General features: G+C 47.2%; 1 long non-coding RNA gene across 1 annotated transcript; it reads right to left on the bottom strand.

The window, feature by feature from the left end:
• Positions 1-20,060: 20,060 nt before the first annotated feature.
• On the bottom strand, positions 20,061-24,162 carry LOC132226369 (uncharacterized). The gene is made up of 3 exons (XR_009451038.1): positions 24,014-24,162; positions 23,556-23,774; positions 20,061-20,336 (listed from the first exon to the last, which is right to left on the bottom strand). It is a non-coding gene; the product is annotated as an uncharacterized LOC132226369 (long non-coding RNA).
• Positions 24,163-72,089: the final 47,927 nt, after the last annotated feature.

A 72,089-nucleotide genomic window follows, 5' to 3' on the forward strand; every position in this document is an offset into this window, starting at 1 on the left:
GCCCCAATTCCTCCAAAATGATAGATTCTCTTTCCTTCTAATGTTTACCCCACAGAGCACAGCAAATGAAAATAGTTGGTCATCAGGAGAATTGACTTTGAGTGCAGCCAACTCTCAACATGGCTATTAAGCTACTTACATAAACCATGTCTAAATTTCTTTAAAATGAAAGTTTTGAATTAGATATTGGTAATATCCGCCTCCACTGAATGCATGCCTGCTATGTGCCACTCACATCACATATGCCATTTATTTACATCAATTCAATACTCTCAGAGAAGCATTACTTATGAGAGAAAGCAGGACACAGCACTCAGAGCATGGGCTGTGAGCTAAGGCTGCTCTGCCTCATCTCCCTGCTCTCCCGTCAGCTGCTTTTTGATATAAGACAAGTAACTTAACCTCTCCAAACTAGGATGGTTATGAAGATAAATAAGATCCCAGGCACCCAGGGCCTGGAGTGATGGAAGTCCTGCATGAGTATTACCCCAGAGGACGTGAGGTGCCAGAGACCTGCCCATGGCTACACAGCACAGGACTATGCAGTTCCAGGGCCATGCCCTGGTCCATTGCAGAACATTGTCTCTTTACACAGGATTCTGGAGGGCCTTCCAGGAACCTCTGAAGTTGGATTGGTACCCAGGAAGAGAGGATGCCAGGGGAAGAGGCATGAGATCCTGGGGAACTGAATCTTCCCCCATGTATGGCATGCCCACAGAGACCACACACATACACACACACACGTGCATGCATGAACACACACCCCTCACTGTTTTCCTAGCTCCACCAGACCCAAAGCTCCATCCCAAAGCCCAAAACTGCTGCAAACAAAGCTTTAAATCAAGATCCCATCAACACACCTACTTGGGCCCCAGCTTCGTCTGGGGGCTGCAGTGCACACATAGAAGATTCTCTTCAGTGCCTCCTTTATTGAGGACCTGCCATATGCAAGGCCCTCTGTGACCTCAGAAACAAATAACCCAGCGTCACCAGACTCATACATGAAACTGGCTTATGACAAAGCAGAGCATACAGACTAAAAGCCAAGTTTGATAAATTCTTAGCAGTACAAAGACATGAGTTGAGTCTTAGAGTCCCTAAGAATCCTCACCAAGGGGACAGGCCAGGGATCAGCCTTCCCAGGCAGGAGAAGCAACTTAAAACATGTGTGGAGGTAGGAGATATGCTTGCCTACCTGGAACTGGATGGTGGCGAGGACAACGATAAGAGCTTAGGGTGGGGAACTAAGCCAAGGGCTTTGACCTGGTCTTGTATCAATGGGGAGACACTGAAGGACACTAATTGGATATAGAGTGAGCACAGGGAGAGTTTTGAATGAGATGCCTGGGAAGAATTCCTGGAGGAGGTAGCTTCTGATCAGGCCCTTAAGCCACAGCGAGGACTTTGGGAGGTGAAGATAGAAAGGAAAGGCCTTCCAGTGAGAGGGCACAAAGTGAGCCAAAGCATGGAAGATCAGGTATGAGACCATCTGAGGAATAACCAGGAGCAGAAAGGGATACCAGGAGAGAGGTCCTAAGAGGTAGCAGCAAGGCTGTGAGTAAGGGCCACAGAAGATCAGGAAAGAAAGAGGACTTTGCGCTGAAAGTATCAGAGAAAGCTTTATAAAGCAGAATATTCAAAGATACATTGCAGCCGAAACCGGTTTGGCTCAGTGGATAGAGCGTCGGCCTGCAGACTGAAAGGTCCCAGGTTCGATTCCGGTCAAGGGCATGTACCTGGGTTGCGGGCATATCCCCAGTAGGAGATGTGCGGGAGGCAGCTGATCGATGTTTCTCTCTCATCGATGTTTCTAACTCTCTATCTCTCTCCCTTCCTCTCTGTAAAAAATCAATAAAATATATTAAAAAAAAAAAAGATACATTGCATAGGGCAAGAGAAACAAAGGAAAAAATGAACAAATGGGACTACATTTAAAAAAAAAAAAAAAAAAGCTTCTGCACAGCAAAAGAAACCAGCATCAAAATGAAAAAAAGAGCCCACTGTATGGGAGAACATATTTGCCAATGATACATCTGATAAGGGGTTAATTTCCAAATATATAAACTACTCATACAACTTAACAAAAGAAAGACAAACAATCCAATTAAAAGTGGGCAGAGGACCTAAATAGACACTCTACAAAGCGGACATACAAATGGCTAAGATACATATGAAAAAATGCTCAAAGTCACTGATCATCAGAGAGATGCAAATTAAAATAATTATGAGGTACCACTTCACACCTGTCAGAATGGCTACCATCAACAAATCAACAAGTGCTGGTGAGCATGTGGAGAAAAGGGAACCCTAATACACTGCTGGTGGAAATACAGGCTGATGCAGCCATTATGGAAAATAGTGTGGAGTTTCCTCAAAAAATTAAAAATGGAACTGCCATTTGACTCAGTGATCCCACTTCTAGGAATATATCCTAAGAAACTTGAAACACCAATCAGAAAGAATGTATGCACCCCTATCAGTGTTATTTACAATTGCTAAGATCTGGAAGCAGCCAAGTATCCATCAGTAGATGAATGAAAAATCTGTCATACATTTATACAATGGAATAGTATATGACTGTCAAAAAGAAGTAGCTCCTACCCTTTGAGACAGCGTGGAGGGATGTAGAGAGTATTATGCTAAGTGAAATAAGCCAGATAGAGAAAGACAAGTATCACATGATCTCACTTATATGTGAAATCTAATGAACAAAATAAACTGACAAACAAAATAGATCCAGAGACTTGGAAGTCTGGACAGGCTAATGAATCTCAGCAGGAAGGGGGGAGCAGGTGAATAGGAAGAGATTAACCAAAGAACTATGTATAACCCATGGACACAGACAATAGTGTGGTAGGCCTGGGGAGTGGGTATCAAAGGGGGGAAAAGGGGATATATGTAATACTTTGAACAATAAAGGTAAATTAATCTAAAAAAAAAGCATGCGGACACACATGTAATACTTTAATAAATAAAGAAAAGAAAAAAGCAATCTATTAGTAGGCCTTGACTTGATCCACCAAGTGTAATAGGTGGATCTGAGTTAGCACAGGTTCCATACCCAGAAGGCTACCCATGCCTTTCCCTACCCTATGTCCCTCCCTTCTGCCCTTCCCCACACCACGCATAAAACCCATCCATCTGGAGTCCCACTTCTTTGTAATTCCATTAGGAACCTCAAAGTTAATCTTTTGAGCTAATCTAAACCCTAGATTCTACATAACCTAAGCACTTAAGGAATCGGCATCTGTCCCCTAGCCTTTCCCTGATGGCAGAGAACAGCATCACTTAAGAAAACTGAAGCCGAGATGGAAAGTGATTTATTCAAGGTCATATAGTGGCACTTTCTAGTGTCAGAGCCAGAACTAGCACCAGGGTTCTCAAGTTCTCTGTCTCTTAAAAAACATCAGCCATCAGGGGTTCAAGGAATTCTCCAAACCAGAGATATGTCTTTTATCATGGAGGCTTCTTGAAGGTGAAATTGCTCATTAGCACCCAAAGCAATGACTCTGTGATGGTGAAGCTTCAAGTGAGGTGAGCAGTTCTGGGGAAATACATGGCATCATAGTTCCAGAGATAAGCCAGTGAGTAACTAACCACCGTCCCAGATCAGAAACTGCCTGAGCCCTAAATGCAGAGCAAGGAGTGGCGAGGAACTGAAAGTTTCACCTACTTTGTTTCAATTTCCATAGAAACCTCATGGGAAAGGTAATATAAACCCCATTTTGCAGAAACTGAGGTTTCAGGAGACCAAGAGGCCCCCAAAGGCGTGAAGGTGGTGGGATCAGCACCTGTCCCCTAGCCACGCCCTCCTGGCAGAGAACAGCATGACCAGCAGCTTCCTCCACCTGTTACTCTTCCTCTCGGCCTGGGAAACCCCAGCGGGGACGGTCTGCTCTTCACCAGGTCAATAACAGCCCATTAGGAAGCCTCTGTTTAATAAACCATCAATGTTAAATTATTGAAGGAATAAGCAAGTGCCGCGAAGAGGCAGGTCGACAGGAGCAGGGAGGGGATGGATGGATGGACGATAAGAGAATATTAATTGAATGTCCACAAGCAAGGCATTCTCTTGGGCATACTGTACGATTTTTATAGCAACCTCACAATAATCCATATCCTCCCAGTTTAGAGGGGAGGAAACAGGCTCAGAGGGTTTATCGACTGCCAGGGATGCACTGCCATTGAGTGGAGCCTGACTTAGATTAGGCTGGCTCTTTCCTTGGTACCATGCTGCCCCCAAAGAACTTGAGGTGGAGGAGATGGACTGGGAGGAGCTGAGGGGATGGAGGATGAGGGAGGGTAAGCTCAGGCTTGTCAGCTGGAGGGGAGGATGGCAGGGTTGAGGGGGGAGAACCAGGGGGCTGAGGTGGAGGGAACTGGCAAGTCCATTCTGAGGAGTACCGCGGTTATTCAGTGTCACTTTCCTCCTCACCAGTGTTACCCATCTTCGTGACATGATGCTGATCTCTGGAGGCGGGGACGCTGAGAATGAAAGAGAAGCTAAGCAACCCCTCTTCCCGCCATGGAGTTCAGCTGCTGCCCTTCCCAGCTGACCTAGCCAGTCAGTGCTTGCTGCTCTTGGCTAGCAATGCCAATCCAGGTGCCCAGACACCTTCATGATGCCCGTGGGAATAGGAGAACAGGGAATAGTAGAGCTAAGGTGTCAGGGTCTCTTGAGCAGACACTGGAACCCATGATTCTAAAGTCTTTAGGAAGTAGCAGATTCGATTTACAATACAAAGGTCACTGTCCCCATGACCCCTTGAGGCACTCCACTGGGAGTGACAGCTGGCACAGCAACCCCTCCCATAGGCCCTGGCTGCTCTAGTGTCCAGGTGGAGAACTGTTGAGACAATTAGCCAGGCAACTGTGCATCCTCCTCCTGGACTCCTAGTCTTGTAATCCATGAGGAAAAACCTGCATTTTGAAGTCTTTGCTGGCTGCCCACATGAAGAACAGGGAATCCATCTGGGGGGCATGGCAGGCTGTCCCCCTGCCCTCTGAACATTCCTCCAGGAGGCATCATAGACTCCCATCCAGTGTAGCATGGAGAGTTTGCCCACAGTATATGCCCAATAAATATTGGTTGAATGCCTAAGCAAATGAATAACCTGATTTCTCAGCTATATTAGTCAGCTTGTGCTGTCCTAACAAAATGTCAAAGACTAAAGTGGCTCAAACAACAGAAATTTATTTTCTCACAGTTCTGGAAGCTGGAAGTCCAAGATCAGGGTGCCAGCATGATCAGGTTCTGGTGAGCGCTCTCAGCTTGCAGATGGCCTCTCCTCACTGTGTGGAGAGAGTGCGCCCTCTCATCCTTTTTTTTTTAGGGCCACAGAACTATTGGGTTAAGTCCCCCACCTACAACCTCATTTAACCCTAATTACCTCCTAAAGAGACAGGTCTCCAGATGCAGTCCATTGAGGGTTAGGGCTTCAACATACAGCTGTTGAGAGGTGCAATTCAGCCCATAGCACCAACCAAAGAAAGAATTTAATAATGAGGTCATAAAAGGCCTTCGGCATTTAGCATTTCTCTTTAGCAAACCTAGCAAAGGCGTCACTTTCCTTGCTCCACCTGAGAATCCCTAAAGAATAGTTTTGGACTCTGAGAACCCCCTAAAGCAGTGATTCTCAACCTTGGCTGCACATTAGAATCACCTGGGAATCTTTTTAAACTCCTGATTTCTGGGCCTCATCCTCCGGAAATTCTGTTTCTTTGTTACTAATGTTGTGGCCCCACCCCATAACAAAGAAACAGAATTTCTGGAGGATGAGGCCCAGAAATCAGGAGTTTAAAAAAGATTCCCAGGTGATTCTAATGTGCAGCCAAGGTTGAGAACCACTGCCCTAAAGAATAGTTTTGGACCCTAAGGCTGCCATGACTTAGCCAGGCCTCTGCAGAGCCTATTAGGGTGGTACTGTTTTCATGGCTGGTGGTGGGAGCCTGGGGTGCTCAGCAGGCTTTCTGCAGAAGAGCCTGTGAGGAATTAGAGAGGGGTGGGTCCCCCAGGGCTGCTTGAGAGCCCTGACCTTCTCATGTCCTGCCACTCTGCTGTGAGGCCTTGAGATCGCTCCCCTCTGTGGGCTTCAATTTGGCCATCCTCAGAATGATGGATTGGAGCGGTGATTTCTAACTTCCCACTATGCTTGCTTTATCTGTTCTTACGGAAAAGCAGATTTTGGGAGTCAAAAGTAAATCAGAAATTAAGCTAATGAAGAATTTCAGATTCACTGTTAATGGCTGAAGCATCTTGGAAAAATGGTTTAATCTCTGATTTTCTCTTTCTCCACCTGAATATTGGGGTTATAACAATTACTTCCTTCAAGGGCTTCCCAGCATCACTGTGATAACCTGATTGCATTAAGGAGCCCCAATTCTTCACCCCTCCCTGTCCCATGGCCTTTGCCTGTGACTTTGTAATTCCTCTCACTGTAAAGAGGTGGGGGCTATCACCTTCTTTGACTCAGAGTTAGGCCATGTCACTTGCTTTGGCTAATGGGATGTTAGCAAATGTGAGGCAAGCAGAAGCCTGGGAAAACACTTGAAGGATGGGTGTGTTTGCTTTTGCATTCTGCCATCACCTTGAGAATCTACCTGGGTTAACCTGGTGGAGAGTAAGACGCATGTGGAAAGAAGCTGAGTTGTCCCAATTGTCTCAGATGAGGCCAGCCAAGATCAACCAACAGCCAGCCTATTCCCAGACCATTAAAGAGCTCAGCCACAGCCAGAAGGAGCTCTCAGTTGACTCATTAAATCAAGAAGCTGAAAAATGCTTGTTGTTTTAAGCCACTGACATTGGGATGTTTTGTTATGCAGTATTATTTTGGCAATCAACGACTGACATGACCACAACATAGCACACACTAGGTGCCTAATAAATGTGTATTTACTCCATCATTCTACCCACCCTCATACCTTTAGATGCAAAGTTTGAAATCATTGGGAGACATTAGTTGTTGTCCTGGTGGATTTTAAGCTATAATCTCATTGTGATTCCTGCTTCATATTGATTACAGACGCTGACTGCTCAATTTTGATTAAATACTAAATCATAAGCTGCTTAAAAAGTGCTTGCAAAAAGCTGACATTTATGAAGTCCAATAAACTACTTGTAAGAACAGGAGTGCTAGATTGGGAGAAAAAAAATAAAATCTTCATCCAAACAAACATCAGTTGACAGCAGACAGATGGTCAGAATCCCTTACTTGTAAACTAGAAAAATTAAGATTTGGCAAGGGTTGTCTGAAAATAACTAGCAAACATCAAAGTTTCCCCTTTCAATGCTGGTGTTTTTCTGGGCCTGACTTCAATATTTTCACAGGCTACTGCACGGAAAAGGTGTTGCAGGCCTCCGCGTTGCTGGCAAGGAAACACTAAGAAATACCAGCAACGATTTATAGGAAGCAAGGCTGCCAACATCCCAAAAAGTGAGCGTTTAGCGGCCAGCAACTGCACATTCCCATAAATCCCCATAACTCAGCATCAGGGCTTCCCTTAAACTGCTGAGGTGTGAGGAAAAGGGATTGGCTTTCATGGGGTGACTGTGAGTTTAATCTCGTGGGGCCAGCAGCTATCTTAATAGAAATGGAATCCAGCCTTAAAACCATATGGCAGGCTCTCCTCGCCTTTGTTAAATCAAGGAATGAGGGTGCTAAGAGGGACTCTGGCTTGGGCTCAAACAAGCCCCATGGGTCCGGGAGAGACACAGGCTTCGGCTGCCTGGTTCTCATTTCTTTCTGACCTCTCCGCGACCTCCGAAGGTCTCAGAGAGTGAGCTTGTGTGCTGATGAGGTAGGGTGTGCGCTTGTTTTACTCTGCACAAGGATTGGCAACTGACATTGCTCCAAAGATGGCCTGTGTGCTGCCCGTTGGTGGCATTGCTCCTGCTGCCTCAATTATACAGCCTGCATACAAGCCCATGACTGCACGGATCACAGAATTTGGGGCCCCTGCCAGGAGAGCAGCAGTATCCTGTGGTAGAAAGACCTTTAGCCTGGGGGTGGCAGAGACAGGCTGTGAAAGAACAAAACTCAGAAGCAGATCATTGCAATGTATGGTGAGCGCAAAGATTAAGATATGCCCAGGGCATTATAGGAACACAGAGGTTACCTGGCCCAGGCTGTGTGACTTCCTGGAGGAAGTGATGTCTGAATTGAGTCTAAAAATTGAATAGAAGTTAATCAGCAGAAAAGGATAGGGAAGGACATTGAAACAATGGAAAATCTGATGAGCAAATTACTGCCAACCAGCTTCTGTTTGAACCCCACTAATGATGGAGGTTTGATGGGTATTCTGTTTGAACCCCTTCAGTGACTCAGAGCCCATTAAAGAGCTGATTCTAGCTCAGATAGTTCAGGCTTTTGGAAGATCCTTTTTCATAGAGAGTCTCTCTATGGCTTTCACCTATTGGCCCTACTCCCATGCAGGGTGCAGGGGTGGGCAAACTTTTTGACTCGAGGGCCACAATGGGTTCTTAAACTGGACCGGAGGGCCGGAACAAAAGCATGGATGGAGTGTTTGTGTGAACTAATACATGTTAACACTGCTGCTGGTGAAGGAGCGGAGGGGAGAGCAAGAGAACCCTCCGCTCTTTCGGGTCCGCGGGCCGGATAGAACAGCCGAACGGGCCGGATCCGGCCCGTGGGCCGTAGTTTGCCCACGGCTGGCATAGAGTGAATGCATCTCTTGTATCAGACATTGCTTGTGTGTGGAGCGGAGTCTGAACCATGCTGGCTCATTTCCTTACCTCTATTATGGCCAACATCCCAGGAGAACAGGGGTCAGAGCCCCGAGGAGGATCAATGAACCCATCTGAAAAATAAGTGACCTTGAGATTGGATCTGAACTCTAGGGAGGAGGATCTGGCTCAGCTCTGTTTCTAAGGGCCCAACAAACCTGAAGTCTGAAACACCCAACTAGCAGAGTCCATGCCCTCCTAAGTGGATGGCCAAGAGAAAGAGAGGCAGGAAGAGAGTATGAGAGGTAGAGTGTGCCGAGCCCAGAGCTTTAGGGTCCAGGTCCCAGCCGAGCTATTGGGGATCCCCAGGCAATCTCCCCTCAGTGAGCAGTGGGTGGGCCAGTGTCGTGGAGTAAACACATGACAAGCATTTGGAGGCTCACCTGCCTCACAGGAAGGGCTTACCAGTGTTTGCTGTTGCTGTGTTTTTGTTTTAAGATTTTTTTATTATTTCAGAGAGGAAGAGAGAGATAGAAACATCAATTATGAGGGAGAATCATTGATTGGCTGCATCCTGCACGCCCCCTACTGGGGATCAAGCCCGCAACCCAGGGCATGTGCCCTTGACCAGAATCGAACCTGGGACCCTTTGGTCCGCAGACCGACACTCTATCCACTGAGCCAAACCAGCTAGGGCTACTGTTACTGTTATTACCTCTCAGGGATAGAGAAGGCACACCTGTGTGGTTAAGGGTATTGGAAGCAACAGCCAACCCTAGCTTGTCTTCCCCACCTGCCTGCTACAAACTGAACTCCACTGTGAGCTGTCCCTCATAATAAATATCCCTGCAGAGCAGCTCAGCGCCTCCGATCTCTCCCTCAGACTATGAAAATAACAGTGCCTCCCTCACAGTGCTCAACTCCTATGACAATTAGAGTGTTAATCAATATTAAAGCACTTAGAAGAGTGCCTGGCATGCAGCGCTGTATATCTGTTTGGTAACATGATTATTATTATTATTATCATCATCATCATCATCATCACTACTATTATTATTCCAGATGCTCAGTGAATGAATGTAGAAAAAATTGCAGTGTGTGAGAGATCAGGGGGAGCCCTGTGATTTGCCTTTTCACCGTGCACCTGAAAGACATGGGGAAACATCGATCTGTGGAAAAACAAAGCGTGTCCTCACCTCACACCAGTCATGCCTGAGTTCCAACTTGATGGTCCCTGGAATCAACGGCCTCTTCTTTGCTTCCCCAAGTGAGCGTTCCCCACTGTTGCTCAAAGCAATGCAATGAGAGCGCGCTGCTTGGTGCCAGGTGACTTCCATTCGAGTCCCACTTGCACCGGCTGCTGGGCTCAGCCCCTCCTCAGCCTCCTGTGTGAAGTGACAACTGGTGGACGTGGCCACAGTGATATTTAAACACTTACAAACTGCAATTCACCTTCTGAATCTCTCAGTAATGTTTCCTAATTAATCACCCTGTGTACTGCATTCTAAATTAATTAAATTAAAAGTAATTAGATCCAGGGAATTTAAATTAATCTAATTAGGTTAGAGGTACATCCAGTGGCTGTGGTGAGGGGTGCCATGTAAATTGCCCAATTTCAGTGTAAAAAAGATAAACTTAGATTACAGACAGGCTGTTGGGGGCGGGAAGTAGCCTTAAAAAGAATGATCGAGGTCATGCAATAATGTTATCAATGAGAATAACAATGACAACAATAGCAAGTGCTGCATTCATTATTAGGGCTTCCCAGTGTGGAGCCTGCCTTCTCAGTCCCCACAGATTTCCTCCCAAGTAGATGCTGCTGCCCCTGCTCGGCAGATGGGAAAGCAGAGGTTATGCTGTGTGCAGGGTCCTGGTAGCAACCCTCATGGTTTGACCCTAGAGACCCCTCCTAACCCTCTCCAGCCGCCTCCCTGACCTGTACGTAGAGTTGACTCCATGGACTGGAGAAAGGAGAGTGGTGGATGGTGACCCACACACACACCCGCCAACACGGCGGTCCCTCAGACTTTTATCCTCTTGTGAGTCACATGATGGGTAATGTCACATGCTCACCACACTCCAGGGTGGTCTCAACCAGGCGTGGCTGTCAACAACCATGGGGTGTCCAAGGTTCACCCTACTTGCAAGCTAACAAGTAAGCCCACTTTATCTCATGGCAGCTGGCAGAAACACAAGGTTCCTGGGTCAGAGACAAATGATTGTGTTACTCACAGAAATAGCAAGAGCCAGAACAGCACTATTTTCTTGCCTCAGTTCCCCAAGCCCCAAATCCCACAAGGCAACACAGAAAGTGTCAGACGACACCTACGCACGCAGTGAGTTGCATTGCAGATGAGAAACCACAGGCTTAGGGAAGGTGAATTTTTATGAGGAACCATGAGACCACCTGCCCTGTGCTCGGGGGGACACTCTCCTCCAAGGCTGTTTGCTATACAGCATCCTTGAAAAGGGCAGGAAAGGCAGGCAGTGCCTCTGCTCACTAAACATGCAGAAACTCCAAAGGCCCAGGGAGAATTGTCTCCCAACGATTTCCACCTTTCATTTTCAGTCTCAGCTTCTGGCAAATCTTCCCTTGAATACACCACTCTACCAGCCACTCTGATTAATTTGACTGACAGGAAGTGGGACCAACCTGTTCTGTAATTCTCTTGCAGTATATAAGTAAGGCGACTATAGCAGGACTCTCCAAGCAGCAAGATGAGACCAACCTGCAGTATTGACTGCAGGCATGCTCTCCCCAGAGCCTGGGCCCCGCCATCTGAACAGAGGCCTAAAGTGTAGGGGCTTATCTGAGAAAGCCAGGGGACTCTGCCTTCTGCCTTATGTTTCTGTACTACCCTTTCCACATGGCCTAAGGCAGCAATCCAGGTAGGGCAGGATGTATTAGGGACCTCACAGGCTCCACCAGGGAAAAGTGTAAGGCAATTCCACGGTCTATAGCAGCCCGGCCAGTGAGCTGAGGCTGAATGAGTATCTTCCAGGGCCCAGGGTGAGGTGAGGTCAGCAAAATAGGGGACACATTTTCTTGTGCCACCTTTTCTAGGTGGAGGAAAAACTGGCCACAGTGCGCACAGATAATCAGTCATTATCCCTCTGGGGACCTGAAGGTCACTGTGCCAACTCCTAAGGTCCAAGTCAGCGTGTTTACAGGGAGACAAGTTAACATCTGGCTTCCACAGAAGAGGTACATTCCCAGAGGCACATATGCAGCCTCTAGAAGCAATTATTTACAATTGTTTGGGTCCCCCAGGCTGGGCCCGCACCAGTCAGGGGTACAGGTTGACAATGCCTCCAGTAGCCCCTCGATAGGCGGCAAGGCTCCCAGTCCAGTTAGAATAACTGAACCTAGTCTAGCCCAGGATTTCGAGAGACTGCCTGATGGCAGCCTATCCACCTTCTTCCGTGCCCACGCGCTATGTGGGTGACATTCACCTGCCCTGGGGATGACGGAGTCACGGCTGTGAGGATGGGGTAGGGAGACATCCTGGGGTGCTGGCAGGAGTTCTGTGGAAGAGGTTCAGGAGCTTCCCCTGCTATTCCTGAAGACTTCCCAGTAAGGTTAAGGGAAATGGAGACCAAATCTAGTCAGAGCCACAGTCCATTAAACTGAAGGCACTCAGAAATGTTTGTGAGGCAGTCTCCAGGGGTGGCCCTGGAAGACAAATCTCATTAATGTCCCTCCCTCTCCTGTACTTCTGAGCACAAAGCATGGAAGTTTATCTCCCCAGGGCCGGGTTGTTACGCTCCCCTCACTGACATTCCAGTAGATAGACATCACCATCTTCCCAATCACCTTCTCCTCATACTCAGACCCTTAGTCCAGAAGGTTCAGGTGTAAGAGTGACAGGAGCATCTTCATAAAACATACGGAGACCCATTATAGCCCCACCATAGGAGGAGTAGGTGAGCCGTGTCCTCCCCCCAGGGGTCGCTATCCTAATGCTCTAATGTCATGGTGGGCCAACAAGAGAGTCCAGGCGGCTGGACCAGAGTTAAGTTTGAAACCCCTAGGTAGCCTTTGGCTGCCCTTGGGTTGCTGTTGGGAAAGAAAGACACATGATGGCCAGGAATGGTCAGGACAGCATCCTGAGTTTCCAAAATAGATCTGAATAACCCCCCCCCCACACACACACACACACACACACACACCACCCAGCCCTTTCACTCTGGCCGTTACTCAGGAAGCAGCCAAGCGGAGATGACCACGTTCAGGCTCAGCAGCATTCAGTGGCCACACTGCCTGACCAGGATGTGTGGGCCAGTGGGGGGTGAGGGAGGCACAGTCAGCACGGAAAGCCGGGAGGAGAGAGAGAGGAAGACAAGGGAGAGACCTCGCTCCGGCACAGTCACATTCAACAAATTCATCCCCCATATTCCCACCTACATCACATTCAGGCAACTTCCCAGTTTTCTTCCAAGCAGCAGGAGGAAACTCATTTTATGGACCCAAAGGTCCACCTTGATCATTTCAGCAGCACAAATGTCTGCCTTAAAGGTGAAAGTCCCCACCTCTATCAAGAGAGGAACCACTTGCTGTTTTGCGATGACAGTTTTTCCATCTTCTACTCGTCATGGGTCAAGCCCCTCCCTGACCCTCCTCACAGGCAGCTGGCATCCCACCAACTTGCCACTCATTGGAAAGAGCTCTACAGGGGCCCCAAACAAACTTAAATGTGACAAGTATGCATCGCCCATCCTGCAAGGAAGCTTCCATGATACTCATATTTACAGCTGAGTTGAAAAGAATGAGACAATGGGGGGCGGGAGGATGAGACTACATTCCCTGGCAATCCCTGCACTGCTGGTGTTGCAAATTAAGGACAGTGTTCTAGGGCAGCTTGGTGTGGGCGTCCAGGTGTGCTGCTCCTGTGGGCCTGCCTGTGACCCTCAAATGCCAGCATGGTGCAGGCAGCTGGTGGTTAGAACCAGGGGCCTCAGTCAGCAATGAAGGGCCGCAAGGAGCCATTCTTTGAAGATGTCAATGAGACATGAGAGGAAGCAGGATGGCACAGGCAGGATAAATGGGCCTCATCTCTGCTCACTCCAAACCAACAATTAGCCTGACCTTTTCCTCAGAAATTATACCAACTGCAACTTCCACTGCTGCTTTGCCTAATTTGCTTCATTGCTGGCGGGGAAACAAGTCCTGAAGAGGAATAAAAGCAGCTGGTTTCTTTGGACCATCAAAGGCAGAACTAGATGCTGCATGGTGATTTTCAAAGCAATTCAAAATGAACTTCAAATTACCAAGAGCTGACTCCCTCCCGCATTGCTCTCATCCTCTCTCTCTCTCTCTCTCTTTCTCTCTCTCTCTCTCTCTCTCCCTCTCTCTCTCTCCCCCCCTCCCTCTTTCTGCCTTTAGCCTTTCTTCACAAAGCAGAACTGCCCCCAGCCTCCTATGTTCTGCTTTGAAGCCAGCCACGTTTTCCCACGCCACCCCTTCATCCCCCTGGTGTTGGAGGAGCCTCAAGCACCAACCATTTGCTTTTTCCAAGAAGAGGTTCCAAGGTGCCCACAGGCTTCCCAGACAAGAGGCCGCCTCTGGTGTGTGATGGCTGGAGACTGTAATACTCAGACAGGTAGGGTGGCCTCCAGGGGTCTGGCAGGGCACAGTGCATCATCCCTGAGTGCTCCCCAGCCAGGGAAGGACATGAGGGGGAAAGGAGAGGAGAGAAAAGCAGGTTCGTGCTGCAGAGAGAGATTTGATGGCCTATTATGTCAGTGGTGCCCTTTAGGGCCCACATTTCTACTGGAGCCAGTTCTAAGGCCACCTCCTGCAGGAAGTCTTCTCTCACCGCCTCTGCCCCACAGAGCTCACTCGCTCCGCTTCCCGGGAATTCAGCCTCACTGCCTGCCCAGCCCCTTGGTTCCAGGCGTACCCAGCCTACTGTCTATTAATTACCAGCTCTGTATGTATGAGAACCCCAAACAGCCTGACACAGCATGGAGTTCCAATGAGTGTTGAGCCGACCCCCTTTTCCTCTGCCCTGTCCCCGCTCCTAGAAGTAAAAAGGGCCCCTATCACACTCCAGTGGCCCCAATGTCTAGCCCAAGTCCTTCGACATCTTAATCACAGTCAGATACCAATAACTACTTGTAAATTGGATCGTGGTTTCCTTCAAACGTTGCAAGAGCTTGTTTTTCTCCTTTAATGACCAAAGAAAAAAACACATGTTAAGAATGTTTCCAACCTCATCTCTGTTCCTACTTGCCCCAAGCTGCAGACCGAGTAACCAAATTTCCCTTCACTATTGGACAAAAGGTTGGGCAGTTTCCGATGCAATTAAAAATTCAGTGGTGAAGGGGCTCCTCTTTTCCACTTGCTAACTGAGTCACTTGGAGAAGCTAGTACCTCCCTGAGTTCCTCCTACACAACATTCAGTTGGGCTATGTTACTGCCTGGCCAACAAGGTCCACAGGCAGCTCTGGGTTTCTGAAAATAGGCCACATGAGAACTTTCCTCCAAAGGAGACACCCTACCACCAGATCCTGTTGTGCAAAGGGGGCTTTGGTCAGCAAACAGGCCGCAGGCTATAAGAGGGGGAGCTGGCCCTTGAAACCAGGCTGGACTGATGTCTCCAGTAAGAATTTAACCAGGCCCTAGCCAGTTCAGCTCAGTAGATAAAGCATCGGCCCACAGACTGAAGAGTCCCGGGTTCAATTCTGGTCAAGGGCCTGTACCTCGGTTGCAGGCTTAATCCCTGGCCCTGCTTGGGGAGCGCATGCAGAGGCAACCAATCTATGTGTCTCTCTCACATGGTTGTTTCTCTCTCTGTGTCTCTCCCTCTCCTTCCCACTCTCTCTAAAAATCAATGGAAAAAATACCTCAGGTAAGGATTAACAAAACAAAAAACAAACAACAACAAAAAAGAATTTAACCAGGAAGGTCATGGGAAGCCTAACTAAGGAGGTGACATTTGAGTTGAGGCTTGAATGAGAAGACCATGCCATAGCAGGTTCTGGGGATGGTCATTCCAGGCTGAAGGAACAGCTACTGCAAAGGCTCTGGGGCGAGAATGAGCTTGACATGTTCAAGGAATCAAGAGAAAGCCAGTCTGGCTAGAATATGGTAGGTCAGGGAAAAACAGAGGTTGAGGAGGAGACAAACTGGTTGTGTGGAGCCTTGCATCCCACAGTAAGTAGTTTAGATTTTAAGTTCTACAAGAAGTAATTAAAGGGCTTTACTTAGAAGAGTATTATATTGAGGTCATCCTGCTATAGTATGGAGAATAGATGGCAGGGAAACCAGGATGGAAACAGAACAACCTACTAGGAAGCTGTTGACCATGGAAGATTTGGTGGCGTGGGTCAGAGTGACGGGAATAGAGGGAAGTGGACAGATTCAGGATATATGTAGAAAGTATAGCCAATAAATTCCACTAATGGATTACGGTGTGGGGAGGGAAGGAAACGGAAGAATCAAGGATGATGTGCGTGATTTTTGTCTTGAGCAATGGGGTTGGATGTCAGTGTTACTTACAGGAATGAAGAAGACTTGGGAGATTTATAGGCAAAGCTTTTAGCTTGGTGTAGACCAGCGCTTTTCAACCTTTTGCATCTTGTGACACACATAAACTATTTAAAATTCTGCAGCACACCAAAAAACCTATTATTTGTCAATCTGAAAAAAAGGAGGTATAATTTTTATTCATTCACATCAGGTGGCTATTGTGCGGGCTGTTGTCATTTTTTTTATTTGACAATCAAATGGAAAAGAGGTCAGTGCCTCTAACTAAATAGTCAGGTATTGCATATTTTAAAAATTCTTGCAGCACACCATTTGAAAATTGCTGGTATAGACAATCAGTAGGTGGTAGCCATCATCACCTCATCACTAGTATAGCTGACAGGAAGCTCAGAGCTCACCCATCAGAACTTGCCTTAGATCACAGCAAACTGCCCTCCCAAAGTTGCACCTCTTCCCAAGAGGGCCATGGCCAATGACTGGATGACATGTAGATATAAGGCCCAGCCATCATGCCTTAATTAGAGACCATTCAGAAGGGCCATCCCAGCACCAGACCTCCCCTGCAGGACAGTTGAGGCCTTAGTCGCAACTGCATCATGGCTCAGCTTCTCCCTCTGCCCCGTCGGCCTCCTCACCTCTTTGTATGTGTCGCCCGTGAACACTTACTCCCCAGCTCCTCACACAACCTGCCTCAGAGTCTGGCTCCAGAAAACCTCATCTAAGTCAATTATTATTGTCATCATTATCATTATTACTAAATTACTTCTTGGATCACATCCAATTTGAAAACTCTACTGTGAAGAATTCTGCAATAGTCGCTCAAACTTCTCTAATGTTGAAGATCTGCGGACTCCCAAGCCCCCATCTTGGATCACCACCAACAATCAGTTCTCCAGAAAGCACTTCCTCGCCTAGGTTTACTGAGAAAAATCATCATATGTTCTATGCTTTTTTCAGAAGCACACGTGCTAATTTAGGTCCTGGGTCCCCTGTTGAGAAGAGGCAGGTACCCAGTGAGCTATGAGACCCCGGGGATCACAGAGGCCTCTTGGTGAACCACCCTAAACCCCTGGCCTTCATGGAGAGAGGGAAATAAGAAAACAACCACTGAGCACCAAAACCCAGCCCATCTTTTTCTGCCCAGCCTGATATGGTGTGCATCTTCCTTGAGGGGTCTTTTCGTAATTCTGCTCACCAGACCACGCACACCGACACAGGGCCAATTCTGCCCAGAGCGGGTGCTTCTTTCTAATTTGCACAAAGGCTGCAAATAAACAGAAACAAGGTGTCCTGGTGGTTACACACTTGTCTCTCGGTGCCAAGCCCACCCTTCCATTCCTTACTTGGTGATGTGGGGAAGGAACTCTGCACACCACATTATTCCCCCTCCTTCGCTGGGCTCCCTCCTCCCCTGTCACTGGGAGGACAATGGGAGGCAGAAGGAGGGGCAAGGGACTTGATCTAGCCCATTCGTTTCCTGTTCCTGGCAGCATCCCCCAGCCATGCATTTTACCCAGCAGCCACAGTTGATTCCAGTTCACCCACTGTCACACTCTCAGAACTAGCCACAGCAACTTCCCCTCAGAGACATCAGTGCCAGTCAGCCAGCGCCCCCGCCACCAAGCTTTCGGTTCCAGCTCTGCAGTTTCTTCTCTAAACTTCTGGGTTCTAACAACCCATTTCTTTCTTTGTGTCCCCTTCACCCCCCACCCTCCACCCTGAGGGTGGTAGCTATTATTTTGCAGTTACTACCTCTGTGTGTCCTCCATACCACTTTCGGCCTTACCAGTCCTTCAATTTGTTTAATCAATTCTCTATATTAAAATCTCTCTGCTGAAATAACTTGTGCAGGCTCTGTTTTCTGATGGACTGTGGTAGGCAGCATCGATAAAAGTAACCTCCATCCCTTTGAGCCTCCTACAGTTTGAGCACTCTTTGTGTATTCGTTTATTCACTCAACAAACATTTGTTTATACTATAATCCCTGCGTAATATACAGGGCGGGGCAAAAGTAGGGTTACAGTTGTGAGGACATGAAACACAGAGTATATTCTTGTATCATTATTTATTAATTGTACTATTTTTCATATGAACAACTGTAACCCTACTTTTGCCCCACCCTGTATATTATAAAAGAATTTATTATACAGAGTGTACCAAAAAAATGTATACACACTTTAACAGCTGATAGCTCAATTTTAAGAATGGAATAAACTTTAATAAGCACTACCTTTATAATTATTCATAGTGTTTGTATATATGTTTTGGGACACCCTATATATACTGGTACACACACATATATATATATAAATGCTATTTATACATTTTGAGTTATGGATAGCATATAACTAGAAGTGAATGACTGTGATTCACTCTGGGGATTAGCAATTGGAGGATTAGATGGGAAAGAATATTTTTCATGTACCCTCTGAGATTTTTACAACAAGCCACCATTACACATATATTTGAAGAATGGATTAGCATTCTCATACTCAGTGCCATCTGGTGCCAGGTGGTGGAGAAGGCCTGAAGATATACAGATTTTGCCTGAGTGATCCTGTCCCTGCTCAGCACAGGCCAACACCACAGACCAGCAGTGCTCATATCTGAGTTTCCCCTTCTCCTGAGCTACCGATTCAGAGGGATATCACTAGAAGATTAGAAATTGATATTGACAATAGAATCCCCAAACAACGGCAGTAGCCCTGACAGTGTGATTAGAATAAACTAAAGGCAAAATCCGAGGCAACTTTAATCCTTGCAAAGTCATGTGCACGGAGCAAAAGCCTGGAAGCAGAGAAAGTCTTAGTAGGAAGAGACCTTAGAGCTGGCAGATCTAACTTTTGTTTATACCCCTGCATGCAACCCCAGAACCTCATCATTTCCGCCCCTGTGTATGCGTGCGAGCAGAACTGACCTTAGCCCAAGCTCTAGGGGTGGTCCTGACCATCCTAACTAATTAGGGTGATCCTAAAACCCCTATCATGTGATTGGTTCAGGTAACTTAAGGCAATCAGCTGGAAATCCCAGAGTTTTGTTGGATGACTATTAGAAGTAACACTCTCTTTCCAGGTGTGATGATCAAAATATTTAAAAACTTCTCCAGGTCAGGCTCTGACCCACTGGAACCAATGTAGACTCGATCAGAACAAACCTGGCTCTAAACAATCAGTTTGGTCACTGTGCTGAAGGCTGGAAATAGCCTGCCTCTCTCTCCCTCACTGAGAAACGTGTGGTTGCAGTCGCTGCTGGCAGCCCTTCTGTGGTCATGAGGCAAGCCACCCTGAAGACGAGAAGGACACCCAGAGGAAAACTGCAGCAAGAGCCCTAGTCAGGCTGTGCCAAGGCCTATCCTCCTTTATTATTTAATCCTATCGGTGAGGTTTCTGGACCTTATGACTGAGGGTTTGTTTGTTTGCTTGGTTGATTGGTTGGTTTTTGCATCGACTCACATATTTCCCTAATCCACTCATGGTTACACTGAAGTCCAGATCAGGGAAGGGTTTCATCCAAATCCTTGCAAACCAGGATCACAATCTTTCGTCTCTCAGACCAGTGTGCTTCTAATAAACCATAACACCGCTCATACCACACTGCCAGCAGGACAGGGACTTAATAAATGTTTGTTGAATGAATTCATTGCTGACAGTGAATAGGAACAGAGGGAAGTGCTGGCAGGGGCACAGGATAAGCAGGGGTTTGGAGTGAGGGAGGGATGACGCAGAGGGGAACAATGAGGAGAAACGCCCAAGAGTTTATTCTATTTCAGTCCCACGGACACATTTGCAGTACAAAAGGCTGCCTTGCACTCCAGGCTTTCTGTGGATAAACCTCCTCTTGCCACTATGTCCAGACACAAAAAAATACCCAAAACATAGAGAGCTTTTTGAAGTTTATTGTAAAAATAACTAAAAGGGTTCTACAAAGGTCTTATTTGGAGAGCCAGAGCCAGGCAGGGACCCATGGCTGAGCAGGCGTTCCAGAGTCTCAGTGTTGCTCGAATTCTCCTCAGAACAAGGGCAAGTGAAGGCTGTCACGGGGCCATTAGAAAAGGCAGCCCCTCTCACCTCTGAATCCCCACGGGCTGAGGGTGTGGGGCTGCCCCTGGGCTTGAGAGTGCAGGTCGCGTTCAAGTCCGCCCCTTGCCCGGGAGCTTTGTGGTATCTGGCAAAATATCACACAGCAAACAGAACCTCAGTTTTCCTTATATATAAAATGAAAATACTGTAGGCCCACTGTAGTTTATCACGGGGCCAAATGTTTCAACATTCAGAAACGCTGTATTTTACACGAATTGTATGGTGCATAACTGTATATTATGTAAAATAGGTGTGGGGAACACCCTATAATCAAACACATTAATATTTCTGTAGAGAAACATAAATACTTACAGTAAATGGGATAATTAAGACCATAAATAACCTCATCTCACTTTAGTCCAGCACTTGCCTCCAGGTGAGTTATAAGAACTTTGGTTGTCAGCGTTTGGATTTTTGGAATTGGGGGTAAGGGATCCAGAACCTGAAACAGCGTGTACTGACATGAGGCTGTCACAGACTTGGATGAGAGAAGGCCCCAGCTCGTGCCCAGGGGAACCACTTCTATCAGGTAATGCCAGGCACGGCACGCGCACCACCAATGGCAGCAGCTATTTCAGACTGGCTTCCTCTGAAGTGTGTTTCCAGGAGTCCCCAAGGCTTTCAGGGAGCCAAGTTTGGGATCTCTTTAGAGCCTGCGCAATGGGAACAGTGTGCCCATTTGAACAGGCTCTGGGCTGATGTCTCTGAGCAAAGACAGCCCAGCTCTCCTCGCCTCTGGCAGGCCTGGCTCAGCAACATCCCTCAACCTCCCAGTGAACCTTAGAGGCAGAGAGGTGGCTGTAAACAGGATGGAAGGGGAGCCCTGGCTCTGCTATCTGCTTCATACCAGCTCCATTATGAACCAAAAGAGAAAAACCATTTTCATTCCCCTCCTAGAAAGCACTGGCAATGCTCTGGGCACTGTTCCTATCGCCAATGGCGTCAGTGGTGCTGGGAGAAGAGAAAGCACTGAGCTCTGTTCCAGCTACTAGAATGATACATGGTTTTAATTTCTGACAATCCGATAGGTGGGAAAGCAACTTCCACTCTCCTGCTTTAATTGACCAACCCTGTTTCCTATTCAAGCTGAGCATCTTTTCTACAGATCTATGTTAATCAGCCATTGCCAGTGGCTCTCCCTTCTGTAACCCTAGCCCCTGCAGACATGTATTCTCTCCAGGCTGTGGGGCAGCTGGAGTAGAGCAGCACTCTCCCCTCCCCTGCTTTGGACATTATGCTTCTCTTCATCCAGCTTAATAACCGGGCACTGGGCCTGGAGCGCTTATAGAGTAACACCCCAAGCTGCCATTCCCCTGGGGTGTCTGGAAATATCATGGTGCATGGCTAAGGGGACCCATTTTAAGTTTGGGGCCAAATGTCCTCCATCATATAGCAGGTCAGGATAAAGATGCCACAGCACAGAGACTGTTCTTTGAGCCAGAGCTTGTGCAGAGGCTAAGAATTCTCTGAACTTAGTACTGAAGTCAACCAGATTCCAAGGTCAGAGCTGTGAGCAGAACCAGGATGAGTATGAAACAAGTGAGGCACCTAGGGTGCCACATTTAAGGGGGTACTCCCCATCAGGGGCTGCTCTGCGCTTCTAAAGAGAGAGAATCTTCTTTGAATTTTGCACCTAGGTGCCTTTTTGCACCTTGGCCTGTGTCAGCCCAGCCTGGGAGACAGTGACAGGGTGGGGCCCAGAGCAGAAGGGACAGTCCCCTTGTCCATGAGACTCTGAGAGAGGAAGAAGCACAGACCGAGACTGGAGCCCACTCTTCCTCCTTTGTGACTTTCTAAATCCAACTTGTGGCTCAGTCATGTTCAGCAAGCCCTTTGGTATCTTTAGAAAGTCCTATGTCAGTCAGCAGGAAACAGAAACCAGTGTTGCTATTAGAAACAGAAAGGGAGTAATACTGAGATTAAAGGTCAATAGGGAGGGCTGGAGGAGCGGCAGGCTCCTGCTGGGCCTGCAGCGACATCTCCCCGGCACCACAGCAGTGACCACCCGAGCAGCTGCTGCCTCTGACCAGCCAGGAAAGTGGGGAGTCAGGCACTCAATGTGTTCAAGAACGCAGCCCCACCCCGAAGTCCAGGACTAGTGGTGATGGCCACAAAGCCATCACCACTGCTTTTCTCAGCCCCAACAAGGTGGGAGTTTAGACACTGAAACACTGGGGTCCAGGACCCCCACTTCCCCCAGCCTTGTTTACCCACGGAAATCAGCTAAAAGCAGTAGGAAAGTGCCCTTCGCCTCACTTCTGCTTCCAAATCTCAGCTTGATGGCATCTAATTGGCAGAACTAAACTCACTATCAGAACTCTAGTTGCAAGGCAGTCTGAGAAATACCGTTTGTATCTTTTCAACCTTTGGAGGCCAGGAAGGCACCCAAAGGAGGTGAAGATGGGTGCTGAGGGCCAGCAGATGATGCCCAGCTTGAGCCCCAAGGTAAAAGGCCCTGCAGAGGCAAGGGAAGAGAAGCTAGGAAACTTGACCTCATTATTCGAGTGAAGGATCTAGTGCTCAGCACAGACCTACTTGGGCAGGGCCTTCACCTGACTGTTCACACTGCCGAGCCGGGCTCAGTGACTCTCATTGACAATCCCTTGAGCCCCCTCAGGACAATTAGGCAGCCCAGAGAGGCTGTGACTAAGTCACGCCTCCCTTGGCCCATCCTAGACTCTCAAATTGCAGACAGAAATCATAAATATGTGATGAAACTCAGGAACTTGCCTCCCTCAAATTTTTTGCCTCATTGCTACAACTGCATTTGGAATCTCCACTTACTGAAATTCTATCTATCTCGGGTTCTGTATATCATTTCATCTAAGTCCTTTTCCAGTCTCTCTGGCACTAAGATTGGGACATGAGTTGGCATCTGATCCAATCATTTGGTGGAGTGTGTGTGGTGTTCCAGTTGTCAGCTGGAGCTCCCCAACCCCTTAAAGTCTTGACCTGTGTGGCTGCAACCACTAATCCTTGACTTATGGGTGTCAAAGGTCTCCACCAAGACCTCACTGAGTTCCAGGGTCAGGGCTTAAGTCCCAGCACCGCCTCTGTCTGCTGCCCTCCCGCCCGTGGCCCCTCTGCTCCAGGCTGCTGTGGATGCACCTGTGACTGAGAGATGCCCTGTTATGGTTCTGAGTGCACTGCATGGCAAACATCCAGAGTCACCCTTTTTTTTTAACTTAGAAAAGTGGCAGAGTTGTACAGAGGCAGACTCTGATTCCAAAAGTGCCTTTGACTCCAGCCCCCATTATGCATTTCCGGAGGGCTCTGCCACCCCACACCGCATCCAGCATCTCACCATCTTACTGGCGCCCTGTCTTCCCCCTTTTTTCTCTATTTTTTGTCTTCTTTCCAGTTCTTTCATCCTTTCTCTTCTCGAGAGCAAGAGTTAAAATTTTTCCTTTTTCGCCAGCGGGGGTCCAGCTGAAAACTTTGTCTTCAGAGTCTCTCTATCCAGTCCAGTGGCTTATCAAGAAATTTCTGTCAGTGCCCAGCCCATGTGGATTTTTGGTGTGAGCTGTTAGGACAGTAAATGTTTCATCTCATTACAAATGTGTATACAAATTTATATATATAAATATTTTACATGTAGCTATAAAATCATGTATCTTGATATCTTCATGTATAGCCAAACCATGCCTAAGCAGTTCCTTTTGGGGCAATGATTTACATGATAAGCTAATGCTCAGATCTTTATAAGACCATAAAATGACTTGCCCAGCTCTCTCCAGTTTCCCTTCTCCACCGCCCCTTTACCTTTCCACGGGTGCAGCTTCTAGCCCAGGTGTTCCACACAGCGCCTTAGGTGTAATCAACAGTTGTCATCATGAAAAACCAGCGGAACAGCTGCACCTGACTTCATGCGTGTTCTCAGGAATGCAGAGGCTTCTCATGAGGCCATGGGGGTCAGCCTCTCACTGGCTTGTGACTTGTGGTTTCTTCTAGATGAGTCAGTCAAGATGATGTGAAATGGTGTGACCATGATGATCTGAAGATAGGTCCAGTACACCATGTCCTCACACATACCCAAACTCCTGGCCTCAGACATATAACTATGCCAGGATCTCTCAACCTCAGTACTATTGACACGCTGAGCTGTCCTGTGTATTATAGGATGTTTAGCAGCATCCTTGGCCTCTACCCCCTGGATATCAGTAGCACCCTCCATCTCCCAGTTTGGACAACCAAAAATATCTCCAGACATTGCCAAATGTCCCTTGGGATGTCAAACTGGCCCTCAGTTGAGAAGCAGTGCTCTGTATCTACATAGACACATATCATGTAAATAGAAATGTATACAAACAATTATATGTATATGCATACAAACAATTAAATATTTATGCCCTTATTTAATGTTGGCATCTGGTATAAACTTTTCAATCAATCAGCATATGCACAAATAGAAATGTGACATATTTTCTTCCTTTTCTCTTGAAAATTAATGTCATCTGTGATAATAGTGACATTTGTGGGTATTAAATAAATATCTATACTAATTAAAGGGCAATATGCTAATTAGACCAGATAGACTGGATGTCTTCCGCACATCATTCCAGATGACCTTCCTGACAAAACTGGGGTCATGGCCAGCCTGCAAACTGCCCATGGCCCCTCACCCAGGCCTGGCCCTGCCCCCCAGCGGGGACTCCAACCCCGATCAGGGGCAGGGCTGGCCCACAAACCCCACAGACCCTTGCTTCAGCCGGCCCCACCCCCCAGCAGGGACCCCCCACCCCGACCCTGATCCGGGGCCCCCTCAGGGCAGGCCATCTGGCTGCCACCCATGCACCAGGCTTCTATCCTATATAATAAAAGGGTAACATGCAAATTGACCCTCACAGCAGGATGACCGCTGGACCAGTCACTATGAGGCGCACTGACTACCTCTTGGTCCCTTTCCCCAACTCACAGGCACCAATCACCTGATGGCAAATGGGGAACTGGGGGTGGGTGGCAGTGGGGGGGGGGGGGGGTGGCAGTTGCGGGAAGCTGGGGAAGATGGCCCTGATCGCAGGCCAGGCCTAGGGACCACACCTACACACGAATTTCGTGGATCAGGCCTCTAGTAATTATATATTTCTGTAAAGTTGGCATTTACCTTAATCATAAATGACAAGGAGTCTTTTCAACCCTTCATTTATTTCCCATGGTCCTTCTCACCATGACTCCTGACTCCTTTAGCTCTAAGAACTCAGACAAACAAACCACTCTACATTTGTCTCTTTCTAGCCATAGCATCCCAGAGATCCTTGTGCTGACCAATTCAAAAAGGCAAAGAGGACAAGTTGAGATACAATAAATCCTCAGTTTCAAAGGGTTACTTTCTAAATACAATACATTAGTCAGGATAGGATAGGCTATGGTGCAATAACAAACAATACCTCAGATTGCAGTGCTTTATGGCATCCAAGATTTGCTTCTCTCTCATGCTTCATGACAATTATAGGTCATACTCTCTGTTACTGTTATCTCATTCTGTGGCTCAGGCTGACTAAGCAACCACATGAGGGAACACACACTAACTCTAAAAATGTTTGCCCAGAAGTGGATGTCACCTCTGTTGAGATTTCACTGACCAAATCAAGACACATACCTGCCTGACTTCAATAGGCAGGAAAGAAGCTTAACCAGTAGGTGGACAAGGAATTGACAAATAGTAACAACAGCTCAGCACACATGCTGAATTTCTCCCACTGAGAGGCGCCTACCCTGGACTTCCCACCACTATACCCCCTCCCTGCCCTGTTTTATGCCAACCTAGACCTCCTCTTCAGCGTGGCATTTTCCAAAATCCCTCTTCTCTTCCAGCCCCAGGTAGAAATGATTTTCAGAATCTTCATGGTTTATTTAGCTGCCATCAAATATGTGCCTCCTTCCTTTCATCTAAGGTCATCAAGACACAATTTTCAAACATTTTCACACCCAAAGTCTGACTTTAACTGAGGTCACACTGATGGCCTTCAAGAACCTGGAACCATCAGCTTTATGTCACAGAGCTGCCCAAATGAGATGTTACACTCCTCCATAGGCCAGCTTCCCTCTTAAGATAAGCCAGCTAAGGACCAACTCATCCATGGGAATGTGGGCTTTAGTGCCTACCTGCAGGCCCTCACACAGGTAGGCTTTGGTTGGGAGACATGGACAGGAGGCCTGGCTTGAATCAGTGCTGGAGCTGTCACAGTCTGATCTTTGGGAAGCCGACTCTGTGACCCTGGGAGAAAAGAAAAAGAAGGCAGAGCTCACATCTCTTCTTGGAGATTGCCTGGACTCATGCCCATTGGTCACCTAGCCAACATCCTCACCATTGAGACTGACAGAGTTGAGCCAAGTTGCCCAAGGAAACACTACTGGTACCAGAACCAAGATTGGAACCCACAGTTATACAGTTGTCTTTCCACAGCTGCTATTGCCTGGGGCATCATCCAGCCCCTGCAGCTCAACCCTACTCAATTGTCTGGAACACTGTAGGGACATCCCCTCACCCCACAGCTGGCTCATGCAGATGAGGAAAAGGGAGTGGTGGCAGGCTACCCAATCACACAGCTGAGCAGTGGAGCCGGGCGGTCCAAGGAGAACCCAGTGCTTCTCCTGACCCGTGGTCCAGTGCTCTGTCCTCCACCCTGGCCCTGCGTTCTGAGTGGGACACCATGTAGGGCACTGATCTCCCACTGAGGGAGACATGAAGTCATGAGGCAGCTATTGGCATTTCTATGGCCCCATCACATTGCCTGAGCTCCGGGCTTACACACAGAAGTCTGAATGCATGTCTTGTTGGAAGAACAAATATCCTCCCTACCTAAAATGTAGTCTGTCCACCAGCAGCAGCAGCCAGCCAGCCTCATGTAGACCCTTTGAGAGATGCAATATCTCAGGCCTTTCGCAGAATTGGGGTCTTTATTTTAGCAAGATCCCCAAGGTGTGTGTGTGTGTGTGTGTGTGTGTGTGTGTGTGTGTGTGTGTGCGTGTAAATTTGAAAAGTGCTGGTCTACACACCTTTTGAGCACTGGGATCTTTTCTGGTCTCAGAATTTTCTAGTTTATAGGCTGTTCCTGCACTTTGCCAATGGTTCCCCCAAATACACCTGGCCTTTGTGTACATGAAAATACTAGTGGCTCTTCTGTTTCCAAGGAGACAAGTTAGGGAAGCCAGGAGACTTTGTTATCATAAACAGCGAGAGAAGGAGGTTCCCAAAGACCTCTTGGATGTTCTTGACTCTGGTCCTCCCATTTCCTGCCACAGGATACCTGTTTGCTTTCCCCTTAAAACTGTGTTTGTAAACAAACGCACCTGTGGAATCCACTAAGGAACTTCGGGGTAGGAGCCATGCTTGCCAGGACCCAGCATCCGCATTTTTTATGAAACACTGCCCCCTACATCAGACACCTGCTTGCGCACCTTCACTATTGTACTCCTCCAGTGCAATTTAATTTTTTAATAGATGTCTGTCCCCATTTTTAAATAAATGGTAAAATACTGCTTTCTCTTCTTCTTCCCAGCTGAAGTTCTAACAACTGGTACACATACAAAATGTTGGTGAAAATAAGGAAAAAAAATAGAACTTTCATCATCTCACTATTTAGCACAGAATTGTACTGGTAGGAACACTGTCTAATTCCTCAGTAAGGAAATGTTCCATTCCCGCCATGAGTCCATGAGGAGGTGTGCAGATGTGTGTCCACATTACTTGGTGGGGGCAGAGGGTACGCTGGGGAGAGGAGGCAGACCCTTTTGACCATATGTGTTATCACCAAAATATTAAAATTAAAAAAAGACAAAGCGTGATGCCCCTTAGTCATTTCTTTATTATTTGTTGATGGGATTTAACATAAAATACTGCTGACCCAGCTGAAATCTTCAGAATTTGAAATCTACATCAGATCCCCATGTGCTATATTTTTGACTTGCAAATGCCTTCCAAGAATAGCTGGAGTGTCCTTATTAAGCCTGGTTGTAATGCAGCCGTACTTCGCACCGTCTGCTCCGGCACTGTATAATTCATGGACTCGCCTTATGAAGTTAGCAAGGGATCAAAACCATGACCAGCCAGTGAACCCAACCTGATACCTCCATTATTTTAAAAGCAACACAGAGAACTGAAACCTGACCCACCTCTCAGCCCCATCCTGCAGGGACGCCAAGCCAGCCTTCCCTAGCCGGTACCAGGTCCCTCCGCTGCATTTACACTGGGGCCATCGGGTTCAGCGACGGGAGACAGACCCATCCTACCCTGGGCCGTGACTCACCACCTCCGGTGACAATGGACCATGCAGAAAATAAGCCTGTAGGCCCATGGCACTTGGAGTGGAGTTTCATTAATTTTAGCAGAAAAGAGTAAGCCCAGTCATGATAATCATCACCATAGTTACAATGTGTGAACTCTTCCAGCCTGCCAGGCCTGGGACCGAGCCCCTCATTTAAGCCACACGGAAAAGTAGGAATTATTACCCCACTGTATAGAGGACTAAACTGTGGCCCAGAGACTGGTCTAAAGCCACACAGATCATGGCAAGAAAGGCCTGGGTTCAAATGCAGGTCTGTGGGGCTCCAAAGCCCACGTTCTTAGTCAGTGGTCCCCAAAGAGGGTCCAAATGGGGTGCTAAACCCGCAGGGCTTGACATGGTGATTGCAGCCTGGAAAGAAAATAGCAATAATGCTATTTACATTTTAAAATCTCATTTTAAATCATCTATATTTGTACATTTTTATTGTATACATAATATATGACTACATTTGAATGTGCACAATGAGTAAACCAATACATATACATATGTATTGGTGACTGTGCCATCTCTTTTTCCTTGATAGAGAGGCAGAAATTGGAAAGTTTAGAGACCACTGCTCTTGGCTCCTCCTTGTCCTGACCCCTGCCCAAGCGGCTTCAGAAAGGGGCTCCAGCAGCCATGCCCACCCGATCTCCTCAGGACCTTTTCTGGGATGCTCATCTGAGATCCCATTAGCACCATGCTGACATCTGCCGGCTTAACTTGTCTGCCCTGCCCACCCAGCCTGGCAAATGAAGAAACTGATGGAATCCAAAAACCATTTCTAATTTACAGTGTGACATCTGGTTCAGAGATGAGGCCTCAGCTCCTCATCTATTAGCACGAGGGGCTTTATCACGGGGGTCCTGCACCCTCAGTTGTGGTTCTGAGTTGGAAGCTGGGGCTGTAGCCCAGGTGGAACATGTCCTCCTTGTGCTCCATTTCCTAAGTCTGTTCCAACTATAGGACACACTCCAGCCGCTGCCCCTCCAGCCAGGTGTGTCATCTTGACTGTGACGCTTCCCCTCTCCTGGTCTCAAAAACTTCACCTGTGTGGGGGTAGCCTTGGTCCTGCTGTGGATTACCCAGGGGGCGGGGGAGGGTGGAGTTAATGCACTGGTTGTCATGAACAACCTTCAGAAGAATGTCTTAAATGAACCTCATATCCTTCCGCTCCTGTCATCATTTATCCAGCTTGGCAGGAAATGGCGGGGGGAGGGGCTTCCATTCATTGAGAAGATATTTCCTGAGCACCTTTAGTGCTAAGCACCAGGGTCCCAGCACAGGTTCAACATCCATGGTCTCAGGGGAGAGTTGCTGCCACTATAGTGGGGGAGACAAGGAAAAAAGGCAAGAAAAGATCTAATAAGGATGATTCCCACTGGAAATACATGCTCAGAAGTTCGTAAGAGGGACAGCTGCCCCAGGGAAAGGGGCCTACAGGAGCTGGGGGGTCATGATAAGAAAGAGTCCTCTGTCCCCAGAGACCAGGAGAGGGAAACGCCCTTGGCTTACTCAATGGGACAGAAAAGGCCCAGAGCGGTTGCAATAGAGGCAACAGCACAGCACTGTGGCAGGAGAGGCCAGGGCCGTGGGTGGGAGCAGATGGGTCCCAGCAATGCATGGATCATTTTGTAGGAACTCTTCAACCCTCCTCCTCACCTCTTCCCAGGTGATAATTCCGTGCCAAGAAGAAAGCCCACAGCTACCAACACTCCTGGCTCACACAGGCTCAATTCCCCTGTGAGAGGTCTGCTTGGCTTGAGCACCCAAAGAAAGCCTTGGCCCTTAAAACCGAGGATTGGGGGAACTAGATGCAAACTCAGGTTGTGCAAACAGCCCTCCCATTTCACTTTCTGATGATTGACTTGGGTGGCTCCCGTCTCCCTCCCCCAGCTTCCTTCTCCATCATAATTGGGGTCTTGGCAGCTGACACTTTGGGACTGAGCTGTGAGTGGCTGGCGGCCAGTCTCCACAATCATGCTCTGCTCCCCTCAGCAGCCACCCACCTTGGCTGTGAAGCCAGGAGCTCACTCACAGGCACCTCCCCGCTCAGGGCCCAGGGCCGGCCAGGAAAAAACTAGCACCTTCGCTGAGGTCCTCCCCTCCCTCAGGTGTCTGGAAGCACCAAAGAACCCAGCCTCCTCTCTCAGCATTAGCAGTCTGGATGCAGGCAGGACACACTCAGAGTGTAGTTTTCACAGCTGCCACCCACAGCTAGTGACACAGAGGCAAACAGGCTCCTGTGGGCCCATCACCTAGACCCAGGTGCCCACACACATGGGGCCCAGGCAGGGCAGGCTTCCTCCTGGATAAGAGGGCCAGCTCATGTTGGGCGGACAGGGTAGGAGGGGAGGCGGACTATGGAGATGCCCCATGAAATGAGCAAGCTGATGAGAGCATCCCCTGCTTTGCATTGTGCACCCTGCTATGTGCCAAGTTCCAAGCTGGATGCTTCACACCCATAACTTATTGCCTCACCCAAACTTCACACAGTGAGCCTCAGACTCGGAGTTGTTTTCACACCCATTTTATAGATGAAAAAAACTGAGACTCTGAGAGATCAATTAAGAGCCTAAGGTTACCACGCTAGGAAGTGGCAGTTGGGGGATCTGAAATCTGCCTTCCTGCTCAAGGGCCCATGCTCCCTCTGCCCCATCCCTGTCCTCGCAAGGCCCAAGTCTGCTGACTGTCCACTGGGCCACACTCGGGTCAGCTGCTGGGGGCACACAGGACATGCTCCCGATAGCCAAGGAAGGGGCTTAGAGCTGAGTTGCAGAGAAAGGACAGCATCCAGGAAACAGTTCTAGGATAATGGAGTATGAGGTTGAATAAGGGAGAAAGGGCATTAAACAGTGTCCGACAGAACTGGGCTTGGACCTGAGCACTCTGAACCTTAGTTTCCTCATCTAAAAATGAGGGGCGGCCCCTGTGAGCACGGGCAGTGCTCAGCTAGGGATGGGTGTTTCGTATGTTCCCTTGCTTCCTGCTTACCCTTCTCTTCTTTCTATCCCTCCCAACAAGCGCATTCAGGCTTTGCAGAAGGAAGCACTCCGTGTGGGCTTCCTGGGGGAGCTGGGCCTGCCGCCCCTCACCCCGCCCCCACCCGACCTGTGATCTCTGATCCCAACAGAGAGGATTGTGTAATTGTGCTGTGAGCTTGTTTCCTCTTCTGTAAAATGGGAATATTAAGTCACTGGGTGTCATGTGGCCTCTCTGGGACCCTGCTTCCTCAGTATTAAAGCCCCCTGAGGTTTGTGCCCGAAGCTAGGGCCCACCCTGTCCCCAGGTCCTGCCACCCAACATGGCAGCCTGTAGGGAACAGTGTTCATGTCCAGGGTGGGAAAGGAAACATTTCTGGGCCATATCCTCTCCCCAGAGGGCCTCTGACAGAAACAAGAAGAGGGACAGAGAGCGAGGAGGAAGAAATCTGCCCTGAAAAAAACTCACAAGCCATAAATGAAATTCTCCCAGCTAGCTGGTGGCAGGGCAGCCCTTCACCTACAGAGGCACCGGAGCACTTCCTGTCTGGGCTGGGGCAGGGCTGGCCAGGATGCTGGTGGAGACCAGCCCCAGCCAGGGCAGGGTGCTCTGACCACACACGTGGTCATACACAGGGTGAAGAGAGATCTATTTCTGACCAATGGTTAGGAGGTGGTGGCAGGTGACAAAGCTGGGTGAGGAGCTACAAATAGGTTCTGGGTACCTGGGCATGGAAAATCTCCCACTTTCAAGACATTCCCCTCAACAGCCCACCCACACACCACCTTCACTCCGTGGCCAGTGAAACCTCGTCTTTCCTAGACAGACAGGGATTAACAATCACACACCCTCAGTGGGGCTATAGGATGGGGTGGTTTACTGAGGTTCAGAGCTTGGGGTGCTCAGCTTTGATTGGCTCCTGCTATCCAAAGGGCTCCTCGGAGGAGGCAGTATGAGAATTGTGGCAGAATTTCCCTAGTCTGGAATGGAGCTGTTTTGCAGGGAGCTTTCTCCAGTTCCCTTCATCACCCTGTCTTCCAGGCTTATCTCCATCAGAAGGAGAGGGAAGGCCTCGGAAGGAAAGTAGAGAAGGGTTGGAGCCACCTGGGTCAAGAGGAATAGTCCAGGGGCCAGAAGCACCTAATGGAGTTGCACATCCCAGCCTGACCCGACCTATCTCCCCCACCTCTTCCTCCCCTCCCTTACCCCCTGCCCCACTATAGACATTAACTGAGCACCTACTATGTGGCAGCACCATCTGGGTCAATGTTCACACAATGTAAACAAGGCAGGCACAGCTCCACTGAAGCAAAGGGGCCTGGGGCGGGGCGGGGAGGGGGGGCAGGTAAGAGCAGAGAGCTCCTCACCTTTAGAAGGTCACCCGCCCTTCCACGGCTGAGAGGCCCTGACTGGCACATGGATTCCATCCAGTGGATGTCCCTGGGGCAGCTGCTATACACCCAGCACTGTGTCAGACTGCGAGGATATGTGGTGAGTCAGCTGGTCTGTGGGTGGGGGACACAAACAAACACAGCTGACTCGCTCCCCGGCTGGTACAGGGGGTGGAGGAGGGTGAGGAAAGAGGAGCCCAGGCACCCTTGCCTGAGGGGCTGCCCAGCCAAAGGTGAGGAATGCCCACAGGAGCACACAAGCCACCAGAGGCCCAGGGGAGCACTTCCTCGCTTCCTCCCCGACCTGCATATTGATATGGGGCCAGGAGTTGATGGGGCTGGGGGCCGGCCTCTGCTTCTGCATTATTAGCTCCTGAGGCTGAGAGTGTGAAAAATGAGGCTGGGACCCCGGACACTTGTCTGAGCTGCTGAAATTGCACTTGTCCACACTCTGCCTCTGCCTGGCTCCCTCCCACCTCTAGCCTCCTCTCCCACCCTCACACCTGCACCATCCTGGATTCTGTCACTCAAGGAACAAAGGAACGGACACTAGCAGTGGAATTCCATGACGAGAGGGCAGAGTTCAGGATGGCGTCTTACAGGCTCATTCCTCACATGGCAGCCCACAGGCATCAACAGGACCGGTGCTGAATGCCTCAGTGTTGGGGCCCAGAGAGGTGCAGCACCCTACCCAAAGTGGCACAGCAAGAGGGCAGTGCTAGGCCTGGGGCCAGGTCTCTGCAATCATCTCAGCCTCCATCCACTCTTCCAAGTGGGTGGACTCCTGCTGGTTTCACTCCCTGACTGGATGCCCAGGCCTGGTGCTCCTCCAGCTCAGAGAGACAGCCTGGTGGAGAACAGGGGGAGGGTGTGGGACAGAGGGGAGGAGGAGAAAACAGAAAGCGCCAGCTGATTCATATTTCTAAATGTCATGTTATTCCAGGCGTGTTCTCACTTTGCCACCACCTTCATCCACCCCTGCTTGCCATCCTGAGGACTAGCTGCAAGGGGGGCGGGAGGGAGAGCTGCGAGGCCATGGGCTGGGGGCTCCCTTTCTTCCCTGCCCCCTGAATGAGCACTGTTGGGAGCCAGGAGGCCTGGGTTCTAGCCCTGACTCTGGAGGTGGTTGCTGTGGGACATGGAGCCTGTCTGTAGGTCCTTTCTTTACTTCTCAGTGTATTATGGGGCTGGGGAGGTGCTGTGGTTCCCAAAATGGCTGCATGTTAGTATTGGCTCAAAACAAAACAAAAAGCAGATTCAGAAAGTATGATTCAGTAAGCCATGGGGGAGCCTGGGACTGTATGTTTGAAGCATTTCCCCGACTCCCACCCAACCTGCTGATTCTGGAGCAACAGGTCTGCTGAGGGTGGTTGGCAAGCTCGAGGCTACATGCTTCCATTCAGACTCTAATTTGTCTTCTGTGCTCATTCCCCTCCCCCAAAAGGCCCTCCTTGATTTTCCACCCCATCTGCAACCTCCGGTCCTCATCGCTCCCGGCCCACCTCCCCGCCCACGCTGACGTACTGGTGTGCGTTCAGAAAGGTGAGTCCTCACACAGCACAGAGGAAGGTGCTCAGCATTAGAGCCACCCAAGTTCAAAGCTGCTCTGCTGCCTGAGGTCTTGTGACTCTGGGGAAGGGACTTAACCTCTCTAAGCCTCCATTTCCAAAATCTCTTAAATGGGTCTAAACGGACATTACCTCTCTGGGCCGCCGGGACCTCCCCACCCACATGTATTGCCCCGTTGGAAGGAGGAGGAGCAGGGGCCCTTACAGAACAGGGTTAATGGCAGAACGCGCCCAGCTGGCCCTGACTCGCTCGCTTGGCTGCTGTGGGAAGTCGGGGTGCCTGCCACACCAGGTGCGCCGACAGACAGAGGACTGGGCAATCAGGGGTCCTCGACAAAGAACAGGTTCGCCAGGTGCCACCCAGGGTCCCTGCAGGAAACAGAATTCTCCCCAGATGGTTCAACTGAAGCGACAAGTAGAGGGACCGTTGATAGAGGCAGGTAGAGTTAAGGTACCCCAAAAGCTGGTGAGGCTCCTGAGGAGGAGTAATGGCAGATGGCTGTCAGCACCCCAAACCTAAGGAGGTCAGGACAGGTGAGTTGTCAGGGCCCCAAAGGAGCCATGGAAGAGGCACTGCTCCACGGAGCAGCAGCAGTAGAGGGAGGCAGCCACCTCCAGGGCCACAGCATCATGGCAAGGAGAAGCAGAGGGAAATAGCCCAACCTCTCTCTGCTCCCATCCTCCATCTCATTCTGGTACCTTCCATTGGCCATGCCCAGGCCGCAGCCAGAGGCATCAGCGGCCCCAAGAGGTCCCTTCCTGGGGTACAGATCAGAGCAGAGAAGACAGAGTTTTGCATGGCAAGTTGGGGGTTTGGGAGACAAACAGAGACTAGCCAGCTACTCAGGCAGCTTGCCAATCGGCCCGCTCTTCCACCCACCCCCACCTGGACTCCGCAGGCTCTGAGAGGCCAGTGTGCCTGCGGCATCCTTCAGAAGTCCTGGGTTTCAGCCCCGCCTCCGCCACAGACCCACGGAGTGACATTAGAAAGTCACCTTTCCTCTCTGGCCACAGTCTCCTCATCATGGTGGGGCTAACCCGGCTGTCCTGGGCTGCCTTGTCAAGTCCTGGCCTGCGGTTTTCCTCCCCTGCCTTCTGTGGAGGGGAGAGAGCCCCCTCCACAGGAAAACAGGGCTGGAGAACAAGGAAGGCAAATGGAAAATTAATTCTGGGCAGTAAAGAGCAGAGGCTGTTGTTTGTGATGTATAACTTACTCTTTGTGTCAAACTGTGTACTGTGAATAGCAGTGGGATGGCAAGAAAACCGAGATCTATTACTGAGAGCTTAATCTGTTCTCCGTGTTGGAGAAGGGAGAGGGAGGGGGGAAGACTACAACTTTAATCACAGGCCCAGCCCGAGATGTCAAGCTGCTCTCGGTGCGTTAGTAAAAGGATGTTGTATTACAGGCTTCCCAGACAGCGCCCCACACTGCAGCTTTATCTGCCGAGCTGTAAGTTAGCACACCTACTTTACGCTCCTCGGGTAAAACCAGTAATTTAGCTGAAAAATACATACACACACACACAGAGCGTGGGGTGTGGGAGCTTTGGAGAGGGAGCTGCTCCCTTGAACAAGGAAGAGCTAAAAATGTGCAAACCGGGAGGAAAATGACACCGTCGCTACACCTCCCGTCATTAGCACGCAGGCTCCTGGTCCAAGCCCCGAAGCCGGCCCACCTTCCTTTCTACCTGCCTGGGTGCCTCCCCCGACCACCCCTCTCAGCCATGAACCGTAAATTACATGCTGACACCTTTAATTTGTGCAAAGTATGCCTGGCTGCGCCTGGCACCAGCAGCCGGCTGCTATAATAAGGTCAATCTATATTCATTGTCGCAGCACTTGATGTGCCAGAGAGCAGAGGGAGGCAGCGCTGTGCTGGCTTCTCCAGGCTGGGGAGGGGGGGGCAAGGGGAGGCTGCCCGCTGCCGCCACTCATCTCAGCCTGGCACCAGTTGGTTTATCACTTATGCATGGCATGAGCGATGTTAAGATTTAGCTAATCACCATCAGTTATTCATCCGATCACAGCCTGGAGACAGCTGCTGTGCCTGCCTGCTTGAGCCAGAGAGGGAGGCCCCTACCCAGGATCACCATGGAGAGACCACTCAGTGGGTCTGACTGTGTCTTCCGGGTAGTGGCCCCTGGTGGTGTAGAGCTCAGGATTGTAGACCCCTGGTCTCTTGAAGGAGAAGCTGTTAGGAGCACCCCACAGGCAGGGGCACATGTGCGTGATGTCTGCATCCTGGGGTCCAGCCAGGGCCAGGCACCTCGGGGATGTGTCTAAAACAGGGCCTAGGCATTGACATTACAGAGTTCTGGGTTTTAAGCCCAGCTCTGCCTCTTGCAAGCTGTGAGAGCTTCATCTCTGGGCTGCAGATTCTTCATCCAGAAAATGGGGAAACAACTCCATTCCTGGCAGAGAGAGTGTAAGGATGCAAAGTAATACATGCATAGAGGTCCCGGCATGTCTGCACATAGTAGGCACTCAGTCAAGGACAGTTCCCATTATCACAGCTTTGGTGGATCCATCACATGTGCTGTTGGGTGGTGCATGTCTGTTTTCAAAGGAGAATCTAGACACAAAAGGCTCCTAAAGGGTGGGGCAGGGACTGGTGGCTGAGCCTATTTTGAGATAAACTCTACTTGCCTGGGCCTGTTTTGAGATGGGTCTCAGACCTTGAAATGTCTCAGCTGAAGAAGATTCAAAAAGCATCTCCAGGGCTGGGGAGGATCAAAGAGGCAGAGATGAACCAAATTATCAGTCTTGAACAGGCTGGAGGCAACAGAGGAAGCACAGTGGCCCAGACTGTAGATGTGAAGGGCCTTGGAGATTGGTCAGCCCAATCCTTCATGGTAGAGATGGGGAACAGAAGGCAGAGAGGGAACTGGCTGGTCCAAGATAGTCCAGGCCAGGAGGGGCAGAGCTGGGGCCCCAGCCAGGCTTCAGCCTTCACAGCTTCTTCCACTTCCCCACGGGACAGACCCCAGGAGAGACAGATGACCATCAGTCTCCAGGAGGGAGGGTGTTGCTCCTAGGATCACTGGGCACCTACTTCCCTCTTCATGATGCTTAGTCAGGGTTGCACAAGGGTTCCCAGCTTTGTCCACAGCCATGTGAGTGGTGGGAAGCACAGGACTGAGTCTTAAGGCCTTTGGTTGATCCTCAGTTTCCTTATTGGCACATGGGAGCCCTTAGCATCTGCCCCTCGGGGCTAATGGGAAGATTAAGTGAGACCAACTGTGGGAAACAGGTGGCAGGAGGCAGGCCAAATAAAGAGCCCTTTGCCTTCCAATCAACAAGCTTAGAGTCAAAAGAGGGGTGGCTGAGCTGACAACAGCCTAAGGGGTCACCTAAGTCCAACTACACACAAGCAACCAAGTTAAAGACTGAAAACATGCTAGCTCCTCCTAGTGCCATACCTTTGTCCTGGCTGGTCCCTCTCTCAGGAATGCCCTTCCCTTCTCACCCTCTCCAGCTCACCCTCCCAGCTCCTAATCAGATCCCACTTCCTCCCCAATGCCCTTTCTCCTCCTTGGTGTCAGGGATGGCCTCCCCTGTCTCACCCGCCACACACCCTGGCTGCAGGTGTGCGCTCTATCTGCTCACTAGTGATTAGGCCCCAGATTGGAAGCACCGGGAAGGTGAGGCATTATTTAAGAGCTAGGCCCCCTTGGCCTCTATGGGCTCCACTGGCTCATCTGCCAATTGCACAGACAAAGGTGGGGTGCTCTTCGTGGCCCCAGGCATCACAATCCTATGCAAAACTTCCAGAAAAAATGTTGACTCTGAAGGGACTATAAGGGCCAGGCCAATGGTCATCTCCATGGAAACCAGTGCTATTAGGCTGAATTTCTTCATTTCCATAGGATAGAAACTGAGTCCATGTTAATTTAATATAAAGAAATACAAATGTTCTCTCCCACCTGGCCTTGTGCCCTAAGGTTTCTAATCACCTGCCACTCCCCCGGAAGGCCTGTGCCTGTCCACCTCTGGCCACCTCTCTCCACTCCTGCCCACCTAGATCAGCCCAGAGCTTGCATCTCGGCACATCTTCCTGTGTATCACAATTACCCACACACCTGTGCTGTGCAACCTGCCAGGCCACGGCACTTCCAGTGCTCAATCGCCCTCGAAATGGGTTTCATTTCTTATCAAAAAACTTGGACAGCATGGAAGGTGGGGCCCCCATGGCAAGCAGGGCTATCAACCTCCCACCACCAACTGGTGAGTTCACTTGGTTGGATACTTCATGCCTATTAGTCCCAAGCATGACCAGAGAGCTACAGCCTGGCCAGGCCTGGGCTGGGCCCACTCATCCCATAGCATCCTTATTAGGTTGCTATTGGCACTGTTATCATCTACTCTCAAGTGACTGTGAAGCTGTTTTGACGATGAAAAACCAAAAGCAAGAGAGTCATGGGGCTGGTGCATTCTTTCATAGAGTGAAATCTGAGCCTCCCACAGGGCTGGAGGTGTCATGCCCACGTGGGCACGCCCTCTCAGTGCAGGGAACTCAGGGCCTGTCGTCATAAACACCTAGTTTCCCCAATGTCTTTTTTTAACTTTTTGCCTTGATTGACACCTGACTGTCCCCTAACATACCACTTCCCTGCTCCCTTTCAAGGGGAGGCTAAATTCTCTTCCACATCCCGCATCCCACATCCGCTGGGGCCTGGAGTGCGGTCAGGAGCTCCTAGCTCTTCGTTGCCCTTCTGAAACTCTTACCCACCCTCCCCCTAAAAAGCCCCAGCTCCTCTGAATGCCATGTCACCACTGTCCTTATTTCAGAGGACCCACTGCCCCCCGGAGTCGCATCCCTCATTCATTGCACACTTAACCAATACCCTCGCCTTCTGGATTACTCTCCACCCCCATGCTGTCACAATTTTTCGTGGCTTCAACATCCACTTTGAGGATCCATTCAGCATTGGGGCTTCTCTGTTCCTCCACCTGTCTGGCTCCAACCACCCATTCCCTACCTGCTGCCATGGGCATCACACTTAATCTTGCCACCCTGGAAATTGCACCCTGGAATGTCTTACATAGTAAGCACTCAGTCATCTACACAATGTCTACTTGAAGCATCCTGCTGATGACCACCTGTCACCGGTCATCCTTCCAGATTACACTCCCTCTGCCTCATGGGGCCCTACAGCCACTGACCAGTACCGTCTCAGAATCAGTGCCCTCTGCTGCCCTCACATCCATCTTTTGCGTCCTTTGCCAGCTCAGCGCTGCAATTGTCTAGCAGTCTTGGTGTGCGCTTTCCCATTCTCACAAACAAGTGTTTCTTCCTTTCTCCTCTTCACAATCCCCTCACCTTCCCCATCCTCACTGGCCTCGTGCATTGTTCAGAAAACTGCCAATAAGAAAGAACACCACTGCCAAAACCGGTTTGGCTCAGTGGATAGAGCGTCGGCCTGGGGACTGGAAGGTCCCAGGTTCGATTCCGGTGAAGGGCATGTACCTGGGTTGCGGGCACATCCCCAGTAGGAGATGTGCAGGAGGCAGCTGATCGATGTTTCTCTCTCATCGATGTTCCTAACTCTCTATCTCTCTCCCTTCCTCTCTGTAAAAAATCAATAAAATATATTTAAAAAAAAAAAAAGAAAGAACACCATTATCTTCCCATCAGTAAACCCGGCAACCCTCCCATATCTGCACCTACTCTCTGCCTCCCTCCTGCCAACAGTTGGATGAAAGTCACTGCTCTGCCCAAGACAACCCTCTACCTGGGGCCTGGATGCCACCTCTCTCACCTGCTCAAGAACCTGGGTGTCTCCACTTTCTGCATCACCACCGCCTTCCTCTCCACCAGCCCCTATCCATGGCAGGAGGCGTGCATGCTCCAAGATCTCCTGTAATAAGCAAACCCCACTCATCTCCAAACTCTCCCCGCTGCCATCCCGCTTTCCTGATCCCCTTCATTACACATTCTGTCTCCACTTTCTCACTGTGCATTCTGTCCCTAGGGCTAGAGGCGTGCACGAACACCCCTGGCTCGGAACCCATAGCAGTACAGCAAGGCTAGCATCCAAAAGGAGGAGGGAGGGCAGCTCCGGGGGAGAAGAAATGACCCTAACTGTGAGGGGCCTCAGAGGTCACACAAAGATTTGTGTTTTAGAAGGATATTCCTGAGGCACTGGGTAGAGTGGGCTGGAAGTCAAGAGAGGAGACTCATTAGGGGGACTCAGAAGTGATCCAGTGAGAAATCAGAAGGCCAGATAGTGGAGACAGAGAAGAATGGATTCTGAGGACAGAGTGAGGGAGTGTAGAATCGCCATCAGGACCGATGGACTATTAGCATTTCCAGAGTCACGAAGGATCAAGTACTGACCTCTCCCTCTGCTTGGAACACTCCCCTGCTCTTTCCATACTCTTTTATCAACTGGTGCTTTCCCATCAGAAAACTGACCAAACTGGATGTTCTCAAGTTTCTTTGACTCTCTCTCTCTCCTCATCTAGTTTGATCACTGCACTGCCAGGGACTTCTCAGCACTGCACTCTCAGCTCATCACCCTATCCTTTGTTGCTGGCACGTGGTGAGCACTCAGCACACGTTCAAGGAAAGGGAGGAGATGATGCAGTGGTGAGGATGAGCTGGAGAAGAGTAAAGGCTGTGGCGGTGTAGTGCCAACCTCAGAGTTCAGATTTTCCCTACAGGAGACACTAGAGGCCTTACATACAGAAGTGGCAATGACTAGCTCTACGTGAGAGTAAATCCATCTGACAGCCATGGAAGATGAACTGGAATGGGGCAAGACTAGAGGGAGAGGGAACAGTCAGAGTCAATTCTGCTACTCCAGGCAAAGGAAGTTGACACCTGATTATGGGAAGAGGAGAAGAATAGAGGATCAGCCTTAGAAATACCAAGGAGGTAAGACTGCAGGGTAGGATGATAAACTGGAATATAGTTAATTGGGCAGCTGCGTAGATTGTGTCACTTGCTAAGATGAGGTGGTGGGTGGGAGGTACTTTGGATATGTTGAATCTAAAGTAACTGTGGAGGATTTGGGGAGAAATGCACTAGACTGGCAAATGGATATGTGAGGGTGATGCTCAGGCTGGCGCCCAGGACTAGAGATGGAGATTTGGAAGCCACCAGCAAAGAGAAGCGGTGACCACAGGGGCATGAAGATCAGGGAGTCACCTGGAAAGATCAGCAGCTCGAGGACAGAACCATGGGAAATGCCCACCCTGAGGGCCAGCAGAGGGAAATGACCTAACAAAGGGACAGGGGAGAAAAGGAAACAGGGAAAACGAGGACAGAGTGTTGTCGCAGACACCAGGGAAGAAGGTTCTGTAGGGACCGGTGGTGAGCAGGGTCAGTACCAGCGGCAGGTAAGAGAAAGGCTAAGGGTCTCCACTGGATTTGACAACATGAAGGTCACTGGTAACCTTTGTTAAAGCATTTTTCTTTTTTTTTAATATTATTTTTTATTAATTGCAGACAAGAAGGGAGAGGGAAAGAGAGATAGAAACATCAATGATGAGAGGGAATCATTGATCAGCTGCCTCCTGCACGTTCCCTACTGGGGATCAAGCCCGCAACCCAGGCATGTGCCCTTGACCGGAATCGACCCCAGGACCCTCCAGGCCACAGGCCAATGCTCCATCCACTAAGCCAAACTGGCTAGGGTTAAAGTAGTTTTCATGGAGTTGGTGGTGGAATGAGTCAGGAGTAGGAAAGTACAGGTCACTCAATTAGTTAGTTAATGGCTTTGCTATAATTGTTACTGCACCTTATTCCAAAAAGAAGCAATTTCTCAACTATAAAATAGAGATTACAACTGAAAGCCAAAAGATGGAAGCAAACCAAGTATGCATTGACGAATGAGTGGATAAAAACAAAATGTGGTCAACACAGTGAAATATTAGTCAACTTGAAAAAGGAAGAATATTCTAAAACATGCTACAACACAGGTGAACCTTGAAGACACTGTGCGAAGTGAACTAAGCCAGTCACAAAAGAGCAAATATTGTATGATTCCATTTATAGGATTTATCTAGAGTAGTCACATTCATAGAGACAGAAAGTAAAATGGAGTTGGCCAGAGCTTGGGGGAGGGGAGAACAGGGCACTGTTGTTTCATGGGTATGGAGTTTCAGTTTGGGAAGGTGAAAGAATTCTGAAGATGGATGGTGCTAATGGTTGCACAACAATATGAATGTACTTAATGCCACTGACCTGTACACTTAAAAATGATAAGTTTTATGTTGTGTATATTTTACCACAATAAAAAATGTACAAAAGAAAAGAAAATATATATATATATATATATATATATATATATATATATATATATATATATATATATTATTGTGTGGGATAATATAATCACTAGGATTGAGCATTTCATTATGTTCCGAGCTTCCTGGTAACCAAAATATAAAGGAAAATTTTCAAGTTTTGATGTTTAAAAAATGGAAAAATATTACTATTTCAAGAGAACTCAAGTCCACCCACCCCTATCCCTGGCCAGGAATAGATTATAACAGGCATTTGCCTTAGAGATTCTTAGAAGCATTAATAGCTTTAAGGATAATGTAGAATACCAAAGATGTACAAAGACATATTCATTACATAACCATTTCTGCCTGTGATTCTTGAAGATATGTGAGAGAAAAATCAATAAAACCTAACTCAAAAAAGCCTTTCTGATGGCAGTGAAGTAAATAAGGTCTAAAATTTCCAGGATGTGACTTAGAATTCTCCAAAAGGCATGTCTGCATAATGGTGCCTGTAGGATTTCCAGGGGAAGGCATACAAGAGTAGTTGGAAACTTGCTCCCAACTCAATGGAGAGGTCTGGTTTGAGGTGGAGATCTGGGTGTCATCAGCACAGAGATGGTGCCCAATGCTATGAGCAAGAATGCCAAAGCCAGGGGCAGTGTGGAGCCCCAGAGAATGCTCCCTCGTAGACACCACCATTTCCCCAGGGCCTGGACACTGAAGCAGCAGACAGCAGCTGTCAGTACAGAATTGAGAACTCATGTCCTCTGACTCGGTCAGTGCATGCCATGGGCCCAGGGCTCTTCTCTGCTCAGGAGGAAGAATGCAATGCTGAACATCAGAAGACCTGGGCGAGAATCTCATGGCCTTACTTCCAGCACTGTGGCCTTGGAAGACTTACACAGGCTCTTGCACCTCAAGATTCTCACCTGTAAATGGTGAAAAATAATTAGCAGTCCCTTCTCCGAGAGCAGAAGGGTGGCTTGAGAAAGCTTTAGCCCATATCCACTCCATCTGCCCTCTTCCTTTTCACCATCTCAAACAGACATCTGTCCAAATGGAAACAGGCTGCTCCAGAAAGCCTCCTTTCTGATTGGCTGGCCCCAAGGCCTGCCTACATGGATAGTTAGGGCCTGCCCCTCATTGAGATATTGATGATGATGAGCCACATGACAGCAGAATGCTACCTACAAACCACCAACTCCCATGGGTGACTGTGTCTGTGCCTCAGAGCCAATTCAAGCTATTGGGGCAATAATGGCATCCTTCATCAAGATGGGGAGCCTTGGGAGGTCAGGAGGGCAGAAGAATGATGTCTGCAATTCTGCTAGACTGCATCTGATGAGCCTGAGGACATTGCAGGTGGAGAGGCCCAGGAGCCGTTTGCACATAGAGGTCCAAAACTACCCATAGGTCTGGGAGAAAGAGAAATTTGATGATCATCAGCATATAGGTATAACTGGAAGCTAGCAGCGGAACCCTTTCAAAGGGAAGCTTGGAACTAAAAGTATTAAAGACTTTAACAGTGAGATGACTACTGAGCATTAGGAATTGTTGGGGAAGATTTGAGATGATCTGGAAGGACCTACGCATACCAGAATTTGCACCACACCCAGCTGCCCAAGCCCACCTGGGATGGCCCCTTACTGTGCTTAGCTCTTGACATGGGAGAGTCTACAGAGAGCAGCCTTGCATTAGGTTGGAAGGGCTTGCTGGCCGGACCCTTTCAGACACATCATCTCTCAAAACCGCAGCCTGGATGGCTATGCTCAGCAATCATGTGTTTAAAAAGCAATAAGACTAAATGCTTTTCCGTTTCCCCTTTGAGAGACCATGTATGATAAATGATAGGCAATTTCATGGTTGGAGTTTCAATTTCTGAAAATATTAGTGCTATTCCCCAAGCTCCACTTCCAAGATAAATTCTTTTTGGCAGCCTCCTTCCATGTCTCCTAATACCCTGATTCTGAATACATTTGGAGGTCTGGTGTAAATTGCATCAGTTCAGCCCTTGGTCTACATTGGAAAGGGTGTTGCCCACCTTCCACTCTTTCAGGTTTTTTTGCATTTGTTTCAAGTCAATGGGCATTTTTAAGTACCTTCTGTGCTCCATGTGTTATGGTAGGAGTAAAGGAGCTACAATCAATCATTTCATCATGAAACATCAATCATGTATCTAGTCCCTTCAAACTTAAAACAACAATAACTCTCCAAGCCCAACACCTCATGCTTGTTCCACACTTGAGACTCAGAGCTAACCTGGTAAAATCAGACGGAGCAAGGTAGAAAAGACTGAGCATTTACTGAGAACCTACAAATGGTCAGGTATGGGGCTGAATGCTTGTCCAGTCCTTTGCACAGGAGTCTAAGCTATTTTTCTTCACAAAACTCAAAGTTGATGCTAGTATTCCCATTTCACTGATGAGGTTGGGGGTGGACTGAGGCTCAGAAAGGCTAAGCATCTTACACAAGAATGTTCATTCCACTGGACCACACTGCCCCTCCTGATGTCAGCAGGCTTGATGGTCCCAACAGTCATCATCAAACCACAGGAATGCCCTTGTTTGAAAACATCAAAGACCAGGTCCATCAATGGAAGGAGACTAACCTACTTGTCCCTTTAGCTTCCATTACTCAGCACCCCTTGCCTGCCCTAACCCCAGGCTCCCTCTGAAGTTTCTTAGGCTTATGTCCTCAGTGTATCACCAACACTCAGGCCCAGCTCCCTTTCTCTCATATTGTCATCCCCTCTTCCTAACCAAACCCTCCTGATCATGGGTCATCTTAGATTCCTACAACAATCTCTCTACCATTCCTTCACCTTTTAGAGGAGCTATCTTATGCCCAGGATGACATTTCCTTCTCTTATAACAGTGATGGCGAACCTTTTGAGTTCGGCATGTCAGCATTTTGAAAAACCGTAACTTAACTCTGGTGCTGTGTCACATATAGAAATTTTTTGATATTTGAAACCATATTAAAACAAAGATTTATATTTTTGATATTTATTTTATATATTTAAATGCCATTTAACAAAGAAAAATCAACCAAAAAAATGAGTTCACATGTCACCTCTGACATGCGTGTCATAGGTTCGCCATCACTGTCTTATAATCTCATGGATCCCTCAAAAGAATGGCAAAAGCTGGCATTCCAAAAATTTTTGAGAAAAATACTGAAGTAAAATGAAATGTAATGAAGCAAAATGAGATTAAATCTCTCAGTATGGAATGAATTGGAAAAGAATGTAATGGAATAGAACCAATAAAAATAGTATGGCACAGATAAAAAGAAGTAGGAAGGAGAAAAACAGAATAGAAGGGTATGGAACTGAATAAAAAAAGGTGCAATAGACTAGACAGACTGAACTAGACTAGGACAGGTTGAAACAGAATTGACCAGGATGGAACAGAATAGACCAGGTCAGAACAGAATGGAACAAGGTAGAAACGGTTAGAACAGGGTAGACTAGAATAGAATAGAATTCAATAGAGTGACACCGGGTGGAACAAACCCAAAGAGCTCTGAGCAGAATAGAGTGCAACAAAATTATAGGGCCAAAGCCAAGCGTTATATAACCAGATGAAATAAAATTTAGTCCATTCATTCAACAAACATTTTTCAAGTTAATCTGTGCTAAGTAAGAAAAAAGTAGACATAGTCCCTGTCCTCACAGAACATACTGACTGGTGAAAGAGACCCAAAAAGACACAAATAAGCATTAATCTTATATAATAAAGAGTAATCTGCATCATGTCCTCACAACATGGCTGCCTACAACCAGGCTGGCAGGGGGTTAGTGAGGGACAACCAAACGACTGAACAAGCGGGCTGCATGAGGTGACCAGGCTGACAGGGAGGTTAGTGAGGGATGACCAAACGACCCAACAGCAGGGGGCCGTGAGGGGTGACCAGGCTGGCAGGCGGGGCAGTTGGGGGTGACCAGGCAGGCAGGTAAGCAGGTGAGCAATTAGGAGCCAGCGGTCCAGGATTGTGAGAGGGATTGAGCCTAAACTGGCAGTCGGACATCCCCAGAGGGGTCCTGGATTAGAGGGGGTACAGACTGGGCTGAGGGGACCGCCCGTGCATGAATTTCATTCACCAGGCCTCTAATAAATATATAATTACAAACTCTGAACTTCCATGAAATACCAGGAGAGAATGGATAGGTGGCCATGATTAAGGATAGAGGTCATAATATTAAAAATAAGGAGGTCAGAAAAACTGAAACCTAAAAAATGAGGAGTCAGAGATACTTATAGAAGCAGGAAGAGCATTCTAGGCAGAGAAAACAGCATGTACAGAAGCCCTGAGCAGGAAAGTGCAAGAAGTTCAGTGTGAACAGACTTCGGGAAGCAAGGCTGGGATGACAGGAGAGCAGGGGGAAAGGCAGGCAGAGGACAGATGCCACCGGGCCTGGGGGAAGTTTGGATTTCATTCTAAGTGCAATGAGAAGCCACTAAAGGGAGCAACAGTAATGATGGTGTGTTTCATAATTCCTTTTTGGCTGCTATAAAGGAAAGAATTAGGGCAGGGAGACCATTTAGGCATCTACTGCAGTCGTCCAGGCAGTGATGCTGGTGGCTGGGAGCAGAGTGGCAGTGGCACCAGAGGGGAGAGATGCAGCCGAGTGGAGAAATATCTGTAAACACAGCTGAAGGATTTGCCAGTGTATTGAACCTGGGACTGGCAGAAAGGAAGATCTGAAGGAGCAGCTGGGGGTTGTGTTTTTATTTCCTGAGATGAAACTAAGGAGAGATGGTTTGGGAAGGAAAATCAAGCTTCCTTTAGAAATCCTAAGGTTCAGACACTGGGTTGGGTCATGTCCAAATAGAGGTGTCAGGATGATTGGGAGCTATAAGCCTGGAGCTCTGAGGAGGGTCTGAGCTGGAGAGTAAGCTGAGGTGTCAGCATATAAATACTATGCAATGTCTGGGAATTACATGCAACCACATGTGCAAGAGTCAATGCAGAGCTTCACCAATGCATGTCTATGAGCATAGGAATCCCCAGGATACTGTTGAACATGCAGATTTCTGGGCTCCCAGGCCACTGAAATGGATCTCTGGGGATGGGGCTAGCAACTACCCCAGAGTATCTGGATGCCATTTAACGTGGGTGAAACATTGGTCTAGGAAGAGAATTGATGCTGGCAGAGCCGCTACCACTGAGGAATATGAGCACTTGAACATTGGAAAGGTGAACCAGCAAAGAAAACGGGAGGGATAGGCAAAGAAATCAGAGGAAAATCAGGAAAGGATGGTGTCTCAGAGGCCAAGAGAGGAGAAGTGTCAGGACCAGGTGATCCAGGCCCAAACCTCTGCATAGAACAGTGGTTCTCAACCTTCCTAATGCCGCGACCCTTTAATACAGTTCCTCATGTTGTGGTGACCCCCAATTCCATTGTTACAAATTGAACATAATTAAAGCATAGTGATTAATCACAAAAACAATATGTGATTATATATGTGTTTTCTGATGGTCTTAGGCGGCCCCTGTGAAAGGGTCGTTCGACCCCCAAAGGGGTCGTGACCCACAGGTTGAGAACCGCTGGCATAGAATGAGCAGAAGAGTGTGCCTGTGAGGTGTGGCAGTGTGCACACCTCCGGGGAGTTGGGGGGAGTGGAGCTGGACCATACCAGAGTGGGGCAGGACTGCGTGGGCCAGAGGACAAAGTGGGAGAGTAGAACAGATGGCAAGCAAGATCTGTTATGCAAATCAACGGAACATTTGGGGACAGAACCTCAAACATATTTCACATGTGATTTTTGTCCTCCCAGGTGTTGCTCTGGCTGAGGAAAGTGGACATGCTAATGGTCAGACATTTCTCTGCACATACCAGGATGGCTGCCATTTCCCGCCTTCTGACCATTGGGCTCAGCAACCTCAGATGTCCTCTCCAAGGCTGCTGAGGTCTTCCCTGATGCCCCATCTCCCTCCCCAGGCATGGTCCCAGCTTGTCTCTCCCTCTTCTCCCAGGGCTACAGGCTGCAGCACTGGTACAGGTGCTAAACGCCCACTGCTGCCTCTGTCCTCAGGCCTCACTTCCAAGGAGTGAATTACTGAGGCTGTAATTTCTCACACACAGCAAAAGGGCCTTTCAGCGATCCCACAGCTCATCCTGACCACGCCCCAGGCAGCCGCCAGGCTCTGCCAGGTCCAGAGCCTTGATCCCCAGTGGGGTGAGGTGATGAAATAGGCACATTTTAAAACACACATTCAACCTCATATTTGACTTTTATAGCCATAAATGAAAACCAAAAACCTATTGCTTTCATAATGCTAACCTCAAAAAGCAAGCCACCATTTTCTTGTTGGTGAGGCTACTGGAAACAAAAAGAGATTTTCAACTGGGAACAAACCCCTGGGGTATCTTTAGAACCAAGTTGGTGAGACGTTTACATTTTTCAGAAGGTTAGATAATCTGGGAGGCAGTGACAGACGTGAGGCCTACCGGTACTTCCCCCAGGTTGAAAGCTGCTTCTGCTGCCTGCCCCGAGGTGCCGCACACCTCAGAAGACCCGGAGCCCCTGCTATCCATCTGGAGACACATTCCTGGCGAGGAGCAGCCTGGAGAGACTTCCCAGCCCTCCCTCAAGCTCTCAAGACGAGTCTGCGGCAGCGGAGGGATTTTCCCCATGAGAGCAAATGACAACACAGCGCCTGTTTGTTTTCGATGCAGGGAAGAGCCCGGAACATCTGCTCCAAGAAGCCACTTGAAAGATAATCAGACAGGGATGTTGGCAAAACAGCTGTGTGGCAGGCGGGAAAGGGGGAGGCCTGGAGCCCAGAGGGCGGAGTGGGAGGAGGGGAACTAGCTTGGGGGGCGGGGGGGGGGGGGGGGGGGGGGAACCAGCCTGGAGCTCGGCCCCGCCCACCAGACCTCCCTGGGAGCGTCTGCAGAGAGACCCCAGCTGTCCTCAAGGTGAAACACTGGGTCTAGGCCCAGCCCTGGGCAAACTTCGGCGCGCTTGAAATAAATAAAACTAAAAAAAAAAAAAAGACCATACCCTTTTATGTAATGATGTTTACTTTGAATTTATATTAGTTCACACAAACACTCCATCCATGCTTTTGTTCCGGCCCTCCGGTCCAGTTTAAGAACCCATTGTGGCCCTCGAGTCAAAAAGTTTGCCCACCCCTGGCTAGTCTATGTTTCGTGCAGGGCTCCCTCAATTTCCATACAGGACTGACAGCTTGAGTTTACCCTGTGGTCCTGGAAAAAGGGAGGGTCACAGAAGTCCACACACACACCCATTTACATCCCAGTAACGGCTTACTGCCCTGCAGTCCATTACCCTCTTCCCTGTATGGTGTAAACAGGACTTACCATGCCCCTTGTTTACCTATGACAGAGCAGACACAGACCCTCCAAATCCCCATTCTTCAACTTACAAATAATTAGCTGAACTAATGGATCCCCAATATTCAAATGGAACAAAATGCATGTTAACCAAATGAGTTAAGTTTCTCTCCCTCACCCAGGCCCCTGAATTTGAAACCACCCTCAGCCTGAGCCAACATACAGTTCCTCTGAAAGCACCCCCTGCAGAACAGGCTGACCTGGGCAAGCCATTCTCCATGTACTGCCCCTTTGACCAAAGACCCTCCTGCCTTTGCTTTTTATCGACCAGGTTTGAAGCTCCTTCTGCAGTAACGCTTGTCCTGGTGCCTGAGGTCCCACCACAAGAATTACTTTTTGGGATTAAGAGTTGAGAGGAAACCCCAGAAGACTCAGGAGTCTGTCTGCTACCCACCTAGGGGGACAAAGAGGCGAACGACAAGCCACAAGCTAATCATGGGAATTGAGCTCTGCCAGGCATGATTTGACAAATACTATACCCTGCGCCAGGCAACGTCAGAGCCCCTCACCCCCAGTGCCTTCTCACTTTCCTGCTCTAGCCTCAGAGTAAGACCCAGACAATTTTTGGCTCAGGGGTCCTATAAGCCTGCAAGGCCCTCAGACAACAAAGAAAAAACCCCAGCAGGAGTCAGGCCCCAAGCTTAATGCAGGGGAGGGGGCCCAAGACAGGGAAGCAGCCCACATGACTTGAAAAGCTTTCTATAATCACAGCTTTGAGAATAGGCACTTTCAGAATAAACCAAAACAAACAATCAGAACAGCAGCACCAACAAAATCATGCAAGCCCACTGGCAAATAAGTACCCCTGAACCAAGCTCTGGCTGTCCCTACCATCCTGATCTCAGAGGTCCCAGGGCACTGCAAGTGGGGCAGCAACTCAATTGAGCCTGAAATGATGACAAGAAATGCACTCAGAGGGTTGGGACAGGTTGCTTTATTTGGCCATTTCCGAATTAGCTCATCATCAGTATCCATACACACAGCACTGTTTACATTGATCAAATTTGCTGTGTCCTGTCTTAGTTTGGCTCCTCCCAGAAGGAGACCCTGAGACAAGGATTTGAGGGAAAGTTGTTCATTTGAGAGGTAATCACAGGAAACACCAGGAAATGAGTGAAGGAGTGAGACAGGGAAGAGAAGGTGGCCAGTGCAGGCTGGGTTAATGGACAGGTGACTGCTGTGAATAACCATGGCTCATTTGGAAAGTAGTCAGACAGCTTCTATTTGTCCAAAATCGACCTGTACCCCAAAGTCCTCGAGTCTCCCATCCTGCATTGAGTCTTTCCCCAAGAGCGTGTCCCAGATGGTAGGAAAGGAAAGGGCACTTAGAATTCTGGTTTCAAACTATGTTCTCATGGAATCCCAGGATTCTGGGAGATAATTCAAGGGCTCCTGGGGGCAGGAACTGGTGGTCAGGGCTGCAATCTCCACCTTCACTTCAACCAAAACAACTCCATTTTTTCTGCTTAAAATATTGGGCTTCCACTTACAATATTTCTGGAAAGGTTCAGCAGCTTAAAAATAAAGGTCAGATCTACTTCTGCTTCCAAAAAGATGGCCTAGACGTGGTCTTCCCCATTTCTCCTGCTAAGTACAACTACATCCGTGGACATTATATACAAAACAAACATAAAAGGTCTCTGAAAGGTGGAGAGAAGGAAGACTTGCTAGGAACCTGAGGACCCAAGGTACTGCACACTCACTGATGAGTTCCTTGGGTTTTTTTTGTGCTACATATACTCAAGGCTTGAAGCAGAAGAAGCCAACCACCCAGACACTCCATCAGCACAGACAAAAGAAGTTCCAAAAAGCCAGCTCTCTCTAGCCAAAGGGCAATAAAGGAATAACCTAGCAAGACAAAAAACATTTAGGTAATAACCACTCAATTCCAGCCAAACACCATAGGAAAAAACTATGCTCCCGCACCCAAACTATTCCAGCCAAGGTCAGGTAAGGAGCCCAGACTGCCACCCTACTTGTCTGTAACAAGGATTGGGGTGCAATGTTAGAGGAGGCCTAGTGGAGAGGCAGGACTTTTACCATAGCTCAGTGGTAACAAGGTCACCTCTTCAGTATCAGTGGAGACTGCCAGAACTCCCCACCCCATCCAGTGGTAATGAGGAGCTCCCTCTCACATGCCAATGAAGGCTGAGTGGAGAACCTGGACTTCTGCCTCCACTTTGCAGTAACAAGGGAGTTCCTCCCACCCCTTTCTGGCTGTAGGGGTATCAAAAAAGCCAAATAAGCCAGAAGGAATTAAAATAAGGTCCAGCCTTGGCTCGGCTGTTTGCAGTGCTCTCAAGTACACGGAAAGGTGGTAAGTTCAATTCCCTGTTGGGGGCAAGTTCAATTCCCAGTTGGGGCTCATGCGGGAGGCAATTTATCAGTCTCTCTCCCTCCCTCTCTCCCTCCCTTCCTGTCTCTAGAATCAATGAAAGACAATCTCGGGTGAGAATTAAAAAATAAAAATAAATAAATAAAATAGGGTCAGAGTCTCATAACATAATACAAATGTATCCAGGTTTTAATGAAATATCACTCATCATACCAAGAAGGAAGATCTCAAACTAAATTAAAAAGAAGACAAGAGATGACAATGACAACACTGAAATGATAAAGATGTGAGAACTATCTAACAAATATTAAAACAGCCATGATAAAGAGCTTTAATGAGAAATTATAAACATGCTTGAAAAAATGAAAAATTAGCCTCAGTAAAGAAATCCTATTTAATAAAAGGCTAATATGCAAATCAACTGACTGGCAGAAGAACCGGTAGCTATGACACACACTGACCACCAGGGGGCAGACTCTCAATGCAGGAGCTGCCCCCTGGTGGTCAGTCCACTCCCACAGGGGGAGCACCGCTCAACCAGAAGCTGGGCTTCATGGCAGGCGAGCACAGTGGCAGTGATGGGAGTCTCTTCTGCCTCTGCAGCAGCGCTAAGGATGTCCGACTGCTGGGGAGCGGGCCTAAGCCATCAGTCGGACATCCCCCAAGGGCTCCTGGACTCAAGAGGACGCAAGCTGAGCTGAGTTACCACCCCCACCCTCGCCCCTGAGTGAACAAATTTTGTGCACCTGGCCTCCAGTAGAAGATATACTAGTAAAAAAGAAACAAATAGAAATTTTAGAACTGAAAAATACAATAATCAACATTTAAAACTCAGTGAATGGGTTCAACAACAGAATGGGGGACAGAGAAAAAAATTAGTGAACTAAAAGATAGAATAATAAAATACCCAACCTGAAAAGCAAAGAGAAAATAAACAAAAAATATATAAATGAATAAACACAGTCTCAGAGATCTGTGGGACTATAACAAAAGATCTAATTTCATGTAATTGGAGTTCCAGAAACAGAAGAAAAAGAGGACAAGATTGGAAAAGTACTAGAAGAAATAATGGCTGAAATTTTCCCAAAACTTAGTGAACCCCAAAAGGACAAAGCAAAAGAAATCTCTGCTATCACTTCTAACAACTCAAGACAAAGAAAAAAATCTCAAAAGCAGCCAGAAAAAAAAAATGATACTTAACTTTAGGAAAACAATTTAAATAACACCATATTTTTCATCAGAAACCATGGAGGCCGAAAGTGGCACAATATTTTTCAAGTGCTGAAGGAAAAGAAATATGAACCCAGAACTCAGCAGAAATATCCTTCAGATATGGAGGGGAAATGAAGATATTCACAGATTAAGGATAAATTTGTTTACAACACAAAGTAAAGGAGTTTTAGAACATCAGGAAAGAAAAAAGAGCATGATAAGCATAAACAGGTAAAAAAAAAAAGGGGGGGGGGGAGATTTCCTTCTGTTATTGAATTTTCTAAATTATGTTTTATGATTGAAGAAACAATTATAACACTGTCTGATGTGGTTTTAAATGTCTGTAGGGGAAATAGTTAAGACAATTTTAAGTGGCAGAGAGTAAAGAAAGATAAAAGGAGGTAAAGTTTCTACACTTTACTTTGAGTAATCAAATTGATGATACCAATCTTAGTGCACAGGTAGCGGCTGCTGACTGCCAGCTGGGGCCTCCCTTTCCCATCTGCTGGCTGCCGTCCAGGGCCTTCCTTTGTTCCACACCACCCCCTGGTGGTCAGTGCACATCATAATGAGCGGTCAAACTCCTGATCAGTCGAACTCCCGAGGGGACACTTTATATATATAGAAAAGCCTAATATGCTAAGTGCCCAGTCATCTGTTCAACCAATAAAAGCATAATATGCTAATGATATGCTAAGGCTGCTAAACTGCTCACTATGACATGCACTGACCACCAGGGGGCAGACAGTCAACCGGTCAACCAGTTGCTATGATGTGCACTGACCAGCAGGGGGCAAACGCTTCAACCGTAGGTTAGCTTGCTGCTGGGGTCTGGCCAATCAGGACTGAGCGAGATGGGCTGGTCATGCCCTGGAGCCCTCCCGCAGTCCCTCCCTGACTGGCCAACCTCCCACATCCCTCCCAGGCCCCAATCATGCACCAGTGAGGTCCTTCGGCCTGGCCTGCACCCTCTCGCAATCCGGGACCCCTTGGGGGATGTCGAAGAGCAGGTTTTGGCCCAATCCCACAGGCCAAGTCAAGGGACCCACTGGTGCACAAATTCGTACCCCAGGCTTCTAGTGTACATATAACGTATTACCTAGAACAGCTGCTAAAATGCTATGCAAAGAGGTACAAAGAAATATTCTCAAAACACTATAGATAAATCAAAATGGAATTCTAAAACATAACCCACAGAAAGGCAGGGAAAAGAAAACAGAGAATACAAAAAAAAACAAAAAAAAAAAACAGAGAAGAAACAGAAAAACAATTAAACCTTGACATATCCATAATTAAATTAAATACTTACGGTCTAAATATACCAGTTCAAAGACAGCCATTGTCAGAGTGAACTAAAAAGCATGACCCAACTAAATGCTGCCAACAACATACTCACTTTAATTATGACTTAGGTGGGTCAAAAGTAAAAAATAAAGAAAAGGGATATATCATGCAAACATTTTTTTTAAAAAAAAGCAGAAGTGGCTATATTAATAATCAGATAAAGTAGACTTCAAAGTAAAGAAAATTAGCAGAGACAGAGAGAAACATATAATGACAAAAGGATCAATCTACTAAGAAGATATAGATATCTTAAATGTAAATTCATCAAACAACAGTGATGCAAAATATTTGAAGCAAAAGTTGAAAAGGAGAAATAGCCAAATCTACAATTACAATTAGAAATATCCCTCTCTCAACAATTTATAGACAGAAAACAAGCAAGTATATAAAGGAAGTGAAAACTAACAGAAACAGGTTCTCATCAACTTTTATAGGACACTCCACTCAACAACTGCAGATGATACATTATTTTCAAGTGCCCCCAGGACATACACAAAGGTAGGAATATAAAATAAACCTAAAATTTAAAACAATTTAAACCATGTAATGTGTGTTCTCCAACCACAATGGAATAAAACTAGAAATCAGTAACAGAAAGATAACAGGAAAATCCCCAAACACTTGGAAACTAAAAGACACTTTTAAACAATCCATAGATCAAAGAAGCAGTCTCAATGGAAATTTTAAAATATGTGGAACTAAAGAAAAATGAAAATATATTAAAATGTATGGGGCACAGCTAAAGCTATGCTGAAAGGAAAATTTTTAGCACTGAGTAAATACATTAGAAAAGAGGAAACTCTCAAGTCAATAATCTAAGCTCCCACCTCAAGAACCTCAAAAAAGAAAAGTAAAATAAATACAAGGTAAGCAGAAGGGAGGAAATAATGAAAATAAGCGTAAATTTGATGAAAGTGGAAACAAAAACAATTGAGCAAATGAATAAAATAAAGAACAAATTATTTGAAAAGATCAATAGAATTGCCTAATTTCTAGGAAAACTCACAAAGAAAAAAAAGAGAGAGAGAAAATACAAATTGCCAATATCAGAAATGAAACAAGCGATATCACTGCAGACATCAAAAGCATAATAGAAAATAATCTACACAAATAAATCTGCTAACTTAGTTGAAATAAACCAGCTCCTTAAAAATACAAACTAATACAATTCACTTAATATGAAATAGATCATTTGAATAATTCTATACTCTATAATTATTCAAGGAAACTGAAAAAATACTATTTTTAATTCCCAAGAAACAAATTTCCAGACCCAACTGGGCTCACAGGAGAATTCTACCAAACGGTTAAAGAAGAATTAATACTAATTCTACTCAATCTCTTCCAGAAATTAAAAGGGAAAAAACACTTCCCAATTATTTTATAAAGCTAATATTACCCTTGTACCAAAACTAAACAAAAACACAATTATCTTTCATGAATATAGATGGGAAATTTTTTAACATAAAATTAGTAAATAGAATTTAGAAATACATAAAAAAGAAGTATACAATATGACAAATGGGGTTTATTACAGAGATGCACACTGGTTCAGTATTTGGAAATTAGTTAATGCAATCAACCACCTTAATAGATTAAATTAGAAAAAATCCCTGCTCATATCAATTGATGCAGAAAAAGCATTTGACCAAATTCAACAATTCATTATAAAAATTCTTAGAAAAATAGGAATAGAGAGGTAACTTCTCTAATTCCATACAAAAGCATCTACAAAATACACTTAGCTAACATTCTACATAATCATAAAAGATTAAATCCTTTTCCTCTAAGACTGAAAACAGACAAGAAGGTTATTTGTAGTCACCACACTTATGCAACATAGTTCTGGAAATTTTAGTGCAATAAGACAAGAAAAAGGAAATAAGAAGGAGACCAATAAAAAAAATCTTCTCTGTGAAGATAGCTGATTGTCTATATAGAAAAAATTAAGACTTCTACAAAACCAACACACACACACACGCGCACACACACACACACACACACACACACACACACAAACTCCTAAAACTAATCAGTAACCTTGTATCACAGGATACAAGATAAATATACAAAAATCTATTGTGTTTCTATAAACTAGTAATAAACACATAAACAACAAATAAAAAATACAATACCACTTATAATTGCCTAAAAAAGGATACTTAGTGTAAAAATCTAATAAAACATAAACAGGAATTATATGTTGAAAAGTATACAATGCTGATGAATGAAATCAAAGAAGATTTAAATTAATGGCAAAACATACTGTATTCGTGGATAGGAAGACTCAACATAGTAAAAACGTCAATTCTTCCAAACTGATACACAATTTTAACACAATTGCTATCAAAATCTCAGAAATATTTTTGTAGACAAGATTATTCTAAAATTTGTAAGAAAAGGCAAAGAACTAAAATAGCTAAAATAATGGTTATAAAGAAGAATAAAGTGGGATGAACCAGATTTCAGACTTATATAGCACTTAATCAAAATCATGTAATGACAGAGGGATAGACACATAGATCAATAAAACAGAACAGAGAATCCAGAAATAGATACAGAAATAGAAACCCACACAAGAATGTCCAACTGATTTTGACAAAAGCAATTCAATGCAATAAAGGCAGCCTTTTCAATAAATGGTGCTGAAGCAGCAGGACATCCATAGGCTTTCTGAGTCAGCTTCCAGACTCATCTGTGTTTTTAGAGAATCTAGATAATGTATGAAGCAAACAGAACAATGTAAGAAGCCCAAGTGTACGAATTGCTCTACGAAATTAAAGGAATTTGGGGAAGGAGAGAGACACAGAAAAGCTTGGTGTTGGAATAAGTGTTGATGGGGCACTGAGAATCAGGTGTGTTTAGGTGGGGCGAGGCCATGGAGCAGATGGGACTGAGTATCAGAGGAGAAGCAATGGGATTTTAAGAAAGATCATAAAGTAGGTCTCCTCTAATGCCCTGTTAGAGATGCAATATAAATTGAAATTATTTTTATTTTTGTTTTCTGGACTATTTTCTTTGAATGTAATGTCATGGTGAGACTGGGCTCTGTGAGGCCGCACCTTATATTAGAGTTACACATTCTTCATGCTTCCTGCTAACTATGGTTCTGAACAGATAAGCCAACAAGGTGTGGACAACATGGGCGACACACCCAAGGCTTGACCCTCAGATCCACCGACCTGCAAATTATGCTCCCATTCAGCTCTTTGCAGTCCATGAGGGTAGCACCTAGACATTCAATTAGCAATGAGGAGCCTGTCCTTTAAATGTTGGGGGTTGAAAAGTAGCATGCCAAAAGGATGCTGTAAGAAGAACAATTGGGAGGGACCAAAATGGCAGCCAAATAGGCAGACCTGGCGTACACCTTGTCCCAGGGCCAGACTGGAAATACAGCTAAATCGGAGAACATTCACCTGGAATCCACGAATGAGGCCCAGCTAAGTAAGTGACTTGTAGCTAGAAAGGACAGAAAACACTTGGAGACCAGTAGGAAGGGCAATGAGGTTGTGAGAAGGGTGGCAGGCCCGCAGGCTGAGAGGGCGATGAGGAAGCTGCCCTGTGGGAGGATCTGTTCCCTCAGAACAATAGAAGCCCTGCCCAGGCTGAGCACTAGTGCCTCCCATGGTGGCAGACATAACATCCAACTGTAAAAAGAAAAGGCCACAAGGCTCCTGGCTGCTGGGAAGTCTGGACCTGAGACCACAGTCTTGAAAAGCTGCGCCATGAAAGGTGGGCCCCCGTGTAAAGGGAAAGCAGCGTGGTGCTGGTGGGAGAGAAAACCAGTTTTGTTGTTGTTTTTGTTTTGTTTTGTTTTGTTTTGTTTTGTTTTTGTTTTTATTCTCTAAACCCAGAACACAGGACTTTTTAGTTGCAACCATTCCCCTGAGGCTTTGGTGCAGGAGAGGGAAGCAGGGCAGGGAGCCATGGAAAAGCAGTAACCGGGAATCCTGCATTGGGACATTCATATGCTTCCAAACTTAAACTCCCCTCTGCAGAGGAGTTAGCCACTCCCAGTACCCTCAGGGCAGGTGATACAGTCTGCCACACCCTGCATTTTGAACTTTACCGAGGAAACAAAGGCAGAGGCCCAGCTTATGGATCTGAACAGTCTCAAGGAGCCCTCAGTGACTGGATTGGAAGAGGGGACATCCACTTCACTATTCCGGAAACCAGACTGATAAAAACTCCAGGGTCCCAGCTGATCCCATTGGTCTCCATACAAGGATCTCTGTCCAGTCAAGGGCAGAGTAATATTTTGGGCCATTCATGGATGAGTAGTTCTAGGTCAGGAAAACACACCCATCATATTCCCTGAAAGTGAAACAGCATTAACCCACCTAAACACCTGTCAGAAACAGACTCTTAAATTATTAAGATTGACAGCTGGTGGACAGGCAAAGAGGGCAGATTGGCCCCTCCTGCCTGAAGCCAAGGCCTGTGGAGACAGACACAAGCAATGAACTGGTGGATCACTTGAAGCTTCAAGCAGGGTGCCAAAAGCCAAAAGACAGTGCCGGACAGTGGTTAGCACTGAAGTACCTAACAAGAAGCCCAGAATTGGTAGACAGGACAGAAGAGTGGGGTCCCAAGCCAGCTCTCATGGGGCATTAAAACTTAACTGAAGTGAATGACACTTCACTTTTTTTTTTTCTATTTTAATTTTTTTGCACATTTTTCTTCCTCTCTTATCCTTTTTTCCTCCTGTTTTTCTTCTCCTTTCTCCTTTTAGTTTTTCTTTCCTTTCCTCCCCCCCTTTTTAAATTGATCTTCTTTATCTGCTTTATTGATTTGTTATTATCCTAGTCTCTGTTGGTTTATTCAGATAGCTAATTTCCTCTTCCCTGCTCCTACTCAATTTTCCTTTCTCTTTTCCTTTTCTTCACTACTCAATTTTTTCTCTCTCTTCTCTTGCTCTTTTCTTCTCCTAATTTTTTAACTTGTTTAACTTTCTAAATTTAGGCCTATCTGCTCTCTCCTCTATTCTCCTTTTCAAAAAAATTGTTTTTCTTATATTCTCATTTCTTTTCTCCCTCCTCTATTCTAAACCATGGGCCTTCCCCTATTCTTCCAATTCCTTAATCTTATTTTCTTTATTTAAGATCTGCATCTACAGATTCTGTTCCCTCTCCCCCTGCCTCCATCCCCCCTCCCCCCATTTCTGGGTGATTTTTGTTTGTACTTTTTGGTTTATTGTTTGGGTTTTTTTGTGTGTTTTCTCCACATATTTTTTATTTTTTTCTAATATTCTTGCTCTCTTTTCTCTTTCTTAATTCTCTTTTCTCTGGTGGTCACTTTTGTTGGGGTTATAAGAGTGTAGTGAACATTTGTGTTCTGTTCCTTCTGGGTCATGTCTTGTCTTGTATTTTGTGCTGTTCTGTCAGCATCTCCACAGCAGCTGCCATGACATGGTAGGGAGTGAGCCATGTCATCAGACACCCTGAAATGAAATTCCATCCATAAACGGGACAATTTCATTCAAGACCAAACTACATCAAGAGAACCCAAATAACTCAAGCAGGGTGCCTCCATAGGACACCCAACCCAGGAGACCTGAGAGACTACACCACTGGATTCCACAAAACATCTACTACATAAGACCAACTCAAAAAAATCTGGGTGGCATAGCTGTTTGATCTAATACATAGAAACAAATACAAAGGAACAGCAAAACTGGAGAGACAAAGAAACAACCCCAAAATAAAAGAAAGGAGGAATCACTAAAAAGGGAACTAAATGAAGTGGAGGCAAGTGATTTGTCAGAGAAAGAATTCAAAGTAATGTTTCTAAGGATGCTCAAACATCTGGATGAGAAATACATGCAACTCAATGAGAATTATAAGGAGCTGAATGAGAAATGCAGCAACATGAGTAAGAATCAAGAGGACATGAAGAATGACATAGCTGGAATAAAGAACACAATGGAAAGTTTCAGCAGTAGATTAGAAGTTAAGGACCAAATCATTAAGTTAGAAGACAAGGAAGAAAAAAAAAAAACACCTAAGCAGAGCAGTAAATGAGAAAAAAATTAAAAAGTGGGAAGATTGTCTAAGGGAGCTTTGGGACACCATGAAAAGAAACAACATCTGCATAATAGGAGTACCAGAAGGAGAGGAAGCTGAACAAGGAATAGAAAACCTGTTTGAAGAAATAATGACAGAAAACTTCCCTGACTTTGGAAAGAAAAAAGTCACACAAGTCCAAGAAGCATAGAGAGTCCCAATCAAGATGAACCCAAAAAGACCAACATCAAGACACACCATAATTAAATTGGGAAACGTAAAAGGCAAAAAAAAAAAAAAAAAGGAATCTTAAAGGCTGCAAGAGAGCAACAGAAAGTTACCTACAAGGGATTTCCCATTGGACTATCACCAATTTCTCAACAGAAACACATCAGGACAGAGGGAATGCAAAGCAAAGGACTGAACTCAAGAATACTCTGTCCAGCGAGGCTATTATTCAAAATTGAAGGTGAGCCCTGCTGGTGTGGCTCAGTGGTTGAGCATTGACCTATAAACCAGGAGGTTGCAGTTCAACTCCTGGTCAGGCATATGCCTGAGTTGCAGGCTTGATCCCCAGTGTGGGGTGTGGAAAAGGCAGTCAGTCAAGGATTCTCTCTCATCATTGATGTTTCTATCTCTCTCTTCTTCTCCTTTCCTTTCTGAAATCAATAAAAACACTTTTAAAAAAAATTGAAGGTGAAATCAGGATCTTCGCAAACAAAAAAAAGGCCAAGGGAGGTTATTACCACCAAACCAACAATGCAAGAAATGCTAAACGGTCTGTTGTAAAAAGAAGAAATAGAAAGGAAAGAAGGAGCACAGGCATACAGAATAAAAATGGCAACAAACAAGTACCCATCAATAATAACTTTAAAGATAAATGGATTAAATGGTCCAATCAAAAGATGCCACGTAGCTAAATGGACAAGAAAGCATAATACATACAAGAGACCCACCTCAGAATAAAAGACTCTCACAGACTGATAATGGAGAGATGAAAAAAAAATTTTCAAGCAAATGGAAATGAAAAAAAGAAAGCTGGGGTAGCAATACTTATATCTGAGAAAATAGACCTCAAAGTGTAGGCCATCACAAGAGATAAGGAAGGCCACTTCATAATACTAAAGGTATTGATACAACAAGAAGCTATAACTAATAAATATATATGCACTCAATACAGAAGTGTATATATATACACACACTTCTGGAGGATATCAAGGGAGAAATTGACAGCAATATAATCATAGTAGGGAACTTTAATACCCCACTGACATCACTGGATAAATCTTCCAGGCAACAAATCAACAAGGATACAGCAATCCTAAATGACACCCTAGAACAGATGGAAATAATTGACATCTTCAGAACATTCTACTCTCCTTCCTCTGTTTTACTCTTTCCTCTCTGCTGCCTTTATTTTCCCCCTTATCTCCATTTCTTTCCTTCTTTTTCTCATCCCATTATTTCCTCTCCTCTCTTTCTTCCCATCTCTTTCTTTTCCTTTTTGTCTCTTTTTCTGCCTCTCTTTTCTCATCCTATTTCCATTTCTCTGTCTCTCTGTTCTGCCTCCCTCTCTTATTCTTTCTCTATGCTCACACAAACTCACATGTGAATTTTTATGAGACCAAGAACTCAGGGAGACTCGTGGGAAGAGCTCAAGCTGACTGGCGTCAGCAGACCTCCTTAGCCACCTTTGGTGGGTGATATATTACTGAAATACATTAAGAGGCCATCCCACTGACAGCAAGCTCAGGTGCTATATCAAGGTACCAGCCCTGGGATGATGAACATCCCATAGATCAGGACACCATCACTCTGATTACACTCCAGCACCATGTGTCAGAGTGCCATGGGGACGTGATGGACGGTGGGGATCCATCACCAGCCAATGGCTCATTCCCAGCACAACACTCATATCCAGGAGATGATTGAGGGCCAGAGCCAGGACCCCTCGCAAGATGCACACACAGCAAACGTGGCCTCTTTTTTTTTCTACTAAAAGGAAAAGTTTGGGGAGAGAAACACTTGTAGAGTTTAGCTTCAAGGTCAAGGACTTGATAATCACACACACTTGGTTTCAAATCCTGAATCCTTCACTGAAAAGCTATGTGACCTTAGAGCAAATTTTCCTCTCTCCCTGAGACCATTGTCTTATGTGTAAAATAGGGATTAATTATACTAGCCTCTCAGGATTAAAGTGGGGCTCAAATAACATATGCAAGTATAGGCTCCAGGTCCTAAGACTAACACCCAAGCTGTTCAGTGTGCACACAGCAGGAGCTCCAAGCCCAAGCCTCCACCAGGCTATGGCCTCCTGTACCACCTTTACCTTCACCTCTCCCCTTCCTTCCCTGATAGCTCCAAGGCCTGAGGGGGAGGTCCTAAGAACACCCATCTCAAGTCAGCCACCAACCTGTTTTGCAGGATTCCCATCAATCCATCTCTCTACTCATTTTTCTTTCCTTCACTAGGTGCTGAATACCCACCAGGTGCCAGACCCTGAGTTCTCTCTCTCTCTCTCTCTCTCTCTCTCTCTCTCTCTCTCTCTCTCTCTCTCTCTCTCCCCTTCCTGTGTGTGTGTGTGTGTGTGTGTGTGTGTGTTGGGGTTTCCCCTCAAGAATGGGTGTCCTCATAGTCATTTCAGTGGGAAGGTGGAAGAGACTTATCTGTGACATTTGCTGCAGTCATCAGCTAGGACTCTGCTTGCTGTAGACAAAGCATGTGAGCAGCCTACACCCAGTGGACTGGAGGCCAAGGGAAGGGGGGAACCCCAGGCAGCGGTTCCTTTGTCTCTCTGCAGAAGCAGAAACAGCCATCTGGAAAGGTAGTTGATCCTTCTGTGACATTTTGGTTCTCAGGAATCCAGATATGTATCCCAAGTATTTTTGGCAAGAAATCGCCAAAGTTTTCTTGTCCCCTTTTTTTCTCTTCTCTCTTCCTTTCCCTCCCCTCTCACTCTTCTTTGTTTCCTTCCCCCATTTCCTCCTCCTGCTTTTCCCTCTCCTCTTCCTCTCTTTCTCTTCCCATTCCAGGCTCCTTTTAATTCCATCACTTCTCCACCCAGTTTCTTGTCTTCCTTCTTTCTCATGTTTTTTGTATGTTTGTTTGTTTTTTTAATGTATTTTTTTTATTGATTTCAGACAGGAATGAAGAGGGAGCTAGAGTTATAAACATCAATGATGAGAGAAAATAGATTGATGGGCTGCCTTCTGCATGCCCCCTACTGGGAGTTAAGCCTGCAACCTGGGTGTATGCCCTGACCGGGAATCAAACTGTGACCTCCTGTTTCATAGGTAGATGCTCAACCACTGAGCCACACCGACCCAGCTTCCTTCTTTTTCAACTTCTTATCTTCTTTCATCATTCTCTGTGCTTTCCTCCCTGCTCCCCTTCTCTCTTCTCTCTACCTCTTCATTTTTCTACTCATATTCATTTCTCTCTCTCTCTCTCTCTCTCTCTCTCTCTCTCTCTCTCTCTCTCTCTCTCTCTCCTGCCAGAGGCTGAAAGAGGCAAAGGCCATTTTATTACCCACTCAAAGCAGAGCCCACACTTCTCATCAAAGATGAAGGAAAAGTTGCTAAGAGCTGCTGGCCCTTCACCCTTCAGTTTACCTGATACAAAGCCAAACAGTCAATGGCAGAAGGGCCGGAGGCAGGTACTGCACATAAGCCCCACCACAAGTCCTGCCCACATGCTCGCCCTTCCTGCCCCCTCTCCCCACGCACACACTGCCTGACCAAGCTACCTGTCCAGAGGCCCATGTACATGCCGAGGCCTTCATTTGTCCTTTTCTCCCCCTCCCCATCCCTGGACTATAATCTCCTCATCTTCATTTTCACAAATCCTCCCCAACCTCCCAAGCTGAGTTCAAATCCCACCGCTTTCAAAAAGCCTTCCCTGACCACCCCTGCTATCAGAAACTTCCTATCTCTAAACTGTAAAACCCCAGAACCCCAGTACTACAGAATCCTAAAACTCACCCAGCCCAGCATCTACCCAACCAGAACATTTTTGGGACTTCAGGAAGTTAAATGACTTACATAAGCAAGTAATATCTATTAGTATTTACTGGTAAGAACAAACAAAAATATATCCTCTGTAGCTGGGAAATCATGTATTACACTCTTTCCCATCATTTCTCAGTTAAAGTATAAGCTTCTCAAAGTCAAGGATCACAACTGAGCATTCTTTTTATTCCCTAAAGTGGCCAACATCAGCTGAACACATAGTAAACACTCAACAAGGGTTTGAATGAATAAATAAAAGACCGAATGATGCTAAATGAATGGGGTGAGCAACTGAATCAATGGGACAAATGCAAACAAAGAGTGATTCAGAGACTGAGTGAATAAAACAAAAGACAGTAGAAACAAATCATTAAGCTGTTGTTTTAATAACTCAGGCAGGGTAAGAAGTGCCAAAGAAATGTCTTTAGTAATGATTCTTTTTTTAACAATGGAGAAGTCAGAAATGAGGCTGAGGACAGGCTGAGGTTGAGCGGTGTTGGAGGTTTGGATTTAGAATCCAAACACCTGAGTTAGGTATCACGCGTGCCTCTCACATGACATCATGGTGATCCCTGCCTGCCTCCCTCTCAGTGTTACATGAGATCAGGGATAGGAAAGTGTATGGCAAACTCTGAAGTGTTGCATATATACCTAATTATGTCTTTCAATCAAAATATGAGGCCAAAGGAAGTCGATGGTAGACCAGGCTGTGTCTGTGTGAGCAAGGCCCAGGGCCACACGGTGACTAGGAGAGCACAAGTCCACACTGGTGTTGCCTGTGTTCCAACTTGGCTGTTCTCCAAACCGCAGACACTCAGAACAAGCACTTAGGGGCCATGGAGCACATTAGTTCTGGATGCAGGTGGGAAAGGCTTTTTACCCTCTATGAACTGACTACAGAGGAAATGTGGGGTGCCCACCTGGGCCCAGCCCACCACTCCTGCCCACACCCCCTTGGACTGTGGAACTTGCAGCATCTGCATCCTGCTGAAGCACACTTCTAAAGGAGGGTACTGAGCAGAGGAAATAGAAACCTTGGGGCCTGATTCACAGTTACCAATATTCAGAAATTCCCCAAAGCAGCCTTCACACTGGGGTCCTTCCTACCCACCCAGCTGCCCAGGTGCCTCCTGATGGATGTCCCAGTTTGCCAATGGTGGCCACATGGAAGGCACAGCCATGTGAAGCCCTGTGGGACAGCCCCGCCCCCCCCCCCATCACTGTAGCCATGGAAGCTCATATTTAACCAGAGCCTTGGACCCCCGATATCAGCTACACCAGAGATTTTCAAAGACTTTTTAAGCAATGGAAATCTTTTTTAATTGGAAGTCCTTGTGAAACCCCAGATATTAAAACAGATATAAGATGAGCTGCCTCCAGTTGGATTGGGAGTAAGCAGCCTTGAATCCCTCCCTCCTCCACTGCCCACATACTTGGAATCAAGAGTGTACTCTTGAAGGCACCTGAGACATTTCTGCAAATTGCTAGGACAGTGCCAAACAAATACCGCTTTTTAAGAGTAGGTAAACTGAGGCCCAAAGGGAAAACATCCAGACCAAGATCAAGCAACATAATGGTAGAAGTAGAGTTGAAATCCTGGTTCTATCTGCCAACCCAAGACCTGTGCAGCGGCACAAGGACTATGCTCATGAAAATTACCCCCCAAGTCTGTGGAGTGGTAAAGAAGCTCCAAGAGGAATCATCAGGCAGTCTGCTTGGACAATGTGGCCTTACCCCACAGCCTGCCCCTAATCTCGACTCTTTTAAGAGCATGTTGGATTTCTGGTTACTCGTAGCATCAATTAATCAATGACAGCATGACAGTTCTAGCTTCTGCTCTAACTCTTACCTGCCAGAGACCTTGAGCCTGTGCCTGTCTGACTTGAGCTCGACTCATGATCTCTGGAATCCCTTCCAGCTTCAGTACTCCACATACAAGCAATGAGGAGGAGCTGGTATTGAAATTCCTCTGAGGAGCAAAAGGTCACTATGTGGGAAGAGACCCTAAGCAGCAGATCATGAGATCTGAAGGCATGGACATATGCCAGGCCAAGGCCATGGGGACAAAGGCCAATCTGCCCTGCAGGAAAAGAGGAAAGGAATCAAGGATTGCCTCAAATGGGGAAAGGGAGAAGGGAGAGAGAGAATCAGAGAAGGGGGAAATTGTGGAGCAGACGATGGTACAAAGCTGTAGCTACCTGGAGTAGAAGGCAAGAGAGAAGCATCGGTGGTGGGGTAGCCAAAGGGGCATTTTAAGAATGGAACCACCTAATGTCCAACTTGAAGGTGTTTGCGTTGTTGTGATGTAAATCCTGCCTTAATTCCCACCCCACCTCTCTATGTATCTTCAAATAAATCTGCCTCACCCACAAATGCTTTGTGCCAGCGCATCGTTCTATGGAAAACGAGAAGAGGCTGAGCTTCCCGTCTGAGTCCATGTTCTGTGAGATGCTGATAGTGGGTGTGAAAGCAAGAACCTGAAGCAACAAGAGCCAGTAGAATGTGAATTTCCTAGAGAGTCTCAGAAATCTTGGGGTCCCTAGATCTCAGGAGAGAAATTGGGGGTGGGAGGGGCGGGGAGCGGTGTTTAACCTGCATCTAAGAGGCAGAGAAGATCCCATGTGACATGTGAGCTTATTTCAATCATATGAAATGTTTATGTTGTACCTACAATGTGTCCAACCATGAGCCATGGTCTGTGGGAACTGGGAGAAGCGGGAGGCAGTAGCCATTACGTGTTAGTGTGCCTACGCAGGGACACCCTTGGAGCTTGTTAAAGATGAAGGTTCCTAGGCCCCACTCCATAGATTCTGAAGAAACGGGACTTCGACAAACACTGGATGTGGTGGTGACATGATTCCAGCCCTCAAGGAGCTTACAATTCCACTGCCTACTTTAGAAACAGGATTCATCTGTAGGCCTCTGACCATCCTCTGGGCACTGCCATTTCCTGTTGGTCAAGAGCCCACAGGTCCAGCTCTGAGCAGCCAATATCAGCAAAGAGCCCTGGGATGTGAGCTCCAGACGGTCAACACTATGGTCATTCACACACTATTGTCTCTGCAAGTGTTAGCCCTTGGAATGCTGTCCCTTCTAGAAGGAAAACCGCATTGGCCTGCGCTCTGAAACCCGTGGTGCATGCCTAATCTCATGTCTCCAATGTCCCAGCCTGTTTCTAGGACCCAATTTAGTTCTTACCTGGACTGATGGCTCCACTTGTCCTTCTCTGCTTCAGCTGACCCCTCTGAAATAACCTTGGCCCTCTTGCCTTACCCTTCTCCTAGGACTTCCCTCGGACACAGTTCAATTGAGTGCTGTAAAACAGGGGGAAAGATTTCTCCAGCAGAGCCGAGCCTGGGGTGCTGGAGCCAGATGGAGACCAAATCACCAAGAAGCACACCCAGAAAGTCAGCCCAACGGGAGAGAGAGGGAGCTCTATGGACTGGGAGGTTTCTGGGAAGGACTCATAAAGGAATCAAAATGGGAAGAAAGGAATCAGAGTTCTGTTTATTCATTCATGCATGCAGCAGACATGTGCTGGGCCTTTCTGCATAGGGATACAAGCCTAAGTGAGCTCAACTTTCTTTGAAGGAGTGCACCATCTAGCAGGGGCTGGAGTTGGTCCTTGAAGGTGGATGAGATCCCGAGCAGTTGAAAGTTGATGGAAGGGCACTCTGGACAGGGGAACAGCTTGAGCAAAAGTGTGGAAGGACATGTCAGGCTCAAGAGCTAATGGGTTGACCAACCTGAGTGCATTTGGAAATATATGGAATACACTCTAATTCAGCAGACCTTTTGTGTACTCTGAGCTGGCCCCAGGCTACATGGTGGAGACATAAAGGGGAATAAGGCAGTCTCTGCCCTCAAGCACTAGAGCCTATATTTTCATTCTAGAAAGTGCAAGGGAGCCACATGGCAGCCCCCTCCTCTCACAGGCATTGCAGGCAGCCAGTGTGGGCTACACAGTGGGGCCAGCAGCCTCACCTCCCAGCCAAAGGATGGGTCTGCCACTGCTGTACAGATTGTCGCTGGCAGGGAGGGCTCCAGCTGCTTGATAAGAAATGACATTTATTTTGAGGAGATAACCTCTCTGTGCTGCAATTAAGTCCCTGGCTCTGCTGGGGGAAGGCAGAGCCTTAATGAAAACAGCCAAAGAAAAATCAATAGCAGAAGACATTCTAACCTAAATGTACCAGCATAAAGCACCCACAAGGCAGGGTGGGGTGCGATCCCGGAACATGCTGCTTTCCTTGCAAAATGACCTGGTCAAGCAGGACAGGGAGGAACCTTTTCTCCGACTTCTGCAGTGAAGGGTCTCAGAGCAGGGCCGGGAACTGTGGAGGGTTTTACTACTTTCTGTTTTTGTTTCTTGTTTTGCTGTTTTGTTCTTAGTGAGGTCTGAAAGGTCAAGGTGGTTCTAGGGGATGATGTTTTAAACTGAGAAGGTAATTTCATGAACAACAGAAACTGATGAACAAAAATAGATCCAGAGACATAGATGCATCGAACAGACCGTCCAACCTCAGAGGAAGGCAGGGGAGGGGGTCGGGGGTAAGAGATCAACCAAAGGACTTGTATGCATGCATATAGCATAACCAATGGACACAGACAGTAGGGGGGTGAGGGCATGTGCTGGGGGGTGGGCACAACCAGGGAGAGGTCAATGGGGGAAAAAGGAGACATAATGTAATACTTTAAACAATAAAGAATTTTAAAAATAAATAAATAAATAATAAACTGAGAAGGCAGCCTGGAGTCACCAGCCAGAGCTGAAGAACAACTCGTTGATGGGGTGAGGAACTTTGGAGGACAGCGCCCTGACTGGGAGTCAGAGAAAGCCTGGCCCCAGCTCTGCTCCATCAAGCTGTGTGGCCTTGGGCAAGTCCCATCCCCTCTCTGGGCCTGCTCCACAGTTAGCCACCTTCCTTTCCATGCTGGATCAGGGCCCATAACTGTAAGAATAAGAAATTATTACTTTTAAGGAAGTAGAGGTCGAGGGAGAGGGGCAAGAGCTGAGGCAGTGGACAGAGCAGGAGCTTCCAGAAGCAGGTCCTGGTTTTGGCCAACATACTGGGGTTGTGGAAAAATGGAGCTATGGCAGGAGCAAGTTCCAGAAGTGGTTCCCCTAGAAACAGACCATGTGTGTGGAGGATGGGGGGTGCACTTCATTTGGTTTGAGGTCAGGCTTGGTTTCTAGCTCCCACCGACACAGCCTGAGGCTGAAATAGCATCCTCCTGTGAGCATTGTCTGAGAACCTCCTACACACCCTGGAGACGCTGAAGGAGTGGAACTCAGAGCAGGGCCAGTGTGTCCAGCTTGGCTTCAATTCAGGGAGAGGGCAGAGAAGGATCCCAGGACTTTCTCTCCACTCCTTTGCCAGTAGATAGTTTAAAAACAACCCCTCGGGGGTTCCCACGGACCCCTCAGAGCTAGCAGAACAGTCTTCCACAGGCTGGCCTGCCCTTGCCCAGCATTCAAGGCTCCCCGATATTCTCTGAGCCCTTTGACCTGCCTCCTCAGGTCTCAGCCCCAAACCCACTCCATGAATTAGATTTTTCTCAAAACACAACATTCCCAGAGACTGGACACAGGTCAAGAATGCTTACTTTTGAAAAATCTCCCATTGTTTCTCTCCATTGCCTTGTTTTATGTCATTGCCAGAACCCAAAGCCTCGATCTCCTGTCCAAGGGGGTCTGGGTGATGGCAAAGCCTGGTATTGACCAGCTGTCAAACCAGCGGGCCACGCCTCCACAAGTGGTTTATTGCAAGGTCTCTACCGTGTGGTCAGTTCAGAGCTTTGGGCCAGGGGTCCGAGTTAGATGGAAGGGAACTCGGCTGGCTGTGAGGATAGAATGTCTGATTCTGTGGAGGAAGGAGGGAACTCCTATCCCTTCACCCAACTTGAGAGAACGTCGCTGATCCGCAGCCCGAGGGAGCATGTCCCAGGTATACATTGGAAAGTAGCCCAAGTAGGCATCTTTGCACTCAAAAATATTTTTTAAAATAACAATGTAGGTGAAATTAACAGGAATTCAAAACATGTTTAGAAGAAAGAGGGAGTGGTGAGAGGAAGGGGGGTGGGCGTCACTTCACTTCCTAAAGGCTCAGTTTTATCATCCATAAAATGGGGATGCTGTCCGCGCCATCAGGCTTGCTGTGGTCATTAGACGGCATTGCTTCCTTGGAAGCGCCGATACAAAGCTGCTGCTCCAAAATGTCAAAGAGGCGAAGGAACAGCCCAGCGACGCACAGCTCCTGACAGAGCCACGGCTGGCGCCCAGGGAGGTCTGGCTCTAAGATCCGTTCTCTCCACACAAACTGCTGCACCCCAGCCTGGGAGACAATGTCACCGACTCTAACACTTGGTCTTTTCAGACAACGCAGTGACTCCCACCCAGAGTTGCTCAGAATTTCCCACAGACCCCAAGTAATGCCCCAGGGAAAAACCAGCCCATGCTGGGACTCACCAGAGGAAATAACCTCTTGAGAAATTGAAGGAAGAGGTGCGGGGAGACCAGCGAACCCCAGGTTTCTCTTCAGTCTGATCCACCTAATAACTTCAGGCTCAAAGGTACTTTGATTCGCTGCCGGGGAACCTCCCAGTCTTTGTCACCTCCCCACACCCCACCTACTATGTGGGTTCTCACGTGTTTTTCTTTTTCCTTTAAACCGTCTCAGTGCCGGTACAGAAGTTCCCAGGCCTCCCTTGCAGCATCAGCCAGGAGCTGATTAGCAGGCCCTGCGGTCACTTCAGGCCACCTGTGCAGAGGTGGCGAGCCCAGGCCCAGCTCTGGGGATGGCTAGGAGCCCATCCTCTGCAGAGCTAGGTTATCTTAACCTGTGCGCGAGGATCAAAATTAGATCCAATCAAGATCAAAATTAACATATTTTGTATAACTCCCAGGACACCGCAACTTTAAGTTTCTTTTAAAATGTGTGGTCCAGACAATAAGGGTTCATTTCCTTCAATAAACAAGAGATCCCAGTGACCTTCCCGGGGAGGGGTGAGAGTACGTTGGCCGAGGGCAGGTGTCCCAGGCACTGGGTCTTCAGATTCATTTAATCCTCAAGACCACCCACAGAGAGTGTGACCTTTCTCTTTCTGCCAAAAAAACTGAAACTCCAAGAGTATA

The sequence above is a fragment of the Myotis daubentonii genome, chromosome 1 (assembly GCF_963259705.1).
Source record: "Myotis daubentonii chromosome 1, mMyoDau2.1, whole genome shotgun sequence".
Classification (NCBI taxonomy): Eukaryota; Metazoa; Chordata; class Mammalia; order Chiroptera; family Vespertilionidae; genus Myotis; species Myotis daubentonii.